The 72,089-nt window shown below is 45.3% G+C and overlaps 1 protein-coding gene across 1 annotated transcript; it reads right to left on the reverse strand.

Moving 5' to 3' along the window:
* Nucleotides 1-29,769: 29,769 nt before the first annotated feature.
* Nucleotides 29,770-56,918, reverse strand: LOC137159158 (transmembrane protease serine 11C-like). Its single transcript, XM_067557357.1, has 10 exons — nucleotides 56,754-56,918; nucleotides 50,959-51,080; nucleotides 49,696-49,811; nucleotides 48,467-48,534; nucleotides 46,673-46,836; nucleotides 43,142-43,180; nucleotides 34,485-34,662; nucleotides 33,788-34,053; nucleotides 32,447-32,589; nucleotides 29,770-29,993 (listed from the first exon to the last, which is right to left on the reverse strand). The coding sequence occupies exons 2-10, from the start codon at nucleotides 51,056-51,058 to the stop codon at nucleotides 29,832-29,834; spliced, it is 1,236 nt and encodes a 411-aa protein (XP_067413458.1). The 5' UTR covers nucleotides 51,059-51,080; nucleotides 56,754-56,918; the 3' UTR covers nucleotides 29,770-29,831.
* Nucleotides 56,919-72,089: the final 15,171 nt, after the last annotated feature.

Consider the following 72,089-nt stretch of genomic DNA (forward strand, 5'->3'; position numbering starts at 1 on the left):
TGGAAGAATGACGTCTAGTGTCTTACTTACAATACTCCTGCTAATACATCCCAGAATCGTGTTCGGGTTTTCTTTGCAACAGCATTACATTGTTGACTCATATTTAGCTTCTGATCCACTATGACCCCCAGATCCCTTTCCGCAGTACTCCTTCCTAGGCAGTCATTTCCCATTTTGTATGTGTGGAGCTGATTTTTTTCCTAAGTGGAGTACTTTGCATTTGTCCTTGTTGAATTTCATCCTATTTACCTCAGACCAATTCTCCAGTTTGTCCAGATCATTCTGAATTATAATCCTATCCTCCAAAGCACTTGCAACCCCTCTCAGCTTGGTATTGTCTGCAAACTTAATAAGCGTCCTCTCTATGCCATTATCTAAACCATTGATGAAAATACTGAACAGAACCGGACCTAGAACTGATCCCTGCAGAACCCCACTCGTTCTGTCCTTCCAGTATGACTGTGAGCCATTGATAACTACTCTCTGGGAATGGCTTTCCAACCCCTTTTGCACCCACCTTATAGTAGCTCCATCTAGGTTGTATTTCCTTAGTTTGTTTAAGAGAAGGTCATGCGAGACAGTATCAAAAGCAGGGACCTAGGCTCTCCACCGCATTGTCTCTTCTTGACCCCACCCATTCCTTGGCCAAAAATCAAGTCCGGGGCCACTCATTCACTCTGGGACCCTCTGCTGCTGTTGCTGCATAGCCAGAGGGGGAGGATGCCAGGATGGCTCTTGGAGGAGCTGCGCTACCATGGGAGGGGATCAGGGGGCTCTCCAGGCACTATCTACATGGACTTCCCTTCTGGGCAGATCCCTGAAAGCCACAGATCAGGAGGCCACAAACTTTGTTCACGCCCCAGACCTCAAAGGCCTGCCCACCAGAAGAGTCTATTGCCAGCAGCCTCACCAAGTGTCCTGGCCCTTCTGCCCCATTCCTGGGGGGGGGTCTCTCTGTGGAAGAGGGTGATTTAGCCCGGTATGAATTAGGAATATCTGCTTTAACGGCAGTGGGCAACAGGTGGTGCGGTGCAGGAGTAGCAAGCATCCATTTTTCTTACCCAGGGACCCTAAACATGCCATGATCTGGATGACACACCCATATACTGTCCAAACCATCCACATCAAACACAGACACTTGGGCTAGAGCCCAGGCTCTAGGACCTTGCGAGGGGGAAGGTCCCAGAGCTCAGGCTCTAGCCTGAATGTGAATTTCTAACAAACACTCCCCTTAGTCCAAGCCCCGCATGCCCAAGTCAGCTGGCACTGGCCAGCCATAAGTTTTTAATTGCAGTGTAGACGTACCCTTAGCCATGTAGTGAATGTGCATATCTTGTCTAGTATGCTTTGACTAAAGCAGAGGTTTGCAAGGGCCATTATTAGTTGGCAAACACCACTCCATTAATGGAATAATCATGGAACCCATTCATTTTATTATTTTTATCTCCATTTAGCTACACAAAAGCAAAAATTGAAGCTTGTTTAAATAACAATCCTTGAAAACTCCAGAATCAAAAAAGCTTTTAAAAAACCAGTAAAAATTCCTGAATTGTACCTACCCAGCACATCATTTACAAACCCCAAGCATTTAAAAGCAAGTAAGTGAGTAAAGAACATCATAAATCTTGCACTGCCACACAATTATAATATTATTCTTATCACAACTGAATATATAAATGTTTTGGCGGGTTTTCCTGAAGGGTTTAGTATTGTGTTTATATTTTGAGATTACAGTGAAAGAATAATATTCATTTAGATGAATGGAGGTGACTGTGATGTGATGAAAGATGGATTCCTTTATACTTGATAACAATTTATTATTACTTTGTACATAGTATAGACTTTATAATACCATAATTATGCATTTCCTCAGTTTTAAGTGCATTCCTTTTGTAAATGATGGAATAGATAAGTTCAGTGGTGTCACTGAAAACCCCAATCTTTATGCTATTTACTCACAGGAGTAACCTGACTCCCACTTAACACAACAGCAAAGTTATTCAAGTGCAGAAGTGTTTACAGCATCAGGCCTTTAAAACTAGTTTCTTAAACATCTTTTTGGTTCGGGAATTTTCCAAAGTGGGGATTGTTTGCTTTGTTTATCCAACTTTGCTCTTTTTTTCCCTTGTGTGTAACTAAATGTAGATATCGTTTTAAACATTTTACATTGTACTCAGTTACCTTAACTGGTTTGTGAAATAAAAGGGTTTGGTATTATGGAATAATTTTTCTCGCTGTCTCCAAAGTTGGGCTAAACAATGTTTTTCTCTTTTCCATAGCGGAAAGCACGTACACCGGTATAGACGTGGCCAAGGTTCCCAGCTGGTCTTCCACTTACAAGGAAGATTTTAGGGCCATGATTCAAGGTTTTTTGGCACTGAAGATGCAGATAGGCTCCTAGAGGGATTATCAACAGTGCCTAAGTAGGCCAGGTTCCTAACTCCCAGTGTTTTCAATAGAAAAATCCACTACATGCTTATCTGCCTCTTTAGTCTCCTAAATACCTTTGACAATCTGGCATTTTGTCTGATTTTTGTGTTTTAGACTAATAAAAATGCCCTAAATGAATTTTCAAAGCCTGAGTCTGTAGGATTTTGGCTGCAGCGTCTCTCCATTAATTTCTGTGCAAGGAGTGACCGGGGAGATGGCCAGTCTATCATCCTCCCATTCCCAGTGGTTTGGTTTGGTTTGCATTGTTTTGACTATTAGAGTCAGAGTTTAAGTCAAGAATGGCCCACTAGCTCAGCTAGTCTGAATTCCCGTCTGTCACAGGCCACTCTCATCCCACCCCCAGCACCCGCACGCTAAACCCAACCACTGAAAGGGAACCAAAGTATTGCAACCCACAAGAGACTGGATTTATGCACTGCAGGCAGAGGCTAGTGGGGACCAAAGGGCCCCAGTGCTCAGGGTCCTTGCAATGGAAAGGAAGTGATTAAGTGAGATACAGCCAGTTAATCCCGGCAAATGACCCATACCCACATGCTGCAGAGGAAGGCAAAAACCTCCCAAGGTCCCTGCCAATCTCACCCAGGGGAAAATTCCTTCCCCACCCACACTTGGCGATCAATTAGATCCTGAGCGTGTGAGCAAGAACCAGCCAGCCAAACGTCTGAGATGACTGCTCAGTACCACCTCAGGACCTGGCCTGGCCCGGCCCACCCCACCCCATGTGCCACCTCCAACCGTGGCCATTCCTAGTGCTCCAGGGAAAGGACATCAGACTAAAGAAAACAACTCCCTGAATACAGTGGGGGTGGGGAAATCCCTTCCTGACCCCTGCTGAATGAGTTGATTCTCTAATACGAGAATGTCCCTCTGTCTACAGGATCTTTTTCTAAGACCAGGGGATCATTGCTTATGGAGGGGTATCTGCGTGATACGCGTATATCTGCTGCAGGTTGGGAAGTAGGCATCGCTGATTCAAGACAGGCTCTGATGCAGAGCATGGATCTAATCTATAAGAGGTGGACCCTCTACAGAGAACTGTCACAAGGATAATAAGGTGGCTTCTTATATTAGAATATACCTTTCCCCAAAGACTGGGAGACAGGGAGTCTAGTCACCTATTTTGGGAACTACTGGCTCAGAAAACAAGGTTACTTACCAGTAACTGATGTTCTTCGAGATGTGTTGCTCATTTCCATTCCACTATAGGACTCGAAGAAGAATAGGACAGTTAAGTCACCTCTCCGTTCAAGGCACATGAAGAATTGCAAGCCAAAACTGTACGAACTCAACTACACAGCAAGAATAAGAAGCCCCAGAACTGGGGAAGCAATGGAAAAAAGATCCAGAAGAGGGAAATAGAGATTTTGGGTCTGACCTATAACCAATAGAAAGGCTCCCATTGACTTCAATCTGGGCTTTGGAGCAGGCCCTTTTCCAGTACCCTGACCATGAGTTTGTTGGGAAAGACTAATGGGGCTCAAAATGCAATAATTCCTGCTAAAGAGGAAAGTAACTGCTGACCCCATTCTTCCCAGGGCTATCCTAATTATATGGGAGTGATAAATCTAATGCAACTCTGAGCTGGATTTTATCTTTTACCAGAGAGACTCTATTGTTTGCCAATTCCAAAACTGAGATTTAGCCATACAATTATGAAGTGGCATGAAGAATTTATTGACACAGAAAAGTAATTAAGGAACCCAGGTCTGAAACTCAACATGTTTCATCCAGTAAAGTTGAGGATACATTTCAGCATCAAGACTTTTGTTGAGCATGATCCAGAGATGTTTAATAAACAGGTGAGTCAAAGTCTCATCTAAAATGTCTTTGTTTTTCAGATAAATCACCATGATAAATCTCCCAGGCAACAAGATTATATTTTAAAGTTTCCCTGTCCCTAAAAAAGGGTTAGAGACTTCCTTATTTTAAAAGAAAAGTTGTCACCAATTATTTGGCAAAGTACTAAAGCCCTCTGAACAAACCAGAGCTGACTAACACTGAATGTGAAACAGCCATAACTTCTCAGGTATGCATTTCTTCATCTCCGAATTGGTCCCAGGTACTAATATTTGCCAGTTCTTAAATATAAATCCAAAACTGCCAATCACAAGTATTCAAAAAATCATGAGCCAGTTCCCGAAATACCAAGAGTGAGTTAAAAATCAGGATGTGTTTTTAAAATAATAATACATTTGGGGAATTTTTATTTGCCTTCTGAGGTCTGAGCCTTGAGGGTTCAGTCAAGTCATGTTTTCAAGATTTTTTCCAAAACTATCTGGGTTAGAAACTACTTTTAATTTTTAAATGAAAGCTGAGATTCTCATGTAGGAATAAAATTGTAATTATAACCCTGTAGCTTAATTCATAGCTTTTAATTGTAATTGTAACCCTGTAGATTAATTAATAGCTTTTAATTCATACCCTTATTTGTGTCAACCTCTATATAGTTATTATTGAAATCATGTAACATTTGAACTTCTCTCAGTCATACTCCATATTGTGAATGTAAAACCCCATTTTGACCTATGTGCTCCATCTTGTGTAAAAACCCTATTTTGACCCTATGTACTCCATCTTGTGTCAAACCCTTTCTAAACCTTTAGATGAATAAGATAGTTATCTGAACAAGGTATGAATGGAGGGTGTGTGTGTGTGTGAGTCAGACCCAAACTGCCAGCTTGTCCTGATGAAGTTGTCCTGATGAAGTGTGAAGTCCATCCTAGGCTGAAGAGTGTGAAGCAAAAAGCAAAGAAGGATCCACCCCAGAAAAACTTAATCAAACTTAATCAAAGACATCAAAGAACAAGCTGAAAGTCACGTCTGCTATTGTACCAGCAATCAAGGGTCACAGAGAAGCGTCGTGACACAGCAGAACTGAAAAACCTATAAAAGACTGGATGAGATTTCAAGGCTTTGGGGGAAAAACAGCGTTCTACACATCATCTAAAGAAGAGCGTTGGTGCGCGCCCAACAAGGACCCTGCTGTCCTCGTGCCCAGCTTCCCTGGCCAGGTAGCTGCCACGAGCCACGAACTCCAGCAACGAACCCTAGCTACGATCTCAAGCCACGACCAGGACTGGTAGCTATATATAACTATAGAACGCTTTCTGGTACGTTTGGGCGCGTGTATGTGTGTGTGTGTGTGTGTGTGTGTGTAAGTTTAAGTTAGTTATTACTTTAGTTTTTGTCAATAAATGTGGCATACTGCCTTTTCCCCTTGAAAAAGTCCCGAGTGCTTAATTTTGCACAACTCACACCATCCCTTTATTGCAGAAGCTGGGACTTTAAGAAAAAGCACCAAACATATGAAGCTCACAAGGCAATCATGAGCACACTATACATCTCCACACATTTTTCTGGCTCAGGCTATTCCACACTTAAAATGCGATAAATATGTATTTGAAGAATTTTCAAAACACAGTGTAAGGTTGTTTTTCCCAAGTCCCGCATCTAAAGGAATAGATTGTCTAAACATCCTCATTTATGAGCAAAACAACCTGCCTGTTGGTTTCTGGTTACACATGCAAAGTCTGAAATAGAAATGTTTATTGATTATGGGTATGATGGTAGTGCCTGAGGACCCCAATTGTGTATCAGGACCCCATTGTGCTAGGTGCTGTACAAACACATAAAAAGATAGTCCCAGCCACAAAGACCTTGCAGCTTAAGTGTATCTTCCTGAACTAGCCCTAGAACAGAACTTGTGGAGGCAGCTGCTGGCAAAGTGGCCTCGTTCCCCACAATATAGGCAGAGGGCATTCAGGGTATGTCTACAAAGCAATTAAACACCTGTGTCTGGCCTGGGTCAGCTGTCTGCAGCTCAAGCTGCAGGGCTGTAAAATTGTTGTCAGGCTTGGGTTAGAGCCTGAGTTCTGGGACCTCGCAGGGGTGGGAGGGTCCCAGAGACCAGGCTCCAGCGTGAGCATCTGTACAACAGTTTGTAGCCCCCCAGCCCAAGCCCTGTAAGCCTAAATCAGCTGAGTCAGGCGAGCTCGACTAGGCTGAGGGTCTTTTATTCCAGCGATGATGTACCTCCAGATGTGCTCTAATCCAGATGTGCTGCAATCAGACCTACACTTGCTGTGTAGCATATCCATGGAGCCTGATCCAATGGCCATGGGAACCAGTGGAAGGATTGCCACTAAATGCCATGGACTTCAGATCAGGCCCATAATGCTCTGCTCAAGATAGTGTCACAGGGATAAAGTAAAACAAAAGTGGAAGCCTTAAAGGTCTTTGTTTCTTCGAAGGGAACCGTGATACTATAGAAATGCAGACAGAATGCAATGCTGCAACATTGCTGTTCTTCTCCCCTCACAAGGAAGTCTGTGAGCCATTTCCTCTCTGACTCCATCCAAGGGCACCTGTTGCTGTGAGCATCCTTCTCGTTCATACAACACCACGAGAGCAAATGCTGCTCCGATAGCAGCAGGCACAGCTCCAGCCAATGACGTTTAACCTGCTTTTACCAGGCCTGGATTTCTCTCCATGGCCATCACAGCCATCCCCTAGCACACTCAGCACCAGATGGGGCAAAACATGAAATATAGTGGTGTGGGCCCCTCCACTTAGCAGGGCAGGAGAACTAATAACTGATGACCTCAAGATGTTTTAATGCTATTTTGCTTTAGTCTTCATTGAAAAAGTTAATGGTGACCAGATACTCAACACAATTAACATTAACAAGGGAGAAGGAACACACACCAATAGGGAAAGAACAGATTAAAGAATATTTAGATAAATTAGATGCATTCAGATTAGGAACTGATGAAATTCATCCTAGGGTACTTAAGGAACTAGCTGAAGCAGTTATGTTGGAGAACTCATGGAGAACAGGTGAGGTCTGAGAGGACTGGAGAAGGACAAATATACAGTAGTACCTATCTTTAAAAAAAAAGGGGAACAAAGAGGACACAGGGAATTATAGACCAGTCAGCCTAATTTCAACATCTGGAAAGATACTGGAACAAATGGTTAAACAATCAGTTTTTCAGCACCTAGAAGATAATAGCGTTATAAGGAATAGCCAGCATGGATTTGTCAAGAAAAAAGGCATGCCAAACCAACCCAATTTCTTTCTATGATAGGGTTAATGGCCTAATGGATAGGGGGAATGCAGTTAACAGGATATATCTTGATTTTACTATGGCTTTTGACACAGTCCCACATGTAATTCTAATAAGCAAACTAGTGAAATGTGATCTAGATAAAATTATTATAAGGTAGGTGCAAAATTGGTTGAAAGATTGTACGGAAAGTGATATCAATGGTTTGCTATTAAACCGGGAGGACGTATCTAGTGAGGTCACACACGGCTCAGTCCTGGGTCCAGTACTATTCAGTATTTTTATTAATGACATAGATAATTTGAGTGGAGAGTATACTTATAAAATTTGCAGATGACACCAAGCTGGGAGGTGTTGCAAGCACACTGGAAGACAGAATTAGAATTCAGAACAATCTTGACAAATTGGAGAACTGGTCTGAAATCAACAAGATGAAATTCAATAAAGACAAGGGCAAAGTACTTCACTTGGGAAGTAAAAATCAACTGCATAGCTACAAAATGGGGAATGACTGGTAGCATTTCTGAAAAGGATTTGGGGGTTAGAGTGGCTCACAAATTGAAGATGAGTCAACAGTGCAATGCAGTTGCAAAAAAGGCAAATGTCATTCTGGGTGTATTTAACAGAAGTGGTGTATGTAACACACGGGAGGTAATTCTCCTGGTCTACTTGCCACTGGTGAGGCCACAGCTGAAGTACTGTGTCCAGTTCTGGACATCACACTTTAGGAGAGATATGGACAAATTGGAGGAAGTCCAGAAAAGAGCAACAAAATGATCAAAGATTTAGAAAACCTGACACACGAGAAAAGTTTTAAAAATTGGGCATGTTCAGTCTTGGGAAGAGACGACTGACAGGAGTCCCAATACAATAAGAGTCTTAAAATCTGTTAAGGACTGTTATAAAGAGAACAAGGATCAATTGTTCTTCATGTCCACTGAGGGTAAGACAAGAAGTAATGGGCTTAATTTGCAGCCAGGAAGATTTAGGTTAGACATAAGAAAAAAGCTTTCTAACTATAAGGGTACTTAAGCTCTGGAATAAGCTTCCAAGGAAGGTTGTGGAATCCCCATCATTGGAGGTTTTAAAGAACAGATTGGATGAAAACCTGTCACGGATGGTCTAGGTTTACTAGGTTTAAATCAGGGGGCGTTTTAATTGGGTTTCAATGGGATCATGACTGGATCCCAGATGTGCAAAATGAGTGGAACCTGCAGTGGTTTGGTGCCATCTGAGGACCATGTTTAGTCCTTTTAATAACCAGTTTCAACTCTGATTAGAGTCAATGAGATTTGCACCCGTGACACCAGGGCTGGCTCTGGCCTCAGGAGTGTTTGGGGAAGGGGTGGGGTAAGCTAAAGTAGGGTGTGGGGGCACATTGTATTATACAATCCACTGTTAGTTGCCTTTCCTGCTAGACACACCCCTTCCACTCCTATTGGCCTGTAATTTATACTCATTTTGCTCACCTACTTAATGCCAAATGCATGCAAGTTACAGTACTTCACCACCTACACCCATTTTTTGGATCAACATATGTAACTAACCCTGCTGTTTACATCACGATGGCCTTTAGACCAGAGGTTTCCACGGAAGATGTGGATGCATCCATTCTCTCCAGGCTGCATTTGAATTACAGAACAAAAAAGGATCAAATATGAACAAGACCAACTGGGGACCTTGTCCGTTGCAAGAGTGCTCCTTACACGCTCTTTCCAAGTGCTTGCTCACAGACTAGTTTTAAGATGTTTCTAAAAAGATGCACCACTAAACAGGATAACGAGAGGGAGTAAACACTAGATAGCTTCAGCGTTACAATTATAGCAGTACCCAAAAACCTGCAATGCTCAGGTTCATATAAAAGACCCGCAATCCAAAAAAGAAAAAAACCCTCCAGTACATATTTAACTTTAACCACACATGTCCCTGAATTTATGTGTGTGCTGTAACATTTCTTTTAAACTTGCTGTTGGTTATGACAACTCTCTGGCAACATGAAACCAAAATCTGTCACTTGTAATGCAGTCATCTCAAAACTGCAATATGCCCATCCAAAAATATGTTACAGTACTCAGAGACTTTAGTGTAAGAATGTATCTAAATCCTCTTTGCTGGATCAGGGACCTAGATTGGAACTTTCCCAAAGTTTAGGGGGAGATGCATTGAGTGGGGGCCCTGGATCAATTACAGAGAAAGACAAAAGCTGCTAAATTTGAAGAGGGATCTCAACATCTCTAAAGCTGGTAGTATTTGGTTCAGGCTCTGTTTATATAAAAAATACAAACAAACCCAACTACGCATGTAGAAACAAGAGCCAATGGTGATTCAGCCCTCATTGAAATGTAAGCTTTCAAATGAACAACAGAGTAATTAGTTATTATTCTCAGCACCACCAACGCCCTGAAGGTTTTGATTTCCATTTCCTGCCCAAGTTTGCTGCAGTGTATTTTCAGTAGGAATAATGTGATCACTGTATTACTGAGATATGGCAGGTGTTGCAGCTACAATAGCTTCTGGCTGTTCTAGATTCACACCTAATGAAAGCTCATTCCCAAGGAATCCTTACAAGGACTGAGGCTACCGCAAAGTTGTTGAAAAGCACACTCTGTGCTCAGTTAGAGCTATGCAGCCTCTCTAAAGGCAGTGATGTAGAGTGAGTGTCAGCCAGGATGGGGTTCCGCACAGTGCACATGGAAATTTCTTTCCTGAAATAAGCCTTTCTGAGAAAGTCAAGCTAGCATATTCCATTGCTTCCCAGATATATAGGTGTTGAATTCAGAGATTTTTCCCCATATCTGCAGGATGAGTGATGCAAATCTTTTACATGTTCTCCAGATGGCAAGCTTCCTTCCCAATCAGAAGGAGGCTACATGCTTTACTCAAGCCCGGTCTACACACAGTTTTTGAACTGGCATAACTATTTTGGTCTGGGGTGTGACTTCTTTATTTATCAAAATAGTTACATTGTTACAACCCCTAGCATGGACAGAGTTTTATTGATATAAAAAGTGCCTTATACCAGTATTTATTTCTCTTCCCTTAAAGGAATAAACTATATCAATACAAGCACCTTTATACCAACGTAACTGCATGCAAAACAGGAGGGTTGTATTGCTTTAATATACCATAGCTAGTGAGGTTTAGTGTTTCTTAACTACTAGATATGACAAGCCCCTGAAACGTAATGTCACATCTAGATGCAAAATAACTTGAATTATCAGCCTCTCTGCTTAGAGGAATCCCACGTGAAGAAGGATCATGATGTTTTTCTGTTAGGTTTCATGCTCTGAGAGGCAACTCCTCCGCACGTCTCGTCCCCACTCAGTATTCCATCATCACTTATAGACACAGACTCTCCCTTGCTCAAGACTGCAATGGTGATTTGTTTCCACATTGAAATGCAAAGCAAAGTAGCAGCACATATGCATATCCTATTACAGATATAAAGTGGAAAAGGGTTTCGCTACGGTAAGGAAGGACAAAGGTTGAGCTAGTTCTTTTCCTTTGTATTAGTTTGTAAAGACAGTGTAATAGTTCCTACAATTTAAAAAAAAAGTTTCAGTGCATTTAAAGAATAAAAATCACAAGCCCAGAGACAAGATTTTTTTGTTTTGTTTCAAGTTGCCAGATCACAAACATTAAAATGTCTTACTAAATTAGTCCCCCTCACTTGCAATGCAGTGACCAATAAATGCCAGCCCTTTGGCCTGTGTGATGTCCCAAGTCAGTGGAGTAGATTGCAGTGTCGCCAACCCAAAGCATTAAAAAATCATGAGTCAAACCCCAAAAATCATGAGATTTAAAAAATAATAAATGTTGGGTTCTTTTTGGCTGTCATTTTATTTTTGAGCCTTTAGGGGTCATGTTTTGAAGCTTCTGTCTGCCATTGTAACAGCTAGAAAGTTACTTTATTTTTAAATGAAAGCTGAGAGTCTGACAATCACATGACTCTAGCAGCTGGACCTTTAAGGAACTCACTAAATATCACTAGACTCATGGGAAACTTTAAGGTCTAAGTCAGTCTGGACAAGGATTTCCACTTGAATTTGCTTTTCCAGCCCATGATCACACTCCCCAACTGGACCCTGGCTCTCTTTGTCATCCAGCCCATGAATCCCACCCAACCATCAAACTCCATGTCCCCCTCTCATCCAACCTGGGAACCCACACATCAAGCCCCGCAGACACCTCCTCCTGCTGCCCCTGGAGTGAATTCCTTCTCCTCTGGCAGTCTGTACATTTCAAAATGGTCCATCATGAGCAGCCTTCTGCCTCAGAAGAAGAGATGGGGAGAGATTAAGCCACTGGGTTTCGGACCGGGGAAGAAATGGGATGACTGAGGGGCCTCTCTCCAGGTCCTTCAGACATCATTATTTAAATAAAATGTCCCCACAAACAGCATCCCTTGGTACCCTCAAGTCTCCAAGTCCAGCTCAGAAGAGTTAAACACATCACCTACCTTGGAAGGTCCCATGGCGCGTCCCAGTAGGTCTGGTAGCCCCTTTGGGCCCCCGCTACAGATTCACTGAAGTCTTGAAAGCCCCGTGAATGTTGCTGGTACATGCAGACATCACACTGCCTGGAGTTGCAAGTACAGCAGGGTGTTAAACGAAAAGTGTTCATCGAGGTGCGTGTGGTGAAACGCATGCAAAATGAGGGAACAGGCTTGTGAATGAATACAACAAGCAGATGTGAGCATGGAGGCAATAAGGAAACTCCAACCTCCTGCTCAGCAGCGAGTTGTGCTCACCATTGACGGGCTCACATGGCAGAGCAAACACCCAGCCAGATGAGAAGACTTGATCTTCACCAGACAGGTTTTCCCAACAGGAAGCACTTTACATTTCCCTTCTGTATGACTCCCTTCTATATGATTCCTGTATGAATCACTGGGCTGTGCCCTAAATGCTAGCACCCTCTAGCGTGAACTCCCAGTCAAATCTCCATTCTTGAGACTGCATCACTGGCTGTTACATCACCACTCCTTCTCATGTACCCACAACAATGAGATAGGGCAAATAAATGACTACATAAACAAAGGGCTTCAGCCTGTCCAATTCTCCCCAGCTACTCACTCCTCCAAGACTCCCTTGGCATCAGGGATCACAAGTACATATGCATCTAGCCTGGTAACTATACATTAGGCGCCCTGTGATTAGCATAATCCCTGGCCTTTGGGCCTGCATAGCTCATGGCTGCAGCCTTCACACCTGATTTGAGGCAACCTAGAAGTGTAAAGAAGAGTTCCATCTTTCATGTAGAAGGGAGTTTCTGGCCCTCTCCCTTACAAAGACAACCTGGAGACTGATAGGTGCAGACATCAGCTGATTGCTGGGGTTGAAAGCTTGCCACTGATTTTTCCTAAAGATCACATAATTCGCATTCCCCCCGAGACTGACTTTTAAACGCCTTTGGGAAATCATGGGGATGGATCCCTCTGGTTTTGGGTCAGTTCACAGCTGTGGGGGCAATGCTACCCAGGTCATGCTGATATCATAAGGCTTGTATTCTCCTCCTCTCCTCCCCCTCAAACCAGCTGCCTGTTTGCAGTCAAGCCCACTTCTGTGTTGGCATCTCACATGACTTGTCCCCACACATTGTGGACTAATGGTGAGATTTTCAAAAATGCTTATTTCTAATAGGGATTTTTAATAGGATTTGGGTGTCTTACTCCCATAGGTGTTTCTGAAATCCTCACCCCAAATATGGGCTGGAAATACAGGGACTCTAGCATTCTAAACCCCAGACTGACACTGACTTTCTCTATGGCCTTGGTCAAGTCAATTACTGGGCTTTCACACCAACCTTGATAGGGTTAACAAGGGCCACTTATCTCAGGTGATGCCAGCTGACCTAAGGCAGGCCAGGAATAATTGAGAATGAAGCCCAACTGCCACTTCCCTAGGCCATCTGTTCCATTTTCCTACTGTTCTTACAGTTAGGAAGTTTTTCCTGAGTTTTAATCTAAATCTGCAGTGCTGTAGTTTGAACCCATTGCCTCTTGTCCTGCCCTCTGTAGCAAGAGAGAACAATTTTTCTCCAATTTTTTTATGGAAGTCTTAAGTATTTGAAGACCACTATCATGCCCCTCCTTAATCTCCTCTTTTCCAAACGAAACATACCCAGGTTCTTCAGCCTTTGCTTATATGGCTTGCATTCCATTCCTTTAATCATCTTTGTCGCTCACCTCTGGATTCTTTCCACTTTCTCTACATCCTTTCGATATAGCAGTGACCAAAATTGGACACACTACTCCAGCTGAGGCCTAAACATCACTGAGTAGAGTGGTATTATCACCTCCCATGAGCTGCATACTATGCCTCTGTTAATGAAACCCAAAATTGCATTTGCTTTTTTTGCAACAGCATCGCATTGTTGACTCATGTTGAGGTTGTGACCCATCGCAACTTCCAGATCTTTCTCAGCAGTGCTGCTGCCAACTCAGTTATCCCCCATTTTGTATTTGTGCATTTGGTTTCTCTTCCCTAAGTGTAGCACCTTACATTTGTCTTTTTTTAATTTCATTTTGTCGTCCTTAGCCCAGTTCTCCAATTTATCAAGATTCCTATGAATGTTAGCTCTATCCTCCAAAGCATTGGCAACCTCCCCTAACTTTGTGTCATCTGCAAATCTGGTCAGATAAAGATGTTAAATAACACCAGATCCCTGTGGAACCTCACTTGAGGCCTCTTTCCAGTCGGTCATCATTCCATTCATAGTTACTCTTTGCTTCCAGTTGTTAACCAATTATGCATCCACTTAATTGTAGTTCTACCGAGCCCACATTTCTCCACCTTACTTATGAGAAGGTCACATGGGACAGTGTCAAAAGCCTTGCTAAAGTCCAGTTATATTTTGTCCACTGCATTCCTCCTACCCACCAAACCAGTTACCTTGCCAAAGAAGAAAATCAAGATGGTTTGCCATGATTTGTTCCTGGTAAATCCATGCTGGCTGCTAGTGATAACCCTTTCATCCTTCAGGTATTTGCAAATTGAATGGTTTATACATTGTTCTAGTAGTTTCCCAGGTATAGAGGTCAGACTGACTAGTCAATGGTTCTTTGGCTCCTCCTTTTTCCCCTTTTTAAAGAAGGGCACTACGTTAGCCCTTCTCAAGTCTTCCAGGACTTCTCCTATTATCCATGAGTTTGTTAATTTTGTTGACAGTGGCTCTGAGATTTCTTCAGCCTATTCCTTCAGTGCCCTGGGGTGAATAGCATCAGGCCCTGCTGACTTGAATTAATTCAAATTAATCAGAAGATCTCTGGTGGGTTCTTTACTTATCCTGATCTGAAACCCTTCCCCTTTATTGTCTATGATAACTGCTGCATATTTTGGTTGCTGTAGCAACAGGGCGTAGCTTGTTGCCATAGCAATAGTGTTAGACTATTAGGGGATAGCTCAGCCAGTCTCGGCTGGTTTTAGTGTTAGTTCAATAAAGACTTCTCATGGATTTGCATCTCTCTGTGTTCCGTGCTGATTTTTCTCTGAATACAAGTGCTTTCCAAAGATTTAACATAACAATAACTTTGCTAGTCACTCAGTCACATTATTTTTGTGAGAAGACTGAAGCAAAGTAGGCATTGAGCAGCTCTGCCTTCTTATCATCTGCTACCAGCTCATCTTCTCCATTAAGCAGCAGACCCACACCATCCCTGATCTTTCTTTTTTGTCTAATATATTTGAAGGACCCGTTCTTGCTGTCTCTAGCACTTCTTTGCCAACTGTAACACCTTCTTTGCGTTGGCTTTCCTGATTCTGTCCCTATACGTTCCCGCTATTCCCATGTATATTTCCTTGGTGACATGCCCCTCCTTCCATTTCCTTTGTGTGTCCCTTTTGGTTTTGAGATAGCAAAAAAGCTCCTTGTGCAGACACATTGGCCTCCTGTGGCTCTTCTTATCTTTTTTCTGTGTTGGAATAGCTTGATGTGGAGACTCTAGTATTACATCTTTTAGGAACTGCCAACCCCCTTCAACTCCTTTTCTTCTTAGTTGGTCTCTCCCTGGGTCCTGGCTTACTATTTCTCTGGGAGAGGAAGCCCTGGGATCTTGCCCTGGAGTATGGAGTCTGACACAAGCCTGGGAGGGGTGAAGTAGCCACAGGGAATAGAGTAACCTCCAGTGGTAAATCCAGAAGCAGGAAGAGACAATAAGGAGGCTTGGTAGGAAGGAGTCCAGGAAAACAACAATAGAGATGGGGACTGAGGACCTGGATTGCTGGTTCTAGTTTCCTGGGCTGGAAGCCGATATAGTGGGCAGGTCTAGGTTCCCCTGCCAGTCACTGATATAATGGCTTTCGGCCTGAGCGGGGGCTGAAGATCATCTGGAGACGGTGTTTGCACAGTGGCCCTGTTGGATTTCATAACCCCAGAAGGGGTGGATGAAATGGTGACTTGGCCAGATGGGTGAGCTCTCCTGTCGACATAGCCACCAACCCTCCTTTAGGTGGGTTTATGATGTCAGCAGGAGAGCTCTCTCCCGCAACGTAAAACATGGCTACACTAGCGCTGATGCTGGCAAAACTTATGTCGCTCAGCGGGATGTTTTTTCCACACTCCTGAGTGACAAACGTTTTGCTGGCATAAGTGTGAGTGCAGACAAGCCATGAGCTCACAGCCAAGAACAGAGAGAGAGAGCAGAGGAAAAAAGGCAATAAAAAGCCAAGCAGGAGCTAGCTGAGAGCGCAGTGTATGACCCTAGAGCAAGTTAGAGAGAGCTTTAGAATCTGATCTAGGCAAAAGGGGCTTGGAGGGCAGGTAAACTATGAAAAATGCTTCTTTTTTTCCCCTTGGTCCCTTCTGCACTCAGAGCAGAGTGACTACGGACGCATCCCCAGAACATTGGACACTGTAGTACTTCCAAAACAGCAAAGGTCCATCCCTACCAATGTGACCCACTGCGAGGTCATGCTGATGGGGGCAGAGCAGCACACTCTGTAAACCAGCATCCTGCATGATGATACCAGACAAAACCTTGTCCAGGACCAGCCAGGGCCAACCTTTCCAAAAACAGGACTGTCTGGCTTAAAATTGGACAAATGGCCTGTCTAGTTTAAAGCCATAGGACTTTGTACATTCCTTGTAAATAAACCAGATTGCATCGAAGAAATACCCAGCTACCACCAATTTCTGCTCCCAGCTGGAACACCCACAAAGTCCTGAACTTTGACTAGCCACTCAGGTCAAAAGGGGAAACATAACGTAAAAAAAAATTATAATAAATATTTAATAATTTCAAAATATGCCCTACTAATGTCATGACATAATATATCAGTCAAAATCATAGAAGATCAGGGATGGAAGAGACCTCATGAGGTCATCTAGTCCAACCCCCTGCTCATAGCAGGACCAACCCCAACTAAATATCCCAGTCAGGGCTTTGTCAAGCCGGGCCTTAAAAACCTCTAAGGATGGAGAATCCACCACCTCCCTACATAACCCATTCCAGTGCTTCACCACCCTCCTAGTGAAGAAGTTTTTTCTAATATCCAACCTAGACCTTCCCCTCTGCAAATTGAGACCATATTCTTTTATTTTATTTTTTTAATTAATTAAGGGCAGCTGCTACTTAGATAAGATTTTCAATCAGTGCTTCTTTTCTAGATCAAAGCATTTCCTGTTTGTATTGTAATCAAAGTGCTGTGTCAAACTGTCATATTCTATTGATTTGTCATGAAATAATGTAAAAATAATACAAATACAATATAACATGCTAAATGAAATTTCAAATTTTTCCAAAACTGAAATTTTCCAAAAATTCCATTTCATGCAAACATCAAAAAAATATTTGTTTTTATTCCAAATCAGAGCTAAAAGAAATTTCAAAATGAAATGTCCAGTTTGTGCGAAATCTCAAGTTCTGAGCAGCTCTACTCATTTTATCTGTTCCTAGTCAAACGTCAAGGTCTACAAAACCTAGGCAAAGCGGCTGACTCCTTCTGCAGAAGAACAGTCAGGTCAAAAGCAATCTTTACACACTGGTGTGTACACACACAATTACTGCAAGCCTCAAGCATTAAAAAATCATGATCGGGTCCCTAAAAATCATGATTACTTTTAAGCCCATGAGATTTTATTTTTAAAATCCAGTAAAGTCTGGATTCTTTTTATTTATTTTCTGGTTTTGGAACCTTTATTATATTCAGGTCACATTTTAAAGTTTTTCTCTGCAAAGATGAGGGCTAGAAACTTCTTTTTTAAATGAAAGCTGAGATTCTCACATGACAACTCGATCCCATGAGCTGGTACTTTAAGAAAAACTCCAAACATCACCATCACAAGAAATGGTCAACACTCCACGCATACACACACTTGGGGTATATCTACACTTAAAATGCTACAGTGTCACAGCTGTAGAATTCTTTCACTGACCTAGTGCTGTCTACACGGGGTCTTAGGTCAGCTTAACTGTCGCTCAGGGGTGTGGATTTTTCACACCCAGGAGTGACGTAACGGGGTTGATCCAATTTTCTAGTGGAGCCCACTTTAAATGTAAAAATGGATTCGTTAAGGCAGGGGATGTAGTCCAAAGGATCATCTTACTATGGCTGTGTCTACATTTAAAACACGACCGTGGCACAGCTGCCGCGCCTCAGTGTAGACATCTGGTACAGCAATGGGAAGGGTTCTCAGATGTATGGTGATCAGTACCTGTAACGGGTTTGCACAGTGTTGCTCAAGTCTTCTGCGTCCGCAAGCCAGTCAGAGACCTCAGTTTCGTGCTCCCACCATTGGTGTTTATTTACAGTTGCTTGCTCACCGCCTTCTATTAACAGGCAGCTCAGCCTAGCAGGCTCAGCCACCAACTGAGGGGAGCTCAGCCTTGGCCTTCCTCTCCCTTTTGTAGCCCCTGGCTAACGAGGCCGGCAGCTGTTCCTTATCGGCCCACTCAGTGCAGGCTCACTCAGCCGGCTCCAATTCTCCTTCCTGAATTGGGGCTCACGGGACAGAGGGCTGGCTCTGCTTCCCTTTGCCTCACACCCTGTCCCACACCTCCCGCCTCATGAACAGCCAGGATGGGCCTTCCCCGTTCCCTCCTCCCTCTGCCGGCAAGGTCCGCTTGGGGCTGCTTCTCTCCTTCTCTTGGGTGATCCCTGGGGTTACTTTTGTGGGGTTCGTTCATTCCCCACCCACAGAAAGTTCACTGCGTGGGGGGAGGATGCCCCCACAGCTCCCCTGCCACCCACTGGTCCTCACACCAGTCACACCCCTGGGGTGGCCCCCTTCCTTTCATCCCTTTTCTTTTGGCAGAGATCCAGGGTCTGTCCCGACCTCCCTCAGGGCCTCAGATTCCTTCAACCCATCAAGCAGGGCCCAGGCCTCCCCTCTCAGAGGTTGCAACTGAGGGGGAGGGAGGGTGCTCCACTGGCCCTTCCCCCCCGCTAAGGGACCTGGGTTGGCCGTCTCCTCGGTTCTTTCCTTCACACCCTTTTTCCTCTCTGGGCTCTGTTGTCTAGGGTTTTCCTTCATGCCCCTCGAGGACCTTGGTTCTCTTCCTCACTGGGGCCTCTTAGCTCCGGGGCCTTCACCCGCTCCTTCTCATTTTTTTCTTTTTTCCCTATGACACCCAACCCGTTTCCCTTCCCTTTCGGGAAGGAGTCCCAATCCATGCCCAACACCACTGGGTATGTGGTAGCCCCTCCATTACCCCGACCTGTTTCCAACTAAACCTGCCCCGAATTTTGAAAGGCACTTGGGTCGCCGGGCAGTATTTCCTATCCCCGTGGATATGCTCTAAGTTCCTCCTTGCCCCTGCAACTATCCAGTGTGGCTTTATTATCCCCCCCGCCCCCTCCTGCCCCAGATGAGCGAGCAGGTGGAGGCCAGATCCACTAGGACCCTCTGGGGTTTCCTTCCCATACTCACTGGATGGTGGACAGCTTCTGTCCCTTTTCCCACCCTCCAGCATTAGTTCAGCCACAAAATTCAGTAAGGCCACACTCCATGTGCGGGCAGTAGCCCTTTTTATGTCCTGGCCACCTGCACTGCCAGCAGATGGTCTGCCTAGTTCTACTGGAAGTTCCTCGGGGTTCCTCTTCCTTCTTCACCAGGCCTTTCACGGAGAGGGGTTCCCTGGGTTTTTTCCCCCCAGTCCAGTTCCTTATATGGCTGACCTCCTCTCCAGGGGAAGTCTGCCTCTGCATACTCTTCAGTCAGCTTTACTGCCACATTCACTATGCGCGGTTGATGCCCCCTGACCCAAACTCATATGTTCTCAGGCAGGCCTTGTAAAAACTGTTCAAGGACTAGCACATCCTCTATTTCCCCTGTGGTTTGCGTATCGGGCCGCAGCTAGCAGATGCCCCAGTCCATTAACCTCTGGGAAAATGCCTGGGGCTGTACACTCTCTGGCCACTGGGCTGACCAAAACTTCTGGCAGCATTTCTCCACTACGTGGCCCACCCGATTGAGGACGGCCACCCTTACCGCCTCATAGTCCCCAGCCTGCTTGTCACTCAAGGCCATATAGGCCACCTGGGCTTCGCCAGCCAAGTATGGTGCCAGCCATAAGGCCCAGGTTGCCCTATTCCAACCAGCGCCCATTGCTACCCACTCGAACATAGCAAGGAAGGCATCCGGGTCATCTGCAGGGCCCATTTTACAGCCCAAGCCTGGAGCCCAAGCCCGGAGCCACCCCAGGGCTCACCATCCATTGCAGGCGTTGCTGCTGTGCGTTGGCCTGTTCCCCTGTGAAGTCCCGCAAGCTTTTCTGCTGCTCTGCCTGCTAGGCGAGCAAGGCCTGTCTCTCTGCCTGGTGGGTTTGCCGGAAGCTATGCATCGCCTGCTGCAAATGCTCATCACCTTCTATTTACAAACAATCCAGTTTAGCGGTCTCAGCCACCAACAGCAACACCACTCACTCTATCTTCCCCCCCTACGCTGTGAGCCTTTTGTAGCCCCTGGCTAACGAGGCTAATGAGGCTGGCTGGCAGCTGCTCCTTATTGGCCCACTCAGTGCAGGCTCACTCAGCCGGCTCCAATTCTCCTTCCTGAATTGGGGCTCACAGGACAGAGGGCTGGCTCTGCTTGCCTTTGCCTCGCACCCTGTCACAGTCTGAGAGGGACAGATCACTGCCGATCCATTTGACATGGCAGATTTGACACCCAGATATTGTAATAAGCATAAGATCTTGTAATCCATTTGACACCCAGATATTGTAATAAGCACCACACAGATCTCTTAGATAGAGAGACAGAGATACAAATTTTCAAAAATACCTGTGACCGAGACATTTTTGCAAATTTTATCCAATATGCACAACAAATTATGCTTTCAAATCAGAAAAATCTCTCCAAACCTACCCAAATGAATCCTGTGTCCTGGAGTCTTACTTTTACAGACATTTTATTCTTTTCCATATACAGATTGCATCAATAAGGATACTGGGCAAACAGAATAAAATAGAAAAGTTTCCTTTACATGTGCATTTGGTGGAGTGAGTTCTCTTTATCGTCTCCCCTCTTTATCACCCCCTCTTCTCCAAGTTTGTTAGCTCACACCTGGCCAATTTCCAAATACTTTCTCTTTCCAAGATGTGGAATAATCTCTCTAAACATCATCTGCTCCTCAGACATCACGATGGTGCAGCCATCATGCCACCCCATCACATTAACAAAGTCCTTGGACAAACAAAGTCCAAAGTCGGAGGAATCTGTTAAGTGAGCTTCTTTACAAGGAAATTCACAGCATGTCTCCTGTCAAGACACGGAAGCAGATGGCCCCAGTGCACATCTCTGCATCACACAACAGTGCACTCCGTCCTGAGCTACCATCTGGTCAAGCGAAACAAGCCAAGCTGCAGTTGACTCCGGGTGCTGGCTGCAGATAAAATGGAGGAGCGCTAGAGTCTGCTCTGACCTCTCAACCTGACGGGTGGCATCATCAGCACAGATTGAAGGCTTTTATGGGCTGGATTAGGGTAATAAAGATGTCACCCTGGTTTCCGGTGGGGTCGGCAGCAAGAAGGCCAGGGTTCCATGTCTAGGGGTTTCTTTTAATGACAGAAAACAGAACCAGCTCAAGCCCCTACCCAGTAAAACTAAATTCCACCCCTGGGAGCCTCTAAGAGGCCATCCTTCCCCTCTCACAAGCACAAAATAAAACTGTTATAAAATGGGGACCCAACATTAATTTTGGAAAATACCACTTGCGAGGCGGGACTTCCGCTGCCCATAGCATGGGTTTAACTCTTTCAGTGCGGGGTAAGCCCAACCCTTTATAGTACCCTAGATCTTACACTAAAGACAACACCTATAGTTAATCCAGTAATGAACGATCTAACTGTTTATTAACTGGGAAAAAGAAATAAGAGAGAGTTATTTACAAGTTAAAGTAAGCAAACATATACACACGAACAAGTTACCCTCAAAATCTTAAGACTTGCAGTGATCTTTCAGTTCAAAGTGTCTTTCAGGGCAGATCCAGGGAGCAGCCCCTGGGGATCTCTGGCTTCAGTTTAAAGTCTCTGGCTCTTCAGAGTTCAAGCAGCCAAAATGATGGAAAATTTTCCTGTGGCTTTGTTTTATTTCCTTCATTCAGCTTCCAAGCCCACAGGACAAGTTTCCTTGCACGTATCATTTCCCAGGTGTGATAGGGCCACTAACCTTTCCTTTGTATTTGCAATGATCCTTGCTGGCCCATCTGATTTTGATAGCCCTTCTGGATGTGGGGAGGTGAGGGGAGAAGGAGGATGATTCCTGTGTCTGAGGCCATGTCTACACTGCCGAGGGAAGTTGACTTACTTTAAGTCGACTTTCAGCAGCCGATTTTTAGAAGTTGCAGCAGCGTGTATGCACTAGGCTGTTTGCACAGGTCTCCTGCATTTACACTGACCAGCCTTAATTTGAATTGCAAAGCAGTGCAATGTGGGTAGCTATCCCACAGTGCAACTAGCCGTGGTGGCTGCTGGGACGAGTGTCATTGTCTCATGATGCAACGCTGCTTCCCTCTCCCTTCTTCCCCCCCAAACAAACAGGAAAAGTATTATTGCGCTGTTTTTTTACTCCCGGCTCTCTCCATTGCTGCAGAGACATGGAGCCAGCTCAACTCTGCACTATTATGGTGAGCGTTACAAATACATCGCGGCTTATCATCGAGTATTTTCGAAGTAGAGCAAGAAGTCGAAGTGCACACAACAGCGATGCCACCGAGGCTGCCCTGCTACAAGCCATCGAGCAGAACAATTCTTGATTGCTGCGGGCTGTAACGAATCATCTGCATTCCGTGGAGTGCCGGTTCTGGTGCAGGGAAACAAGCAGACTGGTGGGACCGCATCGTTATGCAGCTGTGGGATGATGATCAGTGGCTGCAAAACTTTCGTATGCGAAAGGCAACTTTCCTGGAACTGTGCTCAGAGCTGGCCCCATCCCTGAAGCGCATGAATACTTGCTTGAGACAAGCTGTGATGGTGGAGAAGAGAGTTGCCATCGTTCTGTGGAAACTGGCAACCCCAGACTGTTACCGGTTGGCTGGGAATCAATTTGGAGTCGGTAAATCTACAGTGGGCACCGCCGTGATTCAAGTGTGCAGGGCCATCAATAGACGACTTCTACAAAGGATAGTAACTTTGGGAAATGTGCAGGACATAGTGGAGGGGTTTGCCACGATGGGGTTCCCAAACTGCGGGGGGGCCATTGATGGGATGCACATCCCTATCTTAGCACCTGCCCACCTACCAACCGAGTACATAAACTGCAAGGGGTACTTTTCCATGGTCCTGCAGGGGCTTGTGAATCACAGGGTCGTTTCACTGACATCTATGTGGGGTGGTCTGGGAAGATGCATGACGCGCACGTATTTTGTAATTCGGGGCTGTTCTCTAAGATGCAGGCGGGCCCTTTCTTCCCTGACCAAAAAATTCACATCAGGGGTGTGGAAATGCCCATAGTGATCCTGGGGGATCCTGCTTACCCATTGCTCCCTTGGTTAATAAAGCCGTACACTGGTCATCTTGAGAGTGACAAGAAGTGTTTTAATTAGAGGTTAAGCAGTTGCAGAATGGTTGTAGAATGTGCCTTTGGGCATTTAAAGCGTAGATGGAGGAGTCTCCTCACTAGGCTGTACATGACTGAGAAGAACCTCCCTTCTGTGATATCTGCATGCTGTGTTCTTCATGATGTGTGTGAAGGGTGAGAGGTTTCCCCAGGGCTGGGCTGTGGAGGCAGAAAGACTGGCCACCAATTATGAGCGACCAGCTGCCAGCACTATGCTGAGAGCTAACCGCGTAGCGCTTTGCATTAGGGAAGTTTTGAAAATCAGGTTCTGCAATGAGATGCAGGACTGATTTATGTTCCTGTATGTTGTTTGCCTTTGGTGAAACCACCTCCCCCCACCTCCCCCAATCGATATCTGTACCCTCCAAATCCCTCCAGAACAAGATATGATTTAATAAAGAAACGTGTTGAAATGATGCTTAACTTTATTTCTGAACATTCAAGTCGAGGGGGACTGGGGCGGGTAGTGCTCATTCACTGTCTCAAGGGGTAGGGGGGTAGCTTGCTGGCCAGCTGTCAGCGTGTCTGCTGCTGCCTTCTGCTCACCTCCACTGGGTGGAGGCGAGCACGTACTGCAGCCTGAGACCTCTTGGGGGCAGGAGAGGGGGCGGGCATCAAAGCCCTCGGTCAAGGAGCATTATGGAGGGGCTGCAGAGTGACTCTGTCCTCCCTCCGCTCCTCCTGAAGCTCCACAAGCTGCCGGAGCATGTCTGCCTGGTACCGCATGATTCGCAGCATTTCCTGCATGGTACTGCAATCATGCTCCATCATTTCTTGGCGACTTTGCCTGTCCATGTCCATATTCTGGGACAAGGTCAGCCTCCTCGCTCTGTGCTCTGTCTCTGTGGCAGCTGAGGCGTTTAGGAGCTCGCCAAACATGTCATCTCTTGGGTTTTTTTCCTCTTTCTAACCTGAGCTAGTCTTTCTGCAGCATTTCTTGAGGGTGGGGCCAATGCTGAGGTGTCTACAGAATGAAAGAAAAATAACAAGGTAGCCACTGTTAGCATAGTGAAGAAAATGATACAACTGCAACAATGTAGATAATGATGCCCTGATGCAATGTAGAAAATGATCCCCTGATACAATATAGACAGTAATTGCCATGCAGTGCACAGGGCAAACACAGAGCCTCACTCCATTCCTGACGTCCCGGAAGAGTCTGCTCGCTGTGCCCTTACAGAGAGGATCTAAGGACAGCGTGGTGGTGGGGGGAGTCTCTGCTGGTATTTTAAACATGTGTGGTGTGCCCTTACAGAAAAGCACTGCAGACAGTTGCGAGAGGGGGAGGGGGGGAGTCTCTGCTTGTATTTTAAACCCTTACAGAGAGGAACTGCAGAGACCGTGGGGCGGGGGGGTCTCTGCTTAAAACAAAGATTTGCTGGATGCAGCGGGGTACCAGCAGTGTTCCGCCATGATGCAGGGTCCCTTGATTGCAGAAAAGTATCCTACCGTGGAGGGAGGAACAAGGCAGCCCTCCCCTGAAAAGTTTTGCGAAGGATAACAGATTACATCCATGAAAGTTTCCATGAGATATCAACTGATGATAAACGAAGCATTTCTCATCCCATAAATAAACTGTTCCCTGGGTAACCCCCAGTACAGTCACCGAAACGCCTGAAATCCCCTTCGTGCCACCCCCCCAATGTAAAAGGACAGAACTGCTAAGAAGAGAAAAAACTCACCAGATATGCCTTCCCCGGGATCATTATTGCTGTCCTGTGTGCTGCTGGACTGCTCTGGGGTCAGGAATATGCCCTGACTTTCTGGGAGAATGGACACACCGCTCTCCTATACCCTGCTTTCCTCAGCCTCCTCCTCCTCCTCATCCACGGAGTCCTCATCATTGTCCATGGACCTGAAAGGAGGTTCCAGGGAGGATGGAGCTAGGCTGTTCTCAATGGTGGCAGATGCCTGAACAAGGAGCAATGGTCTCAAGTTGCAGTGGGGGAGGTGTAGGCTGGATATTAGGAAAATCTTTTTCACTAGGAGGGTGGTGAAGCACTGGAACGGGTTACCTAGGGAGGTGGTGGAGTCTCCATCCTTAAAGGTTTTTAAGGTGCGGCTTGACAAAGCCCTGACTGGGATGATTTAGCTGAGGTTAGTTCTGCTCTGAGCAGGGGGTTGGACTAGATGACCTCCTGAGGTCCCTTCCAACTCTTATCTTCTATGATTCTATTTTTCAAAAAGAAATATTTTGATTGTTTTTGTTTGAAAGGACTTTTCTTCAAAATTTCCTTTATTTTTAAAAAACATTTTTAAAATGTAAAAAAATTCAAAACTGCAGCAAACTATCTGGTTTGTCCCAAAACAATTTTTCGCAACTTTTTTAAATTGCCAGTGAACGTACAGCTCTCGGCCAACATTTTCAAACCTGGGTGCCTAAAGTGAGGCTCCCGCGTCGTTTTGCGTCAGATCTACCTCTGCAGGTCAGGTCACTTCCATGTAGCTGGCTAGATATGAGTTTAGGGGCCTTTGGAAGTTAGAGAAAATTAAAAGGTCTGATTGTCATTTACACTGCGACTGCTTTGCACCACTCTGGCAACAAAGAAAAGCCTTAGGAGAGAGAGTAACTGCAATTTACACCCACTATAAGGCCCCCTTCCGCTGCCAGAGCAGTGCAGAACAGCCTTTGCATGACATTTCCAAAAGCAGGACTGGTCTTGGACCAAATGGTGCCCTGGGCAAGGAGTATCTTCAATGTACCCCCCACCCCCGCCCCCGCGCACCCCCATTTGTTAAACTTTTCGATACCTTATTTTGTACTGCCTTTGTAGCCCATTTCATGGAATACCTGAAACAAACATTCTATTTTCCCTTTTGTCGCTAACAACAAAAACAGCACCCCCCCAGGCGGTCGCCTAGGTCACCTGCCCCTAAATCTGGACCTGTCAAAGTGACTTAGGCACTCAGGAGCCCAAGTCAATGAGACCGAGGCTCCTAATTCACTTGGGTGCTCTTGAAAATGTTATCCTTAGTGTCAATGAGAGTCAGGCCCAAAGAGTGCATCCATATAAGACTGGGGAAATACAGTCACCAGCCTCCAGTTCCAGTTATAAAGCTATAAAACAGGAAACAGACAATCACAGTAAACAAAAAGGGGGACACTTTTCTCCAAATCCATTTTAATAACATTACATTTGAAATTTACATTGATTTTGACACTGCTCCTGTTTTCCATCATATCACAAGATATTTGCCATCCCATTTTTAGTTCAGACATGGATTCCTTTTTCCGACAATGTGTGCTAGGACAGATACTGACCGTGGCTTCAAAACCAGTCACGGATATATCAGCTAGAGAGAACTATGAGGCAAACAATCCAACTGTTAACCCAGCTAGTCAGTAAGTCCCTGAATTATTTGGATATGTTGCCGCCTTGGGCTGTATTGGTTTTCTACACTTTCTCACAGGGAAAATTTCTGAAAGAACTAAAATGCTTCCTTTCCTCCTGAAAACAGGATTGCATACAAGGGCCCTTACGCTGCAAAGACTTACTTGCTCAATTTCATGCAGTGTGACTAGTCCCATTGACTTCAATAGGGCTACTCACTGTGCAGAGTTAAGCATGTGCTTATGTCTTTACAGGATTGAGCTGATAGAATTCAATCACGGAAACACCGACATCCATGGGAGTAGAATTAAGCCCTCTGCTCTCACTCTATGATAGGGACCTGTCATTAAGGCTACTCATTTTGGGTGCTTCAATATTTTGGTGCCCATCTTGAGAGGACTTGACTTTCGCAGGCCCTACTGACTCCAACTGGAGTTGTGGGTGCTCAGCGCTATGAAAATCAGGCCCTAGGCATCTCACCTTGGGCACCCTACGTTAGTGGCACTTTTTGAAAACACTGGCTTTAATCTTTTTGGCCTTGTATGTTGCCTTCTAGAATGGTTTCCAATTCAACCTTTTATTAAGTATGAAATATACGGGCCTGGTTCTTAAAGGGCCTCAACCCAGCCTCTCATTTTTGCACCAACAATCAATGCAGATGCAAAATGATGAAGGCAAATTAGATCATTTAGACAGCCAGCTGCCTGATTTCTGAGCACAACCAGTACTAAGGCTAAGGGAGCCTAAGGGAGTTAGGTATGTCATTGAAATTCAGTGGGCTTTGGTGCCCAACTCCTTTAGGCTCCTTGAAAATCCCAGCCCAAAGTACTTTGCAAACTAGTTCACAATCTCTTGCATAGGGGGTTCCCTAAATATAGATTCACAAATTAGACCACCTTCCTAGAAAGATGGTTGCTATCAGCAGAAGAATCAGATTTCCCCTTTGCATCTCACTGTCAAGTACCCTGTATTATGCAGTATGTTTGTGATGCTAAGTCCTGCTGCAGTACCAAAGCAACACCCTAATATATGCTGCTTTTCATATATTACATAAAACAGAGCATGTTACTGGAGCTCAAGGGCATGGTGTTGCATGAGAGACATCAACTGAGAAATGCATTGACACGCCCGTGGCTTACTGCTATCATTAAAAGTAAAAAATACAGTGCAGCCATGGCTCCCGATCCTTCATTCAGATCCACGTAAGCAATTCCTTATACCTTCAGCAAGACTCCATGCAAGCAGACCTTACCACGAGTGCTGGTGCTCAGCTTAGCCTTGTCTCTGACCCCACAGAGCAAGGATTTTGTTCTCAGTGCTTTTTAACCCAGCAAGGGAATAGAAAGACTATTCTGCTTGCATGGTTGTCCTCCCCAGTCAGGGTTTGTGGCGAGCGGCGTATCCGGTGGGAGGTGAGATTAGCTAGCACTGGTCCCGCAGGATCAGTCGGGTGTCTGTGATATAGAGCAGGTCAGGAGGTTTACTGGTGATGAGATTGTGTATGACAATGGGTTCATTGGACCCAGGTCTTCCAATGATTGGCATGCGGCTGAAGGTCCTGTTTTTGGTCTGGTGTATGAGGTAGCTGTTTGCTGGTAGCGCTGGACTGGATGCAGCTGTCAGTGACCTGGCTGGCATTTCCTTTCTGCTGATTTCTCTCTCCTCTGATGTGTATTGGTGAGGGGCGGAGGTGGGACGTCATTGACCTAGCAACTCGTCAGCTATCTAGCGAGTGACAGGGCTGCTCAGCTTCCCAGGAGTCAGAGTTAAGGTAAGGCACCGGGGAAGACCTGGGAATTCAGCGGCTGCCCAGTGCAGGGCAAGTGTGCTGGGCATGGTTCTGCTCCTGTGGGGCTCTGCTCGACAGTAGTGAGAAGTGGAGGGTTTGGGGTTTTTAAAAGGCATGGGGAAATGCCTATTTGGGTATTTGAGCATCGGGAGAACTGTGACCTGTATTCTGTTTGGTGCCCAGCAGTGGGATACAGGCTCTGCTTTGCTTCCTGATGGTAGAGAGGGAGGAGAGACTGCACTTTAGAATGTGAGCGCTTTGGGGCAGGGACTGTCTGCTACTCTGTGTTGTACAGCACCTACCACAACACGGTCCCATTCCTGGTTGGCTCTTAGGCATTACTATAAAAAACATGATCATTAAGTGCTGACTTCTGGGTCAAAGCACCTCCCCCTTGAAGTTCAGCCATCTGAGCGGTGAGCGTTCCTTTCTTTTTGGGAAGGCCTCTCATTGGTAGAGAGAAGCTGTATATGTGAATTACACACTGGCCCAGCTTTTCCATGTTTGATGTAACCCAGTTCACAAGAGGTCTCCCGGGGCCATCCTTTGGCTACCTCCCGCTGAACGTCTCAGTGACCCAGCATCACGTTGCACTGCAGGAGAAGACAGCACTACCTGCCTTTGAGGTCAAGCGCCATGGCCAATTGCTAATGCCCTCTGATACCACAGAGTAGAATTTGGTTCATTGCCTCCCCTGTGGTGGAGTAGTGCAGGAGGCCAGGCACTCAGCAACAGGCAGGAAATGCTGCATCTCAGTCGCGATCTGGCCAGGTGACCAGCCAGTTGTGTGGATGGGCTCCAACCGAGGGAACGTTTTGCTCAGCTAGGAAAATGGTGGCCAAGACATTTGATCACAGTGCAAGGGGAGTAGCACAGAGGGTGGAAAGCAGGGTTATTCTCAGTCCTTGGCTGAAGAGGCACAATAACTTCCCTTTCCTGAAGCAGTATATACACTTTCCTAAATGGCAAAGTCAGGCAGTAGTTTTTGCTGTTTGCACAAGTTTGACTGAGTCTGTTTCTCTCCTCTTATGGACCAAAGGGATTCAGAGTTCAGAGATGAGTCGCTGAGCATTAAGAATGTCACCACAAGCTAAACCAGCGCTTGCTTTGGACAGTAACAGAGTATATACCGGTAAATAGTGTTTTGGAGTTACCAGCTCGTATACACAGCCTGTGCAGTTTACCCCACTTGTGACTTCAGATGCCAGTTTTTGCAGCGATCCAGTCCCGATAGTAAGTCACCCGTGTGTAGACGCCAGGTTTATTTCTTTTAGCACATTCATCTCCCCAGCTCACTATTCCGACAAGATACCAGATTCCTCTACGATCTGCAGTGACCAGCGGGCCCCCAGAGTCACCCTACAGGAGAAAGAAAGGTGTAATTCAGCAGACAGGAACTGAGAACAAAGCAGGGAGGGGCGTATTTAAATACTAAAGTAAATATCAAAGCTAACTGTTTCAATTCTTTTACTATATACGTAAAATCACACTTGAGAATTAGATCACAGGCTACTGGTTGGTGGGTAAGTTATTTCTGGTATTCCTGAAGGACTTTTTCCACAAACATTGCTGATAGAAGCTGTATCTCTCAGTATAGGCAATGTGGGCAGAGGAGCTATATATTCTTTCGTCCTCATCAAAAAGTGTTGTGTCTTTTTTTTTTTTTTTTTAAACACAACAATAAATGAAGAAACTCCACCGGTATGGTGGGGGCCCAGGTAATTATGGATACTGAATACACACCAGGTGCAAGGTTTGGCTATATATTCATGCAGCTGCTCTGGCTGAGTTTTAGGGGCTTCTAAACCCTACCACACGGTGAGCGCCACTAGAGGGCTCACAAACTATTTTAAGGGATACTACCCTATTCCTGGCCACTACATGTCCCTTTTGCATAGAAGGAGGAGTCAGTTAAAATCCCAGCTTTGAAACGGACTCCTTCATTCACTTGGAACAACATTTTCAAACCTTGCTACATAAACTTAGTCTCCTGCATTTGGCCCCGAGACAGAAGAGACCTGAGTTTCAGAAATGGTAAACGCTCAGAGCTCCTAATGGAGCAGTGAGGATGGTTTAGTGCCTAGCATCTCTATGAATCCATCTACTTCTATTTAGATGCCTAAATACAGATTTAGGGCCAAGATTTTCAGAAACAGCAGTCTAAAGTCAACTCCTGTATCCTGACATGATTTGCAGACACTTGATTTGTGTCTAGCACACAACAGTTCCTCTTGACTTCAGTAGGAACTGTTAGTGCTCAGCACTTTGGAACATCCAGCCAATTACTTAGGTGCCTAAATAAGGCTTCAAAATCTAAATGTAGGCACTGAGGTTTGAAAATCTTGGCCTTACGGCCCTTTCAGCCATACACTCTTCATTAGTTACCCTGTCTGTAAAACAGGTGTAATAATTCATACTAACCCAGCCTACAGGAGCGCTGTGAAGATTTAATTTGTGTTTACAAGCCCTCTGAAGATTAAACAGGGTAAATATTATTGCAAATTATCATAATTCTCCAAAGCGAATCCCTTTAGGATAAATGAAATAAATCATCTTAAACCAGTCAGTAGCCTGTGGAAATTCACTGCTGCAGAAAGGTTTAGAAGGTCAAATACTGTAGCTGGAATTATCAAAGGACTGAGTAATTCTATGCCCAGCCATAACCTCTGTTGTCATGCATGCTTTAATAAGGCTAAACCACTCCCATATTCCAAATGTATCACCTGCAGGAGAACAGGAATTAATTGCTTCCCAATATAACAGTGGTCAGATCTGCCAGTGTTATATAATAGGCTAGGTCAAGGGTCAGCTGGTGAACGCCTGTATTTATTCATGTCATTACAAACTTAAAATATGTGTCTTAGATCACAAGCTCTTTATGGCTTGAGCCATATCATTGTCTGTGTTTTTACAGCGCCTAGCACAATGGCCCTGATCTCAATGGGAATGACAGGGTACCATTGTAAGCCCAATACTAAACTTCAAATGCACTTAGCCCTGGCCTAGCTCTGCTCCTGCTGGAGCCAACGGTAACAGTCTCATTGACTCCCAAGAGAGCAGAGCATTTGAAAATCCTGCTCTAAGCTGTGTCCAGAGCAGCCAGTGCCAACAGCTGCAGCCAATCCAGCACTGGTGCTTCTACCCCATCACAGAGTACATTGCACTGCAAAGGGGAAAGTGCAGGTGAAGATGATCAGCGACGTTATTCAGATCCACAGAATAATGGAGACTCCACTGCAGTTTGTCAGAAAGGCTTTACACATCCTCCAGAGAATTCAAACTTCCCTCGGTTTATTGAGAAGATGGCAAATGTCATTTTGTGTCCACCCCAAACACACGTCGGTGAAACCTTTATAGCGTACCACACCTCACGCATATACTATCTCTTATACACACCCACAAATTATACACACAGGGCCAAATCCTCGACTGGTTTAAAATCAGTCTAAGACCAGTGAAATCAATGGAGCTATGCTAATTTACACCAGCCAAGAACCAGGCCCCTGCAGTTTTGTCATTGCAGTTGTTCAGAGCATGTGACCTGTGCTCACTATTGCAACCCCCCCACCATCACCCCAGTCTCCTATTTCTTTCTTAGCGCCATCCCTGGATTTTTATAATCTACAAAAATAGCAATCTGCTATCATGGGTCTCTTTGGAGAAGACATAATTAGTCTGCTCTGAAATTATGGATCATAATAGACTACCCCTGATCCTGTTCAAATGTGTATGTTTGGAGACCACAAGGTGCAGGGAAGCATCTGTCAGCAGTTCTCACTCTGATCAGTTCTCAATGCTGAGATTAGATTTACCTGGCAGGCATCTACTTTCCCCTCCAAGTATCCAGCACACACCATCCCAGGTGTGATGAGCCCATTGTACACTTCTTCTCTATTGCAAATGTTGGTATCTATGATCTTCACTTCTGCTTGCTGAAGATTATTAATGCTTGGGCCTAAAAGAGAAAGAAAGGATTTCGAATTTACAAATGGGTTATACTAGCCACGGCCTGGGAGGAGCACGAGGGACCAGATCTTCACAAACGCTCAGCTCCCATCTCAGCACCTAAAGGAAGTGGCCAGGTTGACACTTTGGGAAGAGAACAGTTTATTCTCCTTCAGCCTCTCATTTGCCCCAAACCCAGCTGCCTCTGCCCCACAAGGGTGCCTTATCCAAGTCCCCCACCCCATTCATTTTTGGACCTCACCCCTCTAACATAATGGGCACAGGGATTTCTGGTGCATGTTCTGGTGCCAAAGTCCCAGCTGTGAACTGGGAGGAGTTAATACACGTCTGTGAGATCAGAAAGACCCAATCAGAATAAGGCTTTGGACAATCCAAGATAACAGCAATAGGCTCCAGTTCAGCAATGCTCTTAAGCACATGCTTAGCTTTAAGTCTCACTGATGTCAATGTGTCTTAAAGTTAAGCATGTGATCATGTACTTTACTAATGTGGCACCTGAATTAGGACCTAATGGAGATTAAGTGAAGTGAACTTCTGTGACAAGTCTAAAGGTTACGGGGGCTAGATTACATAGAGCTGATGCCAGATGTTAAAACAAAGGCAATGGTAAAGAAAAGAAGTTGGTGACTGACTGACTGAATGAATGAAATCTGCTCAGCCAGGGTAATGGTGGAAACAGCAATGAGTGACTCTTTTCTTGTCCCGGTATTAGTGGCTTGGAGCTTTGCCATGTCCCAGTGCACCATTGGAAAGCCAGAAAATGCAGAATACAATGAGCTGAGCCAACCTGTACACAACATGTAAATGCTCAGCCTGGCTGTCAAATCAAGTAAGAGATCTTAAGGTCAGAAGGGACCATTATGATCACCTAGTCTGACCTCCTGAAAAGCACAGGACACAGAATTTCACCCAGTGATTGTGGAACGAATTAGTCTTCCCTACTACATAAGTGACCAGCATTGAGCCCAACGGCTGCTGGTCAAGCTGGGGTGTCTCATTTCGAAAGATATCCAATCCCAATTTAAAAACTCTGAGTCATAATGAATTTACCACTTCCTTTGGTAAGCTGTGCCAATGGCTAATTAGCCACAAGACTAATCAGATAAGAAACATGTTCAATTTCCTAGTGATCAGGAAATGAACTAAATATGTAATGTGAAGGGAAGGCTATTTGAGGAGACACTCACCGTCAAAACTTAAAGCTCCCCAGCCTGTGACAAAGCAGGTAGTGTTATGTGGGAAGACATAAAACGCTTCTGGGAGACAGACCATGCGTATATCATTTGTAAATTCGATGGGGGCGGAGAGTTGCACGACAGCAACGTCATAATCGTGATCAGCATTGTTGTCACTGTATTTTTCATGAACGATAATGTTGCGGATGAATCTTCTCATTTTTGGAGGTCTTACAACAGTTCCAAAGCTAGCAGTCCATTCACGGGGATTCTTTTGTCTGAAAGAGATACAAGAGTAAATCACAGACATACACAGACAACTTTTCAAAAAGCTCAGCTCCCAGTTAGGCACCTAAATGGCTACATGTGTTGGGAAGGATAGAGAGCAGGGCCAGAACACTGCTTTGCTCCAGCAATCCCCTGAGGGATGTTGCCAGCTGGCATTGGTTACAACAACCCCAGGGTTGCTCTAACTTGCACTGGGGGCTGAACTGACAGCAGCAGCCTTAGGGTTTGGTAGAGTACAGCCATCTTTGACTTCCCTTTTTCAGGTCCCTCTCCCAAGCACTGCTGAGGATCAGAGCTGAGGATCAGAACCCAGACACATTTAGGAGTTCAGTTCTGGTTCCAAATGTCACAGAATTCCAGGCTGGGGTCTGTGTGCACACACAGTCTTTTAAAACATCCTCTCTCCAAGCTGGGATCTTACCCTCTGAAGCAGTGAGCTGCAGTTACAAGCCACGTGTCACTGATGAGCGTTGCGCCGCAGCGATGGATACCGCTCAGCTGAAGACTAGTCTGCCATGGCCACTCACCATCCTGGGCAGACATGCCCCCGCTTATTCTGTCCGTGAAGGAATTCAATTTACTAATTCGTAGCCCACAACCTATCAAAGAAAGGACCGACTTAGCTGGACTGTTCCCCAGGAAAGAAAGAAAGACAGGCTTTTGTTTCGTGTGTGCTGCCAGCGTGCTCAACACACATGGCAGCTTGCATTTTGTTACAACATGGCTGTCATCAAACGAACAACATTCAGATAAACAGATGTGACACCACAGTTGTGTTGATATTCAACCACAGTCACACAGGCTGGGACTTTATACATACACAAACACACCCACCCCATATTAGGCACACAGAAGATGTACATTGCCAAATATACTGATAACAAAAACCAAACTGACTTAGAATGAGAATGAACCAAAATATATTATCCTTATAATTATGCCATCTAAATAACCTCCGCCACCCCTTTTATCTACACAGATTAATCCTCCCATATAGTTGCATAAAGAAAAACACCATTATAAATAATGAGATCTCTTAAAAAATAGTAAAATCATTTAAGAACTAAATACATACTTAAATCATAAGTCAAAAACAATTGTAGATAGGACTAATCGATATACATGAATTAAACCAAAATAAGCTAAACTCCATCTATTACTGCCCATTACTTGTGAGGTTATCTGGAGAATGTAATAAATATGGATTTTCATAGAGCTCTGTTAAAGTATATTTTGTTCAACAGATTGTGTCGGGTCTAGAACTGAACAAATAATAGCTTTTTAGGTTTGGGGACTGAACTAAAATATCTAATTTGATGAAAAACAAAACCAATTTTTTCAAAAAATTTTGTCAACTCCAAAACGAAGGGGTTGCATTGATGAGACCTGAAATGTTTTGGTAGATTCAAAATATTTTTTTTTTTTTGGTTGAGATTTTTGTTTCAAGTCAGCATTTGGGGGGGGGGGGGGGGGCGGGAGGGGGAGGAATGGGTTGTGACAAAGAAGTGGGAATTTTCTGTAATATTTTTATGATTTCTAGGCATGCCTCTGTTTCCTGCTGTACTTTGCATTGCTACCCCAGTGGGTACAAAAGGGTTCAAAAGCTGCCCTTGGGCAGAACAGGAAATGTGGGGTGTGGTGTCATGCTACTGTCTGGGGTGGAATGAGTGGGCTGGTAAAGGACTGACTGAAACTGACCCATATCAATGGAGGGTCTGCAAAGATAAAGGAAGCCCAAGGACTGAGCAATTGACACTTATCCACAGGAATCTCTGGCAGGCAGAACATGTGAACTGAGCATGGGTCTGCAGGAATTGGACAATGGGGCTGAGAGAAGGGCTGGCTTTTGGGAGATAGACGCCAGCTCTTGCTCAGGATTGACAGAGAGAGATGGTGAGCCAGAACCAAAAAAGGACTCCATGGCAGCTTGGCTGGGTGGAAAGCTGGCTTGGCCTCCAAAATGGACTATGTCTATTTCTCAGTGCTAACCTAAGGACTTCCCAGTGCTGTGCTCCAGCTGACTAATAAATCCTACTCTGTTTTGAAAAGGCTACCTGGGCTCACTAAAAATACTTGCTGAGGTGCACGGGTCCCCAAAGAGTGTAAAAATCTTTGCTGAGGAGTCTGTCTCAGTTGGACCCGCTGGGTGCGAAACAGCAGGGCTGGAGCCCAGAGGCTGTCTCTGAGGCGTTGAGACCGCATAGGTCTGGCACACTGACAGGGTCTCTCCAAGGGGCTATTTAAAAGCTAGGCTCCCGCACAGATCCCGTGGAGCCAGGACAGGAGTTCACCTGTTTTGCATATTTTCTCAATTGCCCAAATTTGAATTTGAAATGAAAAGTCAAAACAAAACATAACACTCTGAAATGAAATGTTTGAATTCTTTTCCCATTTTTTTCTCAGCCACAACTCTTTGTCGACCCAAATTCACAAACATTTTGGGAGCATAGAAAAATTCCTTTTTCGACATAAAAAAAAAATCTATCCATCAAAAACTTTTGCCCAGCTCTAGTCAGGTCACATTTAGCTTAAAATTCAGGTTTTATAAGAGCACACTTTTATAAAATTAATAGGAATGTTTCCATTATGGTTTGTTAGATGGCAAGAGTTTAATAAGAGTTCTTCTGCAGTGTCTGCAGCATAGTACTAGTGCAGGACAGCCAGAGGGGTAGACTTGACTAGAACCCCATTCTAAGCAAGAATGAAACTGACTAGTCCATTTTCATTTTATAATCTTAGCAAAACAGGAAAACCAATGCAAATTAGGTGTTTAAAATTCTTTGGGTTTAAAGCCTATCAGGAGTCTTGAATGACTGATATAAAGGTTAAGTTTAGGTGCCTGCCTTGGCTGAGGTCAACCGCAGTCAAATACGCTTCAACAGGAAAGAAGTCAGGCCTCGAATAAACCATTGCTCACAGACATTGCCCCTGTAAACTTATGCCTGCAGAAACTCCTGCCCGAGGCAACCAAAGGTTCTTGCACCATATTGTATAGCCAGAGGCAACCCTAGGCAGAGACGCTTTCAACCACCTCAGCTGCAGTCTCAGTCTCAGTACAGTATGACGATGGTGTCACAGCTCCTTCAATCAGTGGAGGTACGTCTTCACTGACGGCGGCAAATTCGCCGCCGTCAGATCGATTGATCCGGATTGATTGAGCGGTCAGTGAAGACCCGCTCAATCGATCCAGAAGGCGGCTTATTAAAACTACCCACTCAAGTGGCGCAGTGCAGTGAAGACCCAGCGCACAACGGAAGGTAAGAACTCAACGGGAGTTACTCTGTGTAGCTTGCATAACTCCCGTCAACTGCCGCCAAATTTTCAGGTAAGTGTAGACCAGGCCTGGGTCAGACCTGAGCGACTCATCTCCAAGTACCACAATAGCCCTGCCTTGCTGAGAGGCAGCATAGTCCCAAGATTGGGTCAATGAACTGCACAAGCATTCAGATGACCTGGGTTCTAGTCCCATCTCTGCCCCTTAATTATTGTGTGACCTGGGGCAAGTCACTTCACCTCTGTTTCCTTTCTCACCTTGCGTCTGCCTTGCTTCTGATGATCGTAAGCTCTTTGGGACAAAGACCTGTTTCTTACTCTATGTTTGTACAGCACCCAACGCAATGGGGCCGTGATCTCAGCTGAGGCTTTTTGTCACTGCTGTGAGATACACAATAATAGTGGTCTGGATGAGCCCCAAATAAAAGCCATGACCTCAACCTTTTCTCTGTGACCTGTGTAAAGATTGAATCCTCCTGGGAGATGGTCATTGGCTTTCTCTTCTTCCCCAGTCCTTCTTTGATCTCACATCTTTTATGTACAAGTATCCCCCCGAACATCATCTTCCACGTTGTCCCCTAGATCTCAGTCAGGTACGGTATGCGGCAAGTCAATGCCAGGGGTAGAGCGCTGACGTTACCAGAGCACGCACCAACACTGGTTGTGTAAAAGCTATCGGCCCAAGCTGAACTGGGGTGATCGAGGGATGAGGTTGGAATCCCTTTATCTTCAGACTCACAGCACAAGGCTTCACTGAGACTTCCCCTGGAGCCAAGAGTATGAGCAGCACAAGCGTCAGGACGCTGCATTGTCATTCCAGGCTTAGTGCAAAACCCGTCCCGAAACCAGAGCGCTCTGATTGAAAGATGACATCCAGGCCTCCCACTGTCTCCTGCTGTCGCTGGGGGTTGCAGGCCCACCACTGGTAGCGGAAATGGGTCTGGAGTAATCAGAAGCTTGAGTCAATTGCTTCAGGATGCTGGTTGCCTATCAGGGGTCATGTGGGCTGCTCAGCGCTTTGCTGGCAATAATGACACAACCAGGGAGAAGCTGTGGCAAGCACCAGCAGGGTATGCACTGAGGCAATCAGGACTTCAAAGCCATGGGCCCTCCAGCAACACCAATGCATAAGGTCTAGCTGACACTTTAGGATCTCAGGGCACAGCTCCAGCCCTACAATGGGAGACCAATGCTACCATGAGCAGTGTACAGACAGACTCTCATGGCTAGATTTGCTGAGCAGTGCTCAGTGGGAGCGTAGCTCTCATCAGCATCCACCTGGGACTTGCAATTGTGGGCAACTTAGAGCCAAAGTTTACGGCTGTTCCTACAGGGAGGTTGAAGGAGACCATCGGGGACTCCAGGCTCTCTCTCTGTTCATGACGACATCTGTGAGCAAATCTCATAAGGGTCTAGTCCTTTCTGAGGCAGTCAAATTTGCTCAGGAGAGGTGAAGCCCACTTTGCTACTTGGAACCAGAGCAGGTCATGAATTTTTCAGTGAAACTTTTTTCCCTTTGGAAAATGCTGATTTGTTCACAGGAAAACGTCTCAGGTCCTGGATGGAATTTCTATGAATGAGTGTGAGAGACGCACCCCACCACCACCCCACAATAGCCAGGAGCGTGTTGGCTAGGGCAGTCAGCTGGCATGTGGGTAACCCAGGTCCTAGTCTGTTCTCTGCCTGATATAGAGCAGGGACGTGAACTCACATCCCAGGTAGTGCCTGGATCACCAGGCTTTGGGCTGGTCTGGGGGCTGCGCATCCCATTATTTTCTGAAAAGCTCCAAGAGTCTTTGGTTTCATTCCAGTGCAGAACAGGACATGTTTTGAAATCACACAACATTTTCGTGGGATAGGAAAACCATTTCTCACTCCGCTCCACGTGGAACAGCTCTCACAGTTGGAATACAGAACCTGCCAGTGCAGCACAGATCAACACAGGGTCGGACAAGGCCGGGCAGAAGCCCAGGCTGCAAGGATGCAGTAGCGAGGAGCTGAAAATTCTCCATGCATCTGTGGTGCTGCTGTCATCAGCCTCAGTCAGCACTAACATGCAAGTCCCAAGGGCTGGGAATGCCCATCTGGTGGACTGACACAGCTGCTACCTACGGTCAAACATCTCTGAGGGAAACAAGACAGAGTTGTTGTGGGGAGCAAGGTGAACATGCATCTATTGCAGCCAGTTACAGCTACCCAGTGGAACTCCCTCACGACCAGAGTCAGAGAGGAACGAGCAGCAGGAGAGTCCTCCGTTCCACTTCAGGGAGGGCGACGAATCCAGCAGAGTTAGGAGAGCTCCCTTGAACGTTCTTACCTTGGTCACACACACAGGGCCCAAGCATAATTTTTTCGGGCCCAGTACAAACTTGTAACACGGGCCCCTGGCCACACACATACCACAATCCCTCATCCCATGCCTACAATCTCATGAGCCATGAAAAAAGTTTGAATTCTGAACTTACTGTTACATATTCTACATTTCTGAAAAAGACCTCCCCTCTTTGCTATTTTTGTTTAACATAACACCCAGCCTGAGAGTCCTACAACTTTGCTGACTATTTTGTAACTTTTTGGTCATTATAAAGGTATTATATCCTGTCAACGTCTTGATTTTGTTCATCTGCTTCCCTAGTTAGTATATTGCCTGACTGCAGAAAGGCCTTGTCTGATTTGAAAAACTGGAGGATAGATTGGTGTCCTTTAGCTTCTTTTAGTTCCCTTTCTTTTACCTCCTTACCTTTCTGGCTGCCTGATTTGTATTTATAGCCACCACCACACATGGCAGTATGGGGTGTGTGTGTGACTGTGAGTGAATTAGACACTTACTCACATATATTTTGGGCCTGCAGATCCTACCAGAAGCAGCAGCACTGGCTCCCACTGTCTTATGATGCTTTGCTTTGCCCCTCCTACCAGCTGTCCCACCTGTCTATGCACAAGGAACTCTGGGACTGGTAGTTCTTGGTCTTGATATGCTAGACCAGTGTTTCTCAAATAGTGTTCTGCGGAACCCGGAACCTGAGTTGAAGGGTTCCGCGAAAAAGCGGAACCGCACCGCTGAAAACAACACAAATCGCGCGCTGCCGAACAGCTGATGGCACCGCTGAAAAGCCATGAGCGTGCCGCCGAACAGCAGGTGGCACCGCCGAACCGATGTGAATTCGCCGCCGAACAGCTGATCGCGCCGCCGAAAACTGCTTACAGAGTGTGCCGCTGAAACCAGCCTACACCGCGCTGCCGAAAAGGGGAAGATTTCCTGGACTTGTCGGCGGAGGGTATCGCATGGCCGCGCAAGGGTGCCGCGGCGAAATATAATTGAGAAACACTGTGCTAGACCATGTCACAGGGAGGAGCACAAATCTCTCTGTCTCTCAGTCTCACACTACAAGTCCTAGTTTAACTGCACAAGCACACATACTCTAGTCTAGAGAAGGGCCTGGGCTGGGCCAGCAGGCCCAGCAACTCCCTGTTCAGAATGTTGCTTGAGACTGCGCTAACACTGCTTCGGACTGACTCCAGCAAATCTCACCTGATCTGGACAATAGATACATAGATACAGGAAAATAAGTTTCTATAAATAGCCTCAGGCATGATCCACAATTTAGCCTCAATTTTTTCCTCATGGTAATGAGGGTTGCAGCTTGGGTCGGGTAAAGTGTACCCTTTCCACCCCCCATGTGGGGGCCCTGCACATACAGCAGCGTAGTATGGCAGCTGTACAGCTGGAGAGAGGCATGTTCTCCAGAGGTTGATCTCTGGAAAAGAAAGATCCCTGTGGGGACAGCTTGGGGCAGGCAGGTCCATGCCTCTCAAGTATGACTGTATGTGTAATTTCCACAACTCCGTGTTCATGATGGCACCTCACCAGCAGATGGCCTGCACCGCCATGTACTGGTATGAGCAAACTAAATTACTGTTGCCCCAATCAAGTTTCAGTAACAAACGAGTTGAGTGGCAGGCTTCCAGCACAGAGGAATGCTTCCCCAGATGGCGACAGTAGGGAGTAGGGATGAAGCAAGCAATCAAAGCAACAGTGCAAGGGACTCTCCCACCTGTCAGCAGGATGGGTGGGGAATCACAAGCCAACGCAGCTCTTACATACCATATCTGTTAGCTAGCTTAACGGCTCAGGACCAGGACCTGCACCCTGGCATGTACATGAGACACGGTGCTGAGAATGGGATTTATCTGACTGCAGGCACTGTGTCCTGCGAACCTGTGGGACAGGTAGGTCTGTTCCTTTCCATTACTGCAGAGTCCCTGAGCTAGGAACTTCACACAATGGAGAATAAAAACTGGAATGAAACTGTGAAAAAGTGACACTGTCAAGTCCATGAATCGTGGACAGCTGGGAACTATTTCAACTATAGTTACTGAAACTGCAACACCCCACCTAATTACTGTGTCATTTACAAATAGATGCACCATTATTCTAACTACAATGCTGAATAATATTATGGCATAAAGACAATCAAGTCAAAGGCTATGGGCTTGATGCAAAGTCAGTGGGAGACTTTCCACTGACTTCAGTGAGTTTTAGATCAGGCCCTGTTGACGCAATGTATACTGTATATTTCCTAGCTCGGGAATCCCCTGCAAACAAATCCTTCTCTTCTTGAGTCACCAGGTACAAATAATATCGGTTCACATCGGTTGCCAGAAAAAAAATCAATCTCCCTGTCCCACATGTGGTTATTAATGGCTAGAATGTGCTTGAATCCCATTTTTAAACACTATGGTTAGGCTGGAACACTGAAGAACAGATCTAGAGCTGGGAGGCACTGAAAATATAAACTATGGCGTACTTTTGGCTTATGTTTAGAGGGGCCAGCAGAGATCAGGACCTCATTGTGCTAGGACCTGTACAAACACAGAAAGAGTCCTTGCCCCGCAGATTTTACAGTGTAAATAGACAAGGCAGACTGGCTGGGAGACAGGAGTATTATCATCATCATCCACATTTGGCAGGTGGAAATTGAGGCCTTGTGAGATTAAGGGAAAGACTTAAAGACTTACTCTTACACTTAACTTTAAGCCTGGGTGTAGACCCCTTGCGTGGATGCTGGGGAAGCCCTACAGTCAGAGGTTGGGAGGAGCAAAGGGCCATCCCTCCAACACCCTCTCACAGGCCCAGGAGAAGAGGAAAGGAGCTAGCTATCACTTGGGCCTGAAGGCCTCCCACTAACACTTCTAAAGGGTCAGGAGAAAGAGCAGCAATGGCAGCCGGGGGAGGAGCAAAGACTGAGAAGGCCTCCTGACTCTTCCATGTGTCCAAGGAGCAGGACATTTGCTTTTCATCAGCACTAAGTCATCCCCTCCCCCCTCCCCGCTTAGTGAGACCTCTCAGGAGCCCACAGCCACTAGGAGATGCAAGCTAGTCACCAGAGTGGAAAGCTTGTGTCTCCTTCTTCCTAAACAACACAGGTCATTCCCTGTGGCTGAACTGAGGTAAGTCCCCATGTAGACAATGCCTAGGTACTTATGTTCCCCCCCCCCCCCGCCATTACGCTATTACTGTCTGAGTGCCTAGTCCTATTCGCACTGCAGAGCCAACACAGCTACAAGAAAGTGAGCTGATTTATTATCTGCCTCGTGCATCCCCAACTAAATTTCAGCTGTCGAATCCCCTTTCTAAGGTGCCAGGTGGACATCCAGATGCCAGGCTGAATTTATAGCAGTTAGTCAGAAAAATCATCTTTCTACTCGTAGACTGAGCGCCCCAGTGTAGACGCACTGAGACTCAGAAAGTGCGGCCCCTCTCCATGCCCTGTCCCCAAGTACCGGTAAAGTGCTTGTACTTACTGTTGTTGAGGAGGTTTACTCCATTTTCCATTTTCATCCCTGAAATAAAACACACAGTAGAGTGTCAGAACAGCTCACACTTCGACCTGTCTCGGTTGGCCAGGGTGGATTTCCTTGAAGTCCTTGTGGGACATAAATGCTGATTGCTTTGGAGTGGGGCTGGGAGTGTTGTAATAGGGGACAGAGGAGCATGCCTTACTGTTTGTGGGGCTTTTGTAGTTAGTGTATTTGGTACTTGATTAGGCTACTCTAGGGTCCCATAACTACGAACCCTCAGATAGTTACTTGTCCTGCCTGGTCTTGGATGCAGTGTCTGTAAGTGCTGGTCTAACATAGCTCTGTAAATGCAACCAGATGCTTACACCCAGTGATGATGAGCATGATATAAAAGCCTAAATGGATTAGTCTAGACGAGATAAGGCTGGAAGTCACTAATGTCACCATTTACTGGATCCAAGTTGTAAGCTGCTGATAATCTTTCTTATAGAAATTGCATGACAAACTAAAGAACGGGCCCCTGTTTGCTTTCCCTCATAATACTAGAGCAACAAGACCATAGGCAGCACATGAGTCTTTCCTTTGGGGACACTACACCCAGGAGCGCTGGAAGCTCCCTAGAAGTGGGGGACCACTGGTGCCCAGACTGTGGCCCCGGCTCCCACTCCACCTCTCCCCCCTTGGCCCCGCCCTGCCCCAAGGCCCCACCCAGTATTCATTCCTCTCTGCCCACTGCTCTCTCTTAAGACAGGAAAAAAGTTCCTCCTCTTCTGGTACCCCTGAGCCATGCCCCAACCTCCTGCTTCTAGGGAGCTTCCAGTGCTCCTGCTCCGAGGGAGCAAAGGCGGCAGGCCAGTAGCATGCCTCCAAAGAGAGGCGACCTGCACCCAGCATTTGCCCCCCTCATGGCCAGACTTTTTTATTTTAGGGAGGCTTAGCCTCCTCAAGCCTCTCATACACCCCACTCATGAACAGGACAATCCACTACATTTAGGTGACAAATTTAAAACTGATACAAGGATTCCTGATACACATGCATGCACGCATGAGTGCTCACACGCACCCCTGCACGCTGCACACTTAATCTATGGAACTCAGTCCTGACATCCTTGCCTACGCTGAGTCCAGGATAGCCAAGAAAAGCAACTGAAAGTTAGCCGCTGTGTTTATGGTTTCAACAGCCCTAAAACTAATCAGATTATGTCTCGGTGTTGCAATTTAAAAAGTAACCACTACCTGTACTTGGGTTGTTAAAAAAAATGATCTGGTTGTATGCCACATGTCAGTACAATTGGTTATTTAAACGCTCTGCCATTGCCTCACCTGCTCAGCATAAAAGGAGCATAATTCTCATTGTAAGCACTCAGACACCCATATGGGAACATTACCGTCCAGTGAGATCAAGAACTAAACCACCAACTCATTGGGTGGGCGAATCTCACATGCTGGCCCAGGGGGTTACCAGCTTCTCTGATCCACACACAGAAGCTTCTTCTCTTCCAAAGAGGGTCAAGTGGAAACCATGCAAACTGGATCTGACTCCATTCCTTCAAGGCCCTCCATCCATTATAACAGAATGGCGGTTGGCAGTCTTCTCTGCCTGGGAAGACCCCCAAGATCCAGCAAGCATGGAGTCTGACCCAGTGAGTCATGTTACTCCTGAAGTTTCCACATACCCATTTGGCCTGTACCTAACTGCAAGGGATAGTCTAAATATTGTGATACTGAAGTGGGGTAGGTGTCTCCAGCCCATTAGAGGTTAAAACCCTTGATTCCTGTTACGAGGAGACATGCTTAGATTGCGCTGCATTATCACAAGATGGCTTGGTGGCTCCAGGAATGAGTATGTGGAATGGCAACACTTCATAATGGCACAGGTATTTACCTCTTCTTTCTGGCCATGCATTCACCCTGAATGTGGGGCACGGCGGGATTGCTCCCCCGAAAGGAAGAGGGGAAAAATTAAAGCTCAGCCCAATTCACACGTAAAGGCAAGAGCCTAATGTTGCATGAAAGTACGCTCTGTCAGCGGCAATGCAACAGACGGAGGAAGAAGAGTTGGAAGCTGAGAGCTTAAAGTGATAGTTCTGTAACATTTGTCCTGTCAAAATTATAACACTGTTACTTTTAAAACAAATGGAAGAACTTGCTTCACAATATGTATCTGCCTCAAGAATATATCCCCCCAAAATATTTTTTTTAAAAAACACTTCTCTGATCAATCCTATTTTACAGCCTTTCCCTAGAATAAAGGAATCTTCTTAGAGAGAAAAAAATGATTGCACCATGCTGATGAGCAGAATGACTAAATCATTTGCTGCATTGTGATGGCAAGCAATCAATCAGATGTCCATTGAGGAACATTACAGTCCAATGGGATCAAGAAGTAGGCTACAAAACTCATTTAGTAGGGTACCGTCAATAGAACAGGCTGGGAATATTTTGACGAAATGTTTTTAGATGAAAAATGCCAATTCATCAAAGACAAAACAGAGTTGGTTCTGATGACTCTCCCAATGATGTTTCAAAATTGTTGAAAGGTTTGTTCCAACATATTCTAAAATGTAAGATTCTGGTTTTCTGGTTCAAAACAACTGTTTCAAAAAGTAAGCTAATTAGACTAAAAAAAAGGGGGGGGGGAGGGACTCGAAACTGAAATAAAATATTTCAATTGACCCAAATCCAACCTTTTTTTTTTTTTTTTTTTTTTTGCTTTGCAAAAATCTGAGATTGGCTTTTCATCCTGATTCAAGACAGGAAAATGTTTTGAACTCTCAAAACTATTCATGAGACAAGAAAATGTCTTGCCCAGTTCTGTCACATGAGTGGGGACATAAAAACAGGGGCTCTTTTGTGGAAGTTTTGTATGTGTTTAATAGTGTGATGGCTTTATATTTGGCCACCTGACTACAGAGTGGGGAAGTGACCTTTTATTCATTTGTGAGCACACCAAAAATTCATTCAACTCTATGGCAGGCTGGAAAGGGAGAAGACGGAAGGACATAAAAGCAATCTTCATTCAATATTGAGCTGGATCCTGGAGCTAACTGTGGGGGAAACAGGTCCAGAAGGGAGGCTGCACAAAACAGGAGACATAAGGTGAACCAACAATAACACTTTTCCAGAATTTCCTGTGCCATTGTTTTAGAAAATTTGAAAGCAGAAGCAAAGTGTTGTGAAACAAAGGAACATGGAGACAGATCTTTTGCTGGTGTAAATCAGTGTAGACCCACTAACTTCAGTGGGGTTACACTGATTTACCTCAGCTGAGAATCTGACCCACTAACTTCAGTGGAGCTAGGCTGAGTTGCATCAGCTGGGAACTTGGTCCATGTTTGTGAAACTTCTTGTCATAGTTTTACAGTAACGTTTCAGGCAGTCAGCTGATGAGGGCATCAGGGCTGTTTTGAGAAGAAGAAAGAAGGCAATATCAGAGACCCACATCTGCATTATAAAATGAACCACGTTGTACAGAGGAAAGGCATGGCCTGAGGAACAAAATCAAGGTAAAAAGGGAAAGCTAAAGAAACTTGCCTGCGAGTTTAAAAGTTGATGGGTCAATTTCCAAGTACCCTGTGTTTGTCTGCAGTCTCCTACGCAAAATACTGTTAACTCTTTCCCAGAGGGCCTCTCTGTTATCATTTGAGGAGAAGTGAAACATCAGCACAACTTCCACCGCCACTCCTCTGGCGTCTGGGCTGCAAACCAACATGACATTAAAGACAGAGGTAAGGGAGGGTGTTTGCTACTTGTCCTCCCTTCCTACATCTTTCTAGTTTTCATGAGGTTTTTGGGCCTTACCTGAGGACTGATACACTGACACATAATAGAGTACAGGGGGGTGGGAAGGAACTAAGCAGCTAGCAGGAGATTTTGACTGAGCGGTCGGAGTGATCAGGGAAGTCAGTGGGAATCTTGCCAAGAGCAAAGAAAAAGACTGGGGGAAAGAAGTGTTAAGGAGAACACCGTTCCAACTCCAACCTGAGGAGGGTGAGGAGGGTGAACTCATGGTCATTGGGTGACATACAACCCCTGGAACCATGTAGCAGTCACCAAAGCCCTCCAACAAGCCAAGGAGCTGCAGATCCATTTTGAACCCTTGGAAATGACTAACATTCTGTCACCAATCCAGTTCCTTTTGTTGACCAGCGCTTTGAAGCCCTTAGCTCCATTAGGATCATAGGATCTAAAGCTGGGAAAGACCAATTTGGTCATGTGGGGCCACACTTTCGTGCCCACCCGCTCTCATTTAGGCACCTGAATTAAGGGTGTTGAATGATGGAGCTTTGCTCGCAACTTCCCTTGCTGCTGAAATTCACTCTTTCCTAATTCCCCTTCCCTCCCCCCCCCGTCGCTCCACTGCACTCAGTGGTTCCTCTCCTTCCTTAGTGATCATGCCCTTAATATGCTCCCCAGCCTTTAGCCAGCCCTGAGTGAAGCTCTACGTATTTAACTCTTGCCTTCTTTCCTTGAAAGCCAACCCCCTCCGGCAACTTTACCGCATCTCTAGCTCTTCGCCGAACTCCCTCTCAATTGTCAGTCTCTTTCTGGCAACGAAGCACCCCGACCTGGATAAGCGATTCCACCTGCAGTCGCACCAGCACCGCACATGGTAGCCTATACTATAGAATAGCCATAGTCTGTAGCCCACCTATCCCATGATGCTGCTTCTGGGTATGTTATTCAAAACTGCGTGGGCTTTTTTTTATTTTTGTGCTGCTCTATCACATTGCATGCATCACTCCACTTAAGAGCACTTGATATAAGGTTCCCCGAATCCACTCCTGAGACCTCCAGAAGAGGAAGAGCCTGTTACACTGGGCCACTTTGCAGAGCAATCTGGAAACCTTGAACTGGGTCAGGTTCCAGTAAAGCCCTCTGCTCCTCTGAGATCAAGTGGCCCCCTTAATTGCTCAATCTTGGCTTCTTGGAGGTCAATGACCATAATGACACCTTTGTGGAAAAGACAGAGGCACTGAGCCTTCCTCTACATGAGGGGATGAATGGAATCCTCCTGCCCTGCAGCGGGTGTAGTCACTTATACCTACTCAGCATGGCAGCATTTTACACCCATTTTGCACAGGTGTAAATGACTGCCAGATAGGCAGGGGACAGTCAGACTCTGAGCAACTGCAAGCCCTGCAGGTGGAATAGCCTCAACGTCAGCATCTTGATACTGAAAAGTCCTGGTTGATGGCGACAGTGTGCTTTGCCCCTGCCCTCGCACTTTCTGGCTGCTTGGGGAAAGGTTAATCCGAGCTAACCTCAAACTGGTCAATCCTGGGAACAGACCAGCTGAGTAAGAAAGTGACAATTCATTTTACATACTTCAGGTGGACAACATGGGACTTGATGTACTTCTTATTTAAAATGGAGGCTTGAAATGTCCTGGTCATCTGTTAAAAGGAGAGGAAAAAGTTTGTTAAACAACACAATTGTGTGTAACAGCAGTGCACTCTCAGCTAGGGCGTTCTGTTCAGGGGGAATCTAGAATGCAAGGCTCGCACTGCTAACTCTATCAAAGCCCATAGATGAATGTCCTTCATCAGATGCAAAAGCCAGGCCTTCAAAGAACAATCCAGCTAGCATGGAGCAGTCGCAGCCCAAAGCTGTTCAACATACTCAGCTTGATCTTGTACTAAGACATCGCAGAGTACAAGGGGGAGCGAGCGCACCATTGTTCCCATAAATCAGGCCCACCCGCTACCCAAGCATGTTGGTGAGTTAGGGGACCACTACTTTGAGCTATGAATGACATGCTTCCTGCTTCACAGGAGAACGTCAACTGGTTGCTTCTGTTCCCGTATTCTCAACCGCGTACCCGCCTCGGCAGCTGCAGAGAACTGCAGCGAATGCCATGTGCGGCTAGTTGGCTAGCGCGGCATCCTGCCCTGGTTTCTGGCCCTGAGACACAATAGTGAACCATTGAGCAGGACTGCGCTATCTAAGGATTCACACTGCACTAATGTTGGGCAGCGGGCTTGAGCCAAAACTCAGAGAAGCCAATGGAAAGATTCACATTGATTTCAAAGGGCTTTAGATCAGGCCCTCAGTTCCCAAAGTGCTATCCCAGGCTTGCTGTAAACACTGGAAATGAAGTAGTAGCAGCTATTGTGAAGAATACACACATTAAAGATTGTGAGGCGCTTAAATACTACTGTGATGGGGGCCAGACAAGTACCTTAGACAGACAGAATGCGATCCTTTCCATTTGATGAGCTTAACATGCTTTACAAGCCTTAATGAATTAACCCTGTGAGGGAGGGATTTATCATCATCATCATTCCCATTTCATCCATTGGGAAACTAAGGCATGGAGGGATTGAATGACTTGACTCAGGTCACACACCACGTGAATAGCAGAGCCAGGAACTAAATGCAGCTTTCCTGACTCAGTCCTCTTCTTTACCCACAAGACTATCCTTCCCTTTGCGTGGAGCCTGCTATACCTGAACACTATGGCATGGAGTATAACAGCATCTCATTCTGGTTTCAAGTCACTTAATCCAGGACTTTCAGGGACTCTCTATGGTGGAAAAAGAAAAGTTCTGATTTACCAGTGTCTCGACTTTTGTGCTCAAGTCTTTGAATTCTTTTGAGGTTTTCTTTTCCATGCTGGGATTGTATTGGACATTAGTGACTGTAAAGGTCCCGCTGTAAAAATACATCTCATCTATAGAGGGAGAGAAAAGGAAAGATCAATGCCCACATTACCATTTAGAGATGGGTAGTGTGGCAGAACTAGGTAGCAAATGTCAGAGTTCTCAGGCGGGCAGAACAGAACTCTGGACTTCTGGTTCCAATCTCACTTATTCCATGTCAATAGAGTTACGTGGACTAGATCCTCAGATGCAGCTGAGTTTTGCTCAGTGCTGTGAGGAAAGTTGGCTCTAAGCCACCGACAGTTCCCCTGATCCCTAGGCAGCTAAAGGCTTGCTTTTACCTTAAGTGTTAACCTTAAACTGAAGCAGCCCTGAAGTTGCTCTAAGGTAGGCCAGCTGCAATAGGCTCCTTAGGGGCCATTCTGTCAGCCAGGGATCAGCAGAGCACAAGGCACACCAGCCACATGCCCCTTCCATCCCAGCACAACCCTCCCCCTCTGCTCCACGTCCTGCCCTGGCAGCTCCCTATCCCCAAGAGGGAGCGATGCAGGCAGCACAGAGCTGGCTACCCCACCTTGGACTGCCCTGTGCAAGGATTTGGCCCACATAGGGGTCAAGTGGATGAGTGAGAGGAGGAGTCTACTTTTATTTACAACTCTGAAGCAGAGAGAGCAGACAGCATCACAGTGCTACAGAATGACTTCAGGCTTTCCCAGCCAGTTCTATCTGCTGCCCTCTAGAGGATGGACCATGTACAACTTTTATGAATTTGCTATCACCTTTCAGCTAAGAGTCGCTGCTTTAGCTGAAGCAGTAGGGCCTTGTATTTGGTATCCAAACAACTTAGGTTCAGTAACCAGTCCCTGAATAAAACCCAGCCGGGGCATCATTACATAAAGCACTTAAAAAATGGACATAATCCTCCCGTGGTTGGGAGCTAGAAGACCTCTGACTTACTTGGATAACTGTCCATCGGGCACTCTGCCTGGACCCCAGCCCAGGAGACAGAAGACTTTAAATCCCTACTTTAGACAAATGGCTGGATTTGAAAACGTGTTTTTAGGGGACTTTTAATTACACCCTTCACATGGGACTTAAAGGTCCTAAGTGGGCTCATGCCCTGGGGTGAATTCCATCCTTTGTACATCCCATAAAGATCACAGTAGTAAACTCCCAGCAAGCGTAATTCACCCACCATAGCAAGACTTCCATGCTTACCAAAGAGCAAAAAATATACAAGCAGACCAATGACTAGTGCTAAAAAGAGCACAACTGCCAGAACAATAAGGGCTAACTTCCACGGTTCCAGAAGCTTCATTCTTGTGTCCCACTGGATCAGCCTGTGGAGGAGGGGAAGAAAATAAATCAGACTTGATAATAACTAAAATAATGATCCCTGGGCCAGAGAGTTTGCTCATGTACACTGGCTCAGCTCCATTGACTTCAGTGGAGTTATACTTCTTTACATAAGCTGGAGATCTAGCCAATTATCTCTCTCTCTCTCACAGACACCCCCGCCCCCAACCCCAGCAGAATAGCAACGACACTATGCTTAGCCATGAGGAAGGCTAATGGATATACGGAGCATTTCTTCCCTCAGAAGAGGAATAAAGGAGGCTTGGGCTGCATGTACCTCTACTTTAAGGAACTTTCTAGCTGACGCACTTTAGAAGGCTCCAGAGGGGTAGCCTGTACGAGAATCCTGTAGCACCTTAAAGACTAACAAATTTCTGCGGGCATAAGCTTTCATGGGCTGCAACCCACTTCATCAGATCCTCTGTAAGGCATTTACCCTGAACCCAAAGGCAAACGGGAAATATTCATTTCATAAACTGAGTCTCTATTTGAGTAATTTTAAAGAAAAATAAATACTCTTTTGGATGGTTTCTCCACATTTGCCACATTCACCTAGTTCTTCAGTCACTCTCTGTTTAGGTCCTATCCAGTGCTCTGGACACAATATCATCCAAGCTGAAATGAGCATCAGGAAGCCCTGGACGCAGCAGAATACTTCTAGCTAAACTCAGCTATATCAGGGAGTTCAGTCCTGTAGTGGGAACTTGTTGATCTCACTGTTAAGACTTCACAGGAGGTGCACAAAGAGCAAAATAACAGTCTGCTATACTCTCGGGCTTGGAGAGAACCCAGGCTCTGGAGGTACGATCCATGGAGAATGCTGAGCGCTCGTAGTCTCTCTGCACCCAACTCACTCTGGCCATACAGGGCTCCATCCACAGATACTGCTAACGTAAGGGCCAGATTATAGCTGCTGCACAGGGGATGGGGAAGGTACAAGGAACCTCACACCGCCTGCTCAGGGGCCAAACAAAATTGCATTCAATCAGGGATGCCATTCAGCCTAAAAGGGGGAAGATGGATACGGAGTGTGTCGGGCTACCCCTCACCCAGCAAACATGGCCTGCTGCGGAGAGAGGAACGAGGAGCACCCTGGAAGGAGTGTCACAATGAACATTCACTCCCTGTCTGAGTCCAGCACATATCGTCATACTTTGAACAGCTCCACAATCTCCTGTGACGGGCATTTACTTTGGCATCTCCAGCGGGTGGACCTTGAGCTGTGGGGAGAGCTTATAAAAATGCCAGTACTATTTTAGTTCCCATTTTAGGCAGGAGACTCATTCTTGTCAGGGGTCTCAAATAATTCACAGCTGTCCAGCTAAGATACAGTTGAAGGACAGCCTGCCATTTCCCCACCACCACCACCACCACTTTCTGAGTTAGACAGACCAGGCAGCCTCCAAACAACATGATTCGCAACACAAGTCCTGGCCCCAGGCAGGCCACTTTGTCCAATCCACTGAAAGTAACTGTAATGCCAGCAGTGCCAGCTGTCTAGGATTCCTTCCTGAGTCTCTCCTCATCCTGCATCTGCCCCAGATAGCTGTGTGATAGGAAGGGCAGTAGCATAAGAATGAGCAGCCTTGAGGCTGGTCTATTTAGCAGTGATAATACCCATGAGCCTCAGGATTGGGGAGCCACAAAGTGACTAGAAGCTACCTTTGCACTGCTCCACACTTGTGTCTTAGATACTTACTTGGCTCCTCTTCACTGTAGTATCTGAGTGCCTCACAATCTTTAATGTATTAATCATCACAAAAACCCTGTGAGGTAGATGTTTACACTGGGGAACTGAGAGACTAAATGACTGGTCCAAGGTCACACAAGAAGTCTACTGTGTGGCAAGAGTATGTACCCAGGTCTCCTAAGTGCTAGGCTAGTGCGCTTCCTCTCTAAAGATGCTCTGACCCACGTGAGGATCTGGGTCACAGTACACATAACTGTCATTTCAAAAGAGACAAATCATCTCAAATAATTATCCAGGGAGCTGCAATCACCTTGAAAAGTCACCACTAGTGAGAAATGGATGTTACCCCACACAGATCTGAGACTTAGTTAGGAATCCGGACACTGAGCTACCGGATCATCCTCTTCATCAACTTAAAAGGGGGAAATCCTTGTTCCTTTGTGGGGGAAGAGACAAAATGACTGGGGGGAAAAAAAACTTGGGAAAGCCCAGAGAAAGAACCAAAATAGCCAATAAAATCAGACAGCCCAGGGATGCTTTGGGGTTTGGTTAAACAACAAAATACGTCTGCATACATTATTATTGACTATTAGAATGCAGTAGTGCCTATGAGATCTCATCATGTATGAGAATCCCATTGTACTAGGCGTTGTACAAACACAGAACAAATACAATCCCTGCCCCAAAAAGCATACAATCTAAGTAAAGGGCAACTGTCCTCACATGTCCCCCAGTTCTGGAGACAGAACTAGACTGTCACTCAGCAAGAGGTTCTACAGTTGCAGACAAAGCAGCATCCTGCCTTCTGCCCCCTTCCTGTGTGAAATAGTTAGAGGATACCTCGTCAGAGGGCTCTGCAGCTTTGGGGAGGAAAACAAGACCTAGAATGCATATTTAAAATCATGAAAGAAAAGAAAAGAAAAGAAAAGAAAAGAAAAGGTTCCCACTCCACTCTGTCAAATGCTCTCTCTGCACCTAGAGGCTTCCCAGAGACAGACAGCACACTGCACAAAGCAATCATCTATCATTTATTATTTAGTGCCTTTCCATGTCACACCCAGTTTGATCAGGTAACAAAAGAGGTTTTAAGCGCGTAGATAGAATCTTGGAAAGTATTTGGACATCTATATTAAGAAATAACATCTGGGACAATAGGACCCACACACTGTATTTGAGACTATCAGGTTTAAAACTGAGGGTGATACTGGCCTGATTGGAAAATAATAGGATGGCCCCAGTGTCAAAAAATTGTAAATATACAATAAACCCAAAGAATTCATGAAGGCCTGAAAACTTTCATCCCCATACAAGCTCATCAGAGCCAGGAGGAGAACTCACCCTACTTTAAGTGGGAAATAGCCGAAATAATCTTCCTATGTTGAACTGGCCATCTATCTAGCTAAAGCACTTGTCTGGTCCCTATCACCATAGTATATGAGCTCCTCACAATTTCTAATAAGTTTATCCTCATAACACCCAATGAAGCAGAGCAGTGCTATTATCTCTGTTGTACGGACGAGAAACTGAAGGACACAGGGACTAAGAGATTTGACCAAGGTCACACAGGATGTTTGTGGCAGAGCAGACAATTGAACCTATCTTCTAAGTCCCAGCTTCCATCCTAACTCCTGAGCCTTCTTTGCTCCCCACTCTCTTCCTCTACTTTGCCATTCTTCAGGAATCTAACTTGTAATTCCTTGATTTGCCCCCTTATTTCCAAAAGCTTTACATCTGATCTCTTTGGTGGTTCAGGAATCTGACTGGCTAGCTCCTTGGCTGTTACCCCCTCAGAGAACTGCATTACTGTCCTTTATGGGATTCATTGCCTCAGAGAATCTGAGCTGTTGGTCTGGAAACTCTTTGAATGTTGCATCAGAGAGTAACCCATCATTGACTCTTCTCTGATCCCCTGCAGAGGGGCTTGGTCCATCATTACGTTAATAACAGCACGGCCTGAGATTAGAGTATTACTGATAGTAGGGGACAGGATGTACTCTACTAAGAGCTATTTTGGAAAGTGAACCATGGAAACTGAACCAAGAAAATGAAGTGAAGCTGGATTCCTCAGCGTGTAATAACCTCCACATATCAGAGAAAGGTCTGCAACCAAACCGCTCAGCACACTCTAGCACAGCCTCATGGGTGGGGGTATTTGAAGCAGATGAGCTTCTGGGCTATAGCTAAAATCCCCACCCACAAGGCCATGTTGTCTTATGTGAGCAAAGGAAGGGAGAGGTTAGGACTGTGCTAAAAAAAACCCTGGCATCAGGATTGCTGAGTGCATAAATATTATAGAAGATGAATTCTTCTCCTTATGTCATTGCCCTTATTAATATTATTCTACCTCCCTTGTCACTGAAAGTTGGTTTATCCATTAAGATAGAGATCCAGATTCTCTATTGCAAAGAGATATGCTTGGTGTGGTATGGGGATGAAGAATGTAACCCCTCGCTGACTCTGATGATATATTTGTTCCAATCCAAGCATATCATTGTAACTTGAAGCAGCTCAGGGACTGCTCTCATTTACACCAACTGGCCCTGGTTTCCATGGGCCCATATGCCAGGTATGAACTGGCATAATGCAGGTACACTCCACCTCACCCCAGTCTCTCAATGTGCAGGAACCAGCTATATCATCTTACATCAGCTGAGAGCTCTCCTACGCCAGGGGAATTCACAGCTAAGACCAAATTCCAGCTATTTTGCACCATCTGAGTAAGGAGATAATCTGGACAACCTGCTCCTCTGCTTTTTGAGTAGAAGGTGGATGTCAAGACCAGCTCCACTCAGTCCCAGCTCAATTTAGGATGCCCAACAGTGTTCAGATGTGTCTCCGGAGGGGTAGCTCTAGGCACATTCTGCCTCTTAATCATGACTAGGATGTGCTTCCTTTTACATTCTGTGATGGTGAGTTTAACCTCAAGATACCCATTTAATTACAGGAGCAAGTATTCATTTAACAATCTGAAGTAATGAACCTTTCCCAAAGCCAAATGACAAGGCTGAAGAGGAGTCGGTTTTGTAAAAGGACAAGGTAAGAAATTAGACAAACTTCCTAGTATAACAGGAATCTTTCCTTGAAATATACAGCCCAAACCACTAAAACCTATTATGCAATACAAATCAATTACTATAACAAAGTCTTGGGCGTGTCCGATATCCTACACAATATGCTAGGCATAAATTTAAATTACCACCAAATCAGAAACCAGACCAGAAATAGGCACTGACACCAGGCAGTGAGTGGGGGACATTGGAGTAGCATGAACCTGACCTGAAAATTTCTCTATGGTCACAGTAGTACCTGAGCTCCTCACAATCTTTAATGTATTTATTCCAATAGCATCCTGAGGTAAAGCAGTGCTATTATCCCCGTTGTACAGATGGGGACTGAGGCAGAGAGGGACTTAGCAACTTGACTACGGTTACACATAAAATTGGTGACAGACTAGGAATCAAAGCTGAGTCCCAGGCTAGTCCCCAAACTACTGGTCCAGCCTTCTTCCAACAGATTGTGTTTGGCCATGTCTGAGGGAGGTTTTCAAAAGACTTGTGCTATTAAATTCTTTTGGTGCTTTTAAAAATCTAACCCCTAGGGCTCAGATGGCTAGACTTAGGTACCTAAATGTGTGATCTGGGCACCCAGCACTTGTGAAAATAAGGTCACTTGCTTGGAGGTCTAGATATGGGTGAAGGAACATAACTTTAGGCCCCTACTTTTGAAAGCTGTCATCCATGTCTTTATCACCTCAAGGCTGAGCTTCTCCATACTGCTCTGCCATTCAACACTTCATGATAGCCTGTGACTGCCTGCCTGCTGGGTAGGGTAGACAGCAGAGAAAATTATCTTTGCATTACCAATTTCACGGGCTGCCAGCTCACTCCAAGATACAAAGCCCTCGTTGGGGTAGGACCTAGGTATTTCAAAGACTACCTATTTGTCTATTCCCCGCCATGGTGCCCACCTTCAGCAGGAATCCTTCTGTCCCCAGGGACAAACTCACAGAAGATGTCAACACCTATTCGCAGCAGCTGGGCCTCTTCTGAAGTGTTTGCTCCCTGCAGAAACCTACCTTATTTTAACCTGCTTCAGGCTGCTTTTGCGGTCTGATTCAAAGTTAATTGAGGCCAAAGAGGGAAGCTCCCAATCATCAGACTCTTAGGACATTTGCGCAAAATGCCTGTCTTGGCTTGGGCTTTCTGGAAAAAAAAAAAAAAGTGATGGAATCTCTCCATCAACTACTATTCTAATTTTACAACAAAACTTCATTCCCATAAATCAATGCATCTGGGTGTCTTCATCCAGCAAGTTTCAAACACAACCCTGCATGTCCTGAGAGGCAATTATCAGATTATTTAAAAGCATGCAAAATTAGTCTCCAGCTGGTAATCCTGACTCCGATCCATGCTGGGAATGTAGTTTGATCACTGATGGGAGAGTATGCTCCCTGCTTTGGGGGAAAGTGCTGTATTCCCTTGATCTAAGTGAAGTGAAGGGAACCCATTACCAAGGTTAGGGGCAACAATGCATGAAGTAATCTCTCTGCTTAGTTTTATTCTTTCATTCTAGATTAAGGCAGCTGTTGCCACTGAATTTTCAGCCAGATGTACCAATGAGATTTGTAATGTGCTTCATTTCATAAAGTAAGTAATTTGAATGCATGTGTAACACAGCATGGATAATTAAATCCAATTTCTGCATGCTGTGTTTCAGCTCTGTGCAAAACCCACAACCCATGAGCCATTCTCCTCAGCTCTTTTTAGCAGCAGCAGCTATATCACAGTAGCACACACGGGCCTCCCAACTGGGATCAGGGCCCCACTGGATTAGGCACTGTATAACCACATAGCCCCAAAAAACATACCATCTAAATAAGCGAAGGACTGATAGAGGGTGGGAGACATGTTGCTGTCCCCTGTTCACAGATGGAGGAACTGACACAGATTTAGTGATGGGCCCAAACCCACAGAGGAACTGATCCCAGGAATGTATGTTGGGTGGTGGGGGATCCACCAGGAGCCTTCATCACTTACGTCCCACCACACAAGGGCTGGCCAATCACAAGCCAGGCACTCCTTGGAGCACAGGGTCTGTTCCCACCTAGCAAACCCTGGGGCTGCAGCCTCCTCTGAGAGGTCACAGAGAGACTGGGAAGGGGTGAGAAGATGGGATATTGGCTGTACCCCACTGCCCTGTACCTGCCAGACAAGCTCTCCAGCCTTAACGAATGGCATATGCTGCAGCATCCTAAGGGACGGAGTTCTGGCATAGGTACCCCCTAGGGAATGGTGGGTCCGTACCGCCCCCTAGTGCCCATCAGATAGAACACAGCCGACAGCTTTACAGCCTGAAATCACAAGGGTTGAAGATTCAGTAGTAACTTTGCGGCATTTCAGTTATTACCATAGTGCACAGAGGTTCCAGCCAAGGCTGGGGCCCCAGTGTGCTAGGCACTGCACAGGCACACACATGGGACAATAAAGTCCCTGCCCAAAGGAACTTACAGCCTGAGTGACAGCGGAAGGTTGCGGGGTGGAGGGATTTAGTCCAATATCTACACAATAGTTGCATACCCATTTATTATAGAGGTGCTAACTCTCTCCACGCACTGCTCAGCGTAGCCATCACAGACTGGCTGATCTCTTAAGAGCTGCTCAGCTGAGGCAGTCCACGTGCAAAGGAGGATAGAGGGGTACAGACCTGGCAGATGCATTCAGGCAGGCTGCCCCTTCCTCGCATACGGGGCAGCGAGGAAGAGGGCATGGAGGGCATTTGGGAGAGAAGCTGACAAGCCGGCGGATGAGGCTGGCAGTGAGGCATGACATACAGGCAGAGGGAAGGGCAGAGCGGGGAAGATGAGGACAAGCATCTGAAACATGACGCAGCCAAACAGAGAGAGCCAGTAGAGGGATTCCAGGAGGGGAGCGATGTGACCAGAGCAGCAGGCAAGGACGATGAATCTGGCAGCGGTATTTGAAGGGACCAGAGAGGGGCGACGGGGATGCTGGCAGCCCATAGTGAGGGAGGTGATGGTAACTGGAGGACAGAGAAAGAAAGACCGCACGCAGGGAAAGACCAGATCTGAGAACTGCCATAGAGGAAGAAGCAGCAAGACTTGATATACCTTGACGTTAGCAAAGCTTTTGATACGGTCTCTCACAGTATTCTTATCAGCAAGTTAAGGAAGTCTGGGTTGGATGAATGGACTATAAAATGGATAGAGAACTGGCTAGAGCATTGGGCTCAACGAGTAGTGATCAATGGTTCCATGTCTAGCTGGCAGCCGCTCACAAGCGGAGTTCCCCAGGGGTCGGTCCTGGGGTCGGTTTTGTTCAACATCTTCATCAGTGATCTGGAGGATGGGGTAGATTGCACCCTCAGCAAGTTTGCAGATGACACTAAGCTAGGGGGAGTGGTAGATACCCTGGAAGGTAGGGATAGGATACAGAAGGACCTAAACAAACTGGAGGATTGGGCCAAAAGAAATCTGATGAGGTTCAACAAGGACAAGTGCAGAGTCCTGCACCTAGGACGGAAGAATCCCATGCACAGCTACAGACTGGGGACTGACGAGTTAGGCAGCAGTTCTGCAGAAAAAGACCTAGGGGTAACAGTGGATAAGAAGCTGGATATGAGTCAGCAGTGTGCCCTGGTTGCCAAGGAGGCTAATAGCATATTGGACTGCATTAGTAGGAGCATTGCCAGCAGATCATGGGAAGTGATTATTCCCCTCTATTCGGCATTGGTGAGGCCACATTTGGAGTATTGTGTCCAGTTTTGGGCCCCCCACTACAACAAGGATGTGGAGAAGTTAGAGAGAGTCCAACGGAGGGCAACAAAAATGATTAGGGGGCTGGAGCACAAGACTTTATGAGGAGAGGCTGAAGGAAGTAGGCTTGTTCGGTCTACAGAAGAGAAGAATGAGGGGGGATTTGATAGCAACCTTTAACTAACTGAAAGGGGGTTCCAGGGAGGATGGAGCTAGGCTGTTCTCAGTGGTGGCAGATGACAGAACAAGGAGCAACGGTCTCAAGTTGCAGGGGGGAGGTCTAGGTTGGACATTAGGAAAAAGTTTTTCACTAGGAGGGTGGTGAAGCACTGGAATGGGTTACCTAGGGAGGTGGTGGAATCTCCATCTTTAGAGGTTTTTAAGATGCGGCTTGACAAAACTCTCGCTGGGATTATTTAGCTGAGGTTAGTCCTGCTTTGAGCAGAGGGTTGGACTAGATACCTCCTGAGGTCCCTTCCCACTCTATGATTCTATGATTCTAAGATTTGGACACAGCCTGTATGTGTGCAGCAAGCGAGGGAGGAGTTGGAAATGACTCACATATTTTTTATCCTGCCACAAAAAGGCTTGTCTGAAACTATTGCACACCCCTGGCAGCCTTCCCAGCCCTCCCCTCTGGAACAGAGAGGGGAGTGGTGATAGCCAGCTAGGTCAGTGGTGCACTGTTGGCGCAAAGTGATCGTTCTCTGGGGGCAGACAGGTGGAGATAACTCCAGAGAGACCAAGATCACCACCCACGAACAGGATCAATCGTTGTACACGGGGATAGCACATGTGGGACACCAACTGAAGTGTGCTCGTGGGGGCACTGCACTGGAGGGGCTAGGATTTCTGCCAGGCAGGAGTAGTTAACCCACTACATAGCGGTGTACTGGTGACAAGATCAATACAGATTCTCTCACGCTCTTGCTATGTATTTTAAAGTGCAGCTCTACCGAGTCTCACAAACTCCCTATCGGATTAACTCTATTTACCTGTCAGAAGATGGCTCTCCCCCAAGCACCAGGCCTGCTTCCAAATGTCAGCCTGGGTCTTTTCCTCTCTGGCATCATCACCTGGATTTAAGATTCTGACAGCTAGATTATTTCCTCAGCAACACCTGCTCAACCCCATTAGTCTGACTGGGATTGCGCAGGGCTTGGTGAGTACATAGCGTGAAGGCAATGAGGCTGCACAGGTTTCATTGAGGGCATGACCTGAGGATACCACAAGGCCATGGGGACTCTCAACCCATGCAAACCCCATGTATAGCCTGCGATATGTCTTCTTCAGGGAAGGACCAGTGGCCTGCTACCCCCTCCACAGTAATGGACACATGGACCTCTCTTCCATCGCATTTCTTTCAGGAGGTCCAGGCCCGGAACACTAAAACCATAGGAAGCCTGTGCAAGCCTTTTGCACATGCAGTTCCCCAATCAGCATATGCGATTGTGATAACTGTGTGCACAAATGAAGTGCACAACAAGCATATGCATTTTTGCTTGAGCAAATGCGCAGATGAGTTTTAAAAAGAGGTGCACAATCTTCAGGAGAATTTTTTTTCTGAAAGTCGCATCTGAGGACTGGTCTACACTACAGCGTTAGGTCGACGCAGGCAGCTTACATCAACCTGCCTATGTCAGTGTCGACACTACACTGTTCCTCCTGCCTATTTAACTCACCTGCTACGCCCCCTAATAACTCCACCTTGGCAAGAGGTGGAATGCTTATGTCGATGTAGTTAACACTGTGTCCGTGTAGATACCATGTTGCTTACATGGCCTTTTGTTGCCTTTGACAGCCTGAGCCCCCCCACGCAGGGCAGACAGACAGAGCCCTGTTGCCCCCAAGCTGTCAGCACCCCACTTAAGTCGGTGCAAGTGACTCTGGTGAGGACGCGCACCAAGCTAGAGTGGACACAAAAAGCCGATTTAATTACTGCGGTGGCTGTAGGTCGGCCTAACATAAATCAACTTAATTTTGTGGTGTGAACGTGCCCTGCGTGGGGTTTTGATGCTTAAGCAAGGACCAGTTTCAGAATAAAAGGCAACCAAACCACTAGGGTCAATGGAAGCTGTTGCTCTCAACTTTTACAGATACACTGAAATGGTCCCCACAACTGCAAACTGATGATGGGCAAGGAGGGCTCTCCTGCTTGCTTTCCACATGGCAAACCTCCTTCCCCTTCCGAAAAAGTCCACATACTTTACAGAGATGCAGCCTCACACCTAGCTGGGAAAAACTTAAGCTCTCAGCCCCCCTACTTCACGTAATCATGTCTGGAAAATGAGAATGCAGCTTGCTGTTGGCCTCCATGCTCTGACAGGCACAAGTGCACATAATGCACAAACTCGTCATTGTGTAACACGTGGCAGTTGCTGCCCAAAATAAGTGCAAGAACAGCATGTGCTATAACATCCCCGCCCATACTCTGGTCTCGCCTCCTCTCCTCCTAGTGCAAGTTAAACAGATTTGCAAAAGGAAAGGGATGCTTGTGGGAATAGGGAGGACGAAGTAGGTTGGTGATTCGGAAGTAGAGGTAAGAAATACTGTTCCCACCTACTCCCCTTTCACAATGAAAATCTTAGCCGCATTACAATAAAGAGCGTGGTGGGAGAACCCCAATACTTCTTTTGCAACGAGAGTGGGTCAGGAGTTTTTCAGCTGAATCTTTTTTGTCCCCAAAAAAAAAAATCATTGATTTGTCAAACCAAGGTTTTCATGGGAAAGGGTCAGTTTCAACAAATTTCTCAACTCAAACTTTCTTAAAAAGCTTTTTTCGTTTTCAGAATGAGAACTGTCTGGTTTTCTGGTTCAAAATGGCTTTTCGTTTAGAAATGAAAGCTAATTAGAGTAAAAATATTTTTTTAAGTGGCTGAAACCAAAACAAAAACATTTTGATCGACTTGAACTGCATTTTTTTTTAGTTTCATTTCTGGTTCAACCCCAGAATGGGAAATTTTTTTTGAAGTCTTGAAAATTCAAAGAATGGGAAACAATTTCCCACCTAGCTCTAACCTGCAATCTATCTGAAGTCACCCAGTGGCAACATGCTCATGAAAAATGACTCCAGAAATAATGCCTTATGCGCATCTGACATTGAGCAAGAAACAGTTAAGCAACTAGCAGGCTAAATGACCCAAATTCAACCTTTAAAGACATATTAGAAAAGTATATAAATGACAATTAGGGCCACTCCTTATAATTAGCTAACAAAGCTGTATTAGGTAAACTAGAGTTTTGAAATATAGATTTGTATTGTTAGAGAAGTGAAAGAAGATAGTCATTGTATTTGTCTGTTTACCTATATCTTGTTAGAGGTTAACGGAGTAACCAGACAGCTCCTGTCTGCTGCTATATTCCAGGGGTGGCCAAACTTACAGACCCCCCAAGACCTCCCTCCCCGTTGGGCAGAATCCTCTAGCCCCACCACCGTGCCCCAAGGCAGAAGCTCCCAGCTCCCCATCCCAGTCTGGTAGGCAGAGAATGAAAGGGGGGCATAGGGGATGCCACAAGCTGCACTTTAACTGTAAAAGAGCCGCATGCAGCTCATAAGCCACAGTCTGGTCACCCCTGTTCTGTTCTATTGATTCCGAGATCAAAAGGGGATATTAACATTTAGATGAAACTTGGGTTTGATAATATCATTATTTATATTTCTCTTTGAAGTTTCAGTAAACTGTCTATGAATGGCTTAATGGATACCTTATGCTGATGAATGCAGCTAATTACCTGTATATACATAGGAGATAAAAGGTTTTATTTCAAAAACATGATTACCTATCCTTCACTCAAGAAATACCTGCTGTCAAGAGACAATTGAGAAGCCTGCCAGAGATCTATGAAAGAACTCTAGAGCCCTGATCCTATCATCTCAGATCTGCTTAAACATGCCTGTATGTATAAGGATCTTTTAAGCAATACTCTCTCTCTCTTTTCTTTTTTAATAAATCTTAGTTTAGTTAATAAGAATTGGCTGTACGTGTGTATTTGGGTAAAATCTGAAATACTCACTGACCTGGTGGGTAATGTGTCTGATCTCCTGGGATTAATACAACTTTATAGATAGTGAATAAAATTTTAATAATCCTGACCATATTTGATGTGGCTTTCTGGGTGGGTGCACAAAGCTGGATTGTTTTAAAGAGCAGTGTTTTGCTTTCTGCGTAACTAGTAAGGTATTGTAGAAGCTGTTTTGTTGATGGCCTGGTGACCTAATTAATAGAATAATCACCAACTTTGGGGATCACCTGCCCCATTCTTTGCAGTTTGCCCTGAATGAGCAATCTCAGTGTGGCCCCCCTCGCGACCATGGTCACAGCTTCTCTTTGTGAGAAACTTGTCCCAGCCAACCCAGGTACTTTGCACCTCTACCTGAGAGGCAATGTGATAAGGGGAGTGGAAAGTCGAGGAGACACACCACTGCCTTAGAGCCATTCACAGTTTGCTTCATCAAGAAATTCATTTGCTCTCTTGGGCCCAACCCACTTCACAATTTTTTCTTGAAAATGGACTGGTTGATATTGATAGAGTTGGAGTTAATGTTGTGTAACCATTTATAGGCGGGGTTGTAAGTGACCCAGTGGAATGTTTTTCTGTTGGAAAATGGCAGTTTGTCCAAAATTTTGTAGGAGAGTATCAAGTGCAATGAAAGTCATTTTGGCGGGGGAGCCAAAATGCATAGTTATAATTTAATATAAAAAGTCAGAACGGAAACAAAATGTTTCTATTGAACCAAAATCAAATTTTTTCAAAGTTGTTTTGTGGACGGTAGCTCTCTGTGTTTTGCTCTGATTCAGAACCAAAAACAAATTTTGAAACAGCGAATTTGCCTCACAACAAAAGTTCCAAATTCCCCTACAGCTCCAATGGTTTAATATCGCCAGAGAAAGATCTCAGCTCTGAAACACTTGGGGGACAGATCAATGTCGTGTCTTCTCTTTGAAGGGATGCATCCCCTCTGCAGGGACGTGAGTTCCCAAATAAGCAACTCGATTTGCTATGGAGACATTCTTTCCTTTCTTTAGCTGCAAAGCCATAATTTTTGCATGGTGTCAGTGTTCTCTTTGAGGGTTCCACCCTGCGCCTGTCATCCTCCCAGCTATCAATATGAATGCAACTCACAAATGAAACTATTTAACTACTTAACTATTTAACTCACATGACAACCTACTCCATTGCTCTTGAAATGCTGCTGATACCCTGGCAATACCAAATGGGAACATTTCATACCTGAGTGTTATTTATATTGCAGTAGCACCTAGGAGCCCTAGGACATACAACAACAATCAGAACAAAAATGACAGTGTCTGCCCTAAAGAGTTAAAGTAGAAGTGTTGGAAACAAATGGTTACGTATAACACAAAGTCTTGGGCTAGGAAAGCCATTGTGCATGCTCTCACAGCTAGGACTGTTTTGAATCTGGCTCTGAAGACATTTCCCAGTTGCTTCGGACAGGCCATAGTACTCCAATCCAAGGGAAGCTTGCTCTGTCAACAAGTTCAGGCTCATTTATTTCAGTCACAATTATCTATAATGGTAGGGAGGTCCCTTTGTCCTTTACAGTGACTGGAAGGCATCCTATTGATTTTCTCTCTCCGTGGCTACAGATTTCCAAAGCTACATCAGTGTCAATTTTGCATTAGGAAATTTATATTCCTCCAGTGATTGCAGCCACTATGTCAATTTCTGCTCATTTTCAGTGAGTCTTTATATTTTTGTTAGCCTGACATGGAGCACTGATTACCATGCATTCTGCATTACATGCTGTCCTGGCATAGCTTTCTCATGGGAGGTGTACAGTTCATGAGTTCCTCTGCAGTCAGATAGCTAGCCTGGTGATTCACAACTGTTGGCATCAGTAACTTCTCCACGCATTTTTCTCTGCACTACTGTGTGCATGAGAGGGGATGTACTGCCCAGGTCTGTCACTCCAGCTTGTTGAAGAAACTCTGCTCCAATTGATGAGATGTTCGCAAGCAATGGAAACTTGGATTTCTCCAGGTTGCTGATACACTCTGGGGCCTGGTGACCTGGGTGTCTACTTTGCCTGTAGACTGAACCTTTCTTCTCACATGTGGCAAGTCGGCAGAAGTGCATTCCATAACAGCAGAGCATTCTCCTTGGTTGACTTGAACAACAAAGCTACCTTTACAGCTCCCTCCAGCTCCTTCCAGGGTCAGATCCTTTGTACGAGCCTATCCCTTATTTCCAGGCAGGCCCCGAGATACCCAGGGATGTAGGCCCCTCGCTACCACCTGCCCTTAGCATGAGGGACCTTATCTGTGCCTGCCAGGGCTCAGCTCCTGGCCTCCACCAGCCACAGGTGACACAAGCACTTCCTTCTAGGCTTTGTGGGCCCTTCTGTCTCTTGAAAAGGTTAGCAACAGGCACACCCCAGCTCTTGAGCCCTCTGAGCATCTCCCTGGAGTGTCCGTCCCCTGGACACTCGCAGTATTCACAGATTGGCTGCTTCCAAAGAAAACAACACACCCCAGCTTACCAGTTCCCCCTCAGATCACTGAGGTGTGTTTACAGTGAAATGAAGTGCAAGTTTATTTCATAAGGGCTAGAGATTCCAGGGATAGAAAGTACAAGTGTTGTGAACAACCTGTTACCTATAAAACAAAATCTGAACACACATTCTAGAGCCTAAACGTAATTAACAACATACTTCAAGTATTTTAGAACACTGATTCCCCAAAATCCTTGCATCACGTTTCAGCCCGGCTGGCTGTGACCCTCCTTTCACGAGACAAGCATGCTGTTAGTTTTCCTCCGCGGTGAAAGATTCACTATTTCCTTGCACTCCAAGATATACCAGACCAATCCTTTCTCTTTACCTATAGACAGAACAGCCCCTGCTATTTGTGTCATCCTGTGAATTTCCTCGGTCGTGGACTTTGCAATCTTTGATTCTGCCCCGGCTCAGTATGCAAACAGGCCTACATTGTACAATACATGTGTGACCAGATAAGAAGACAGGTGTCTGTTGCCTCCTGCGTGAAAGGAACACATCCAATTCTAAGACCTTAAAACATAGTTTTTAGTATAGACACTTAACTCCTTGTAGGATAAGTACAAAATTAAAGAGCCACAGTTAGCTTAAGTTTTGATAAGAAAATATATGTGTGTGTTGTAAAGAAAGGTCTTGACTAGCATATAGAAGGAAGGCCTGGAAAATAATGAGTTATAAAGGCCAAAAGGAATGAAGTAGGGCGGATGTGTGGTTCAAAGAATAACTAATGAAATAAGGAGACGTTTCTACAAAAAAGGCCTCTGACAGATAAGGATGACTGCAGATGGTTTTCAATATGACAAAAAGAATCTCTCTTAACAAGACCCATTGCACCTACCATTGCACCTACCATTGTTACCTCTTATGTGAGCACAAGTGTACCAGAAAAAGCTGTTGGTCAGCAGGAAGGAGGAGAAGAGATAACGAGGAAAGGCCTGGGAAGAAAGGAGGTTGTAAATCTTATCTGGATTAAGACTGGAAATAAGGGTGAACTATCTCGAACTGGGTTTTAGATGAAGTCAGTAATTGGAATGATAACACTTGTTTGTTAAAGAGTATAAAAAGTAAACTCTTAAAGGGTTCATTGCTAATACTGCCTGGACATGTTGGAACTGACCAATATGGGTCTTCATCAAATGTTTATAATTGTTTTGTTCCTGTTTGGATGGAGTAAATCTGTTATTAGAGCAACTGTATAAATACCCTTTGACCTTTGGAATGTATGGTTAAATTAGTGTTTGGTGGTTTCCCTTATTAATATTAATAATTTCAAAGATTATTAATAATTCCAACATTCCTTCAATATTATCTATGCACACATTTCACAATGTGTATGAAAACCAGTGGCTACTGGCTCTCGGTAGAGACCTCACATGCCACCCTTTGGTGAACAATTTATGCCAACATCGGACCCAGGGGATCCCTATAAAACCTTATGCACTCACCGTGCCCTCTGCCAATTGGAAGAAAGGTGTCCAAAGGTTTTGGGGTGCCCAGGGCAAAATCTGAAACTGAGCCCCCCATCCTTCCAAAAATGAACCACAGAGATGAAAAAGTTCAAGAAGAATAAGATGTATATAAAGCATCTAGTACAATGAAGCCCTGATCTAGGAGCAGCCACAATATAAATACCTCTTTTGATATTACATTCATTGTAGAGCTCTACTTTCCAAAGACAGAACAAAGGAGATGACGTGGCTTGCCGACCTACAATATACACCAAGAATAAATCACCAAGTTGGACAGCCTCATTTGGAAAGAAAATACTCAGCTTCTTCTGAAAGAAGGTGAGGCATGATTAAAAGTGGTTGAGAAATTATTTCTCAAGAATTTTTTTTTCAGTTTTTTGACAACCCTCCTTCCCCCCAAAAAATTACTGAAAGTTTCTATTTACATTGACAGTTTCCCTTTTTCCCAGGGGGAAAAAAATAATTTGCTGTTTTTAAATAAAAAAAAAAAAGGTTCAGTGGAAAGTTTTCAATCAGCCTAATGCTAATACTGATCATGGGGACTTATTTTGCAAACACTTGTGTGCTGAGTAACTTTGGGTTCATGAGTTACCCACAAGCATGTTTATGGTCTCAGGCCCTCCCATCTGTTAACAGTGATTTACAACTCTTCCTCTTTTCCATTGAACTGGGACCTTTCTGCAAGGGAACATTTCAATTCATCCATTTGTCTTTTCTTCTTTCAACTTTTAAACCAGAAAATTTCCTAATTGCTGTTTTGATATTTTTTGTTTTTTTTTGTTTTTTTTTGTTTTTTTTTAATTCCCATGCTCATTGTGAGGTTTGTTTCTTGTGTTTTCCACGCACAACTGGCAAAACATGTTCAGTCTGGATAACTTATTTCAAATTCAGGAAAACAAGCAAAGAAAATATGTAATCTCAGATAGAGAGCACACACTGTTCCAGTATCAACATCAGCCTTTCTTCTCCCCTCCTCCCCCCGGGCTCAAGATTTCCAATTGTTGCTGCAACCAACACATTCCAATAGTGGCAATACTAGTGTAAAGGAGCTACTCCCACCAGGGTTAGACAGCATGGTGACTAAAACACTGGTCCCTTCGCTAGCATTTCCTCCACTGCTGGCTCTGATGGAGCTGCCCTGAGCAGTGGAAGTACCAATGGGGTATCATATAGTCAAGGCTACGTGTGTCACTAACAATCATCATTAACTGACTCACCACACTGCCCTCAGCAAGGGTACTGCTAGAGCTAGGCAGGAACTGGCATTTCCATTTCATGGGAAATTCCAATATTTCAAAGTTTGTTTTTGTTCCAAATCAGGACAAAACATCAACATTTAAAAATTTTTAAAAAACAAACAAAAAAAACCTTAAATTTCATTTTGGGTCAATCAGAACATTTCATTTTGATAAAACCCCAGATGTTGTTTTAATTTCCCTTTTTTATTTCATTTTGGTTTTATAGTTTTAGGTTTACAATATAAAATGTAATAGAAAATAAAATAGAAAAAAATTCAAGAAGGTCAACATTATTGAAAATTGTTTAATTTTGTTCAAATGAAATTTAATTGAAATAGACACATGCTTGTGGATTTACAAATTTGTATTTTCCAGGAGAATAAAAATGTTCTAATGGAAACTTATGGACCAGCCCTAGATGCAGGGAGTATCTTTAAATTTAAAAAGGTATAGCACACAGAATCATTATGCCTCCCCTTCTTTCACACTTCTATGTACCCCACTTCCCGTATTCCTACAATGGCTTTAGCCCCCTCGCACACACACAATATTCACTATGCCCTCAGTCCTGCAAGGAGAACCATGCAGACAGTGCTATGCCCACAGAGAGAGAGAGACAGAGCCACACAAACACACACTACATTCCTAGAAAAGATATGTTCACGTCAGATCTCATATATGAATCTGCTGGCCTGAAGGCTGCAGCATGTAATCTCTAGAATACGTCCTGTGCAGTGTAACAGTACAGGTCAATGCACTGCTGGCTCTGTAAGCTTAGAAGCTGGTGCATCAAAGCCAGCAGACCTTGAACGTTTCATCACACCCACCTTAAGTTCTGTTAGTGCCACGACCCTGCTTAAAGCCCAGACTCTGGTGTGCTGTCCAGGCTCTGCTAGACCTGCAGTACCAGTTCAGGAGACTTGGGTGATACACCAGTAGGGGTGACACGTCTGGCAAACCCCTGAATGGTCCTACTGCTAAAGCAAAGGGTGAAGCAGCAGCGTGGCGGGGCGTGTTGGGGGGAAATCGATTCCTAGTTTTGCCACAAGCTTCCTGAGAGACCCTGACAACCTCTTCCCCTCCTCCCCAGTGGAAAAACAGACAGCAGCACACTTCTGCACCTCAGGGGTGTGGTGATGCACCCTTCGCTGATACCTATAGAGTCATTGGGAAATCCTTAACTAAAAGATGAAACAGAAGCTGCTTAGCTACCACAGAAATAGCTCCCTTAGAAAGAGTTCAAGGTGTCACAGGGCAATTCTTTAAGAATGGAAAAGATAAAGGGACACACAAGCAAACAGAGTGTTTGTGCTCTTTTGTGCTCCATTATGATATAACTTATCTCCCTGCACCTTGTATCTCCCACAATGACAATAGGTACCACACCCCGCCACTCTGCTGTGAAATACTGAACACTGAGGCATCACACCACCACAACACACATGGTCTCATATTCTCCTCTGATTTCTTTCCTTAACAAGCCAGCTACAACATCTTGCCTCTTCCAAACCAAGCCTCACATACTCCACACAGGACCACAAGATATACATCTCTTATTGTTTACTTACATTCCACAAGCATTACCTTCCCTTAACAACCATTTCCTGCTCCGCAATTCTAACAAGGCTTCAAGTGCAGTTATATTAATTTAGATGGAGTACATGGGCTAACTGTGTTACATAACACAGTAACTGTCCAACTTTAAATAGTGTTAAACAAGTCCAGGATTTGGCATACCTCAGCCTACTTGGCATTATGGCAAACATATCATTAAACACCTTTCTGATCTTTTATTAAAGATAAAGAACAGAAGGAAAAACAGATAAGCATTTGAAATGTAAAGTATTAAGGAAGGCTTTCATTTTAACAACATCCCTTGTTCCCTTTCCCTTTAACTGGACAGAGATTTAGAAGAAAAAAACCTTTGTTTGACCATCTCTAGATGGAATCAAAGATGGTCATAAAACTCCTTTTGGGGATAAGAGAAGAAGTTAGTTAAAATGTGCTGGAACTGCTGCTCTTGTTAAAGTCCCATCTTGTTTCATCTCAGGTCATGTTTGGGATTCTGCTGAAGCCAGGAGAGTAGGAATTGTCATCTGGGTCCCCCTTTGTGGCCTGGGCTGGTCAGGACATCTCTCAGGACCAAGATAACAAAGTCCTGGGGTCCCAGGAGATGATGGGGCTGGCAGCCATGATGATGAAGTTCTCTCCAGTACCCAATTTTTCTCCCCAAATTCTTTCTTTAAGAGCCCACAAAGGAAATGGTGGGCAGAATAGCCCAGTCCCTCATTATTTTCTCGACCAGTTAGACCTAGTTTCTGACATACCACTATTGGTTCATTAATTTCAGAACCCACATTTTTCTTGTTTACCAAGCATGATCTCAACACAGGCTGAGTCCTATAGTAGTAGGCCTTTTTGTTTGGAGTAATTAATTCTGTCTCCCTTTCTTGCCTTTTCCCAGCGACACTTATTATTAGAGGTTACTGTGACATTTTACGACCTTTCACAGACTTTTTGCAGTTGAGTTTAAAATTAGGGTAAAATCTAGGCCCAATTATCACAACAGTCCAGACAAAATATCCACCTTGACCATGTCCACTCCACAAACAACAGAGGCAAGTATTAGGTGCAGACTCCAGAATACCTCATTCAGCAAACCAGGATAGGAGCAGTGATGTAGAGACTGGCAGTATGTAGGGACAGAGCTAAGATCGCTTGAGGTACCCTGAACCTGAATTTCCATACTTTCAGATGTTTAGTTCCATGGCTTTGTCCGATGGTAGCTTTATGTAAAACTGAGACAAATTTCCTTTCTCAGACCCCTAGTCTTTCTTGTCTTTTTAGAACGTCAGCTCTTTGGGATGGTCTCTGACTGCGTGTGTGTGTGCTGGGCCCATCACAATGGAGCACTAATCTCCACTGGGACATTCACACACTCTTGGATACAAAGAGATAATACCTTACCTCAGAACGTCCTTCTAACATTTGTTTCCTGCAAAGCCACAGCACAGTGTTCTAACACATTGAGTCCCCAATAGCAGGTTACAACCACCACTGCAGATTTTAAACATTATGGCCTGGGAATTACTTCGAGTGACTTTTCTAGAAGTGAGCAACTAAACCAGGTAAAATGAAGTACACAGCAAACAAACTCCCAACAGTGTTTTAGAGGGAAAAAAAGGTTGCCATACATGCACACCCATGGGCCAGAATACTTTTGTCACTCAGGGGTGTGAAAAAAAACACATTAAGTTTTGCCGGCATAAATATTAATGTGGACAGCGCTATGTCAGCAGGAGACACT

The sequence above is a fragment of the Emydura macquarii genome, unplaced genomic scaffold, assembly GCF_026122565.2.
Source record: "Emydura macquarii macquarii isolate MOO-44397 ecotype Brisbane River unplaced genomic scaffold, CSIRO-AGI_Emac_v2 contig_1790, whole genome shotgun sequence".
Lineage (NCBI taxonomy): Eukaryota > Metazoa > Chordata > Testudines > Chelidae > Emydura > Emydura macquarii.

What these genes read in the sequence shown, in the direction of transcription:
- LOC137159158 (XM_067557357.1), bottom strand. Translation starts at nt 51,058, where the DNA reads ATGAAGCTTCTGGAACCGTGGAAGTTAGCCCTTATTGTTCTGGCAGTT. An exon ending in AGTAAACCTCCTCAACAACA is followed by an intron (nt 34,663 to 43,141) that starts GTAAGTACAAGC and finishes TTTCTTTGATAG; the next exon opens with GTTGTGGGCTACGAATTAGT. An exon ending in GGAAAGTAGATGCCTGCCAG is followed by an intron (nt 29,994 to 32,446) that starts GTAAATCTAATC and finishes TTTCTCCTGTAG; the next exon opens with GGTGACTCTGGGGGCCCGCT.